Source organism: Phocoena phocoena, chromosome X (genome assembly GCF_963924675.1).
Source record: "Phocoena phocoena chromosome X, mPhoPho1.1, whole genome shotgun sequence".
Taxonomy (NCBI): domain Eukaryota; kingdom Metazoa; phylum Chordata; class Mammalia; order Artiodactyla; family Phocoenidae; genus Phocoena; species Phocoena phocoena.
The window spans coordinates 54,897,682-54,969,770 of NC_089240.1; the positions used below are offsets into that span (position 1 = coordinate 54,897,682).

General features: G+C 38.2%; 1 protein-coding gene and 1 non-coding gene across 2 annotated transcripts; both read left to right on the forward strand.

The window, feature by feature from the left end:
• Positions 1-18,870: 18,870 nt before the first annotated feature.
• On the forward strand, positions 18,871-19,281 carry LOC136142529 (histone H3.3A-like). Its single transcript, XM_065900748.1, has one exon. It carries the CDS (start codon positions 18,871-18,873, stop codon positions 19,279-19,281), a length of 411 nt encoding a protein of 136 aa, XP_065756820.1.
• Positions 19,282-47,741: 28,460 nt separating this feature from the next.
• On the forward strand, positions 47,742-47,814 carry TRNAK-CUU (transfer RNA lysine (anticodon CUU)). Its single transcript has one exon. It is a non-coding gene; the product is annotated as a tRNA-Lys (tRNA).
• The last annotated feature ends 24,275 nt before the right edge of the window (positions 47,815-72,089 follow it).

A 72,089-nucleotide genomic window follows, 5' to 3' on the forward strand; every position in this document is an offset into this window, starting at 1 on the left:
TAACTATTTCCTTTCCCATATTAGGGAAGTTTTCAACTATAATCTCTTCAAATATTTTCTCAGTCCCTTTCTTTCTTTCTTCTTCTTCTGGAACCCCTATAATTCGAATGTTGGTGCGTTTAATGTTGTCCTTGAGGTCTCTGAGACTGTCCTCAGTTCTTTTCATTCTTTTTTCTTTATTCTGCTCTGCAGTAGTTATTTCCACTACTTTATCTTCCAGGTCACTTATCCGTTCTTCTGCCTCAGTTATTCTGCTACTGATCCTATCTAGAGTACTTTTAATTTCATTTATTGCGTTGTTCATCGTTGCTTGTTTCATCTTTAGTTCTTGTAGGTCCTTGTTAACTGTTTCTTGCATTTTGTCCATTCTACTTCCAAGATTTCGGACCATCCTTACTATCATTATTCTGAATTCTTTTTCAGGTAGACTGCCTATTTCCTCTTCATTTGTTAGGTCTGGTGGGTATTTATCTTGCTCCTTCATCTGCTGTGTGTTTTTCTGTCTTCTCATTTTGCTTATCTTACTGTGTTTGGGGTCTCCTTTTTGCAGGCTGCATGTTCGTAGTTCCCGTTGTTTTTGATATCTGTCTCCAGTGGCTAAGGTTGTTTCAGTCGGTTGTGTAGGCTTCCTGGTGGAGGGGACTAGTGCCTGTGTTGTGCTGGATGAGGCTGGATCTTGTCTCTCTAGTGGGCAGGTTCACGTCTGGTGGTGTGTTTTGGGATGTCTGTGGCCTTATTATGATTTTAGGCAGCCTCTCTGCTAATGGGTGGGGTTGTGTTCCTGTTTTGCTAGTTATTTAGCATAGGTTGTCCAGCACTGTGGCTCGCTGGTCGTTGAGTGAAGCTGGGTGCTGGTGTTAAGATGGAGGTCTCTGGGAGATTTCCACCGTTTAATATTATGTGGAGCTGGGAGGTCTCTTGTTGACCAGTGTCCTGAAGTTGGCTCTCCTACCTCAGAGGCAGAGCCCTGACTCCTGGGCTGGAGCACCAAGAGCCTTTCATCCACACGGCTCAGAATAAAAGGGAGAAAATGTAGAGAGAATTGGTAGAAGTATGAGGAAAGAAAGAAGGAAAAGAGGAAAGGAAGGAAGGAAGAAAGAAGCAAAGAAGGAAAGAAAGGAGTGAGGGAGGGAGGGAGGAAGGAAGGAAGGAAGGAGGGAAAGAAGGAAAAAAGACAGAAAGAAAGAAGATACAGTAAAAATAAAATAAAGTATAATATAGTTATTGAATTAAAAGATATATAAAAAAAAAAAGGGACGGATAGAACCTTAGGACAAATGTTGGAAGCAAAGCTATACAGAGAAAATCTTACACAGAAGCATACACATACACATTCACAAAAAGAGGTAAAGGGGGGAAAATCATAAATCTTGCCCTCCGAGACCACCTCCTCAATTTGGGGTGATTCATTGTCTAAAGGAGGGAAGGAAGGAAGGAAAGAAAGAAAGAAAGAAAGAACGAAGGTAAAGTATAATAAATTTATTACAATTAAAATTTCTTATTAAGAAAAAAAAATTTTTTTTAAAACCATGGAGGGATAGAGCCCTAGGACAAATGGTGGAAGCAAGAGTATACAGACAAGATCTCACACAGAAGCATACACGTACACATTCACAAAAAGGAAAAGGGAAAAAAATCATAGATCTCGCTCCTAAATTCCACCTCTTCAATTTGGGATCATTCCTTGTCTATTCAGGTATTCCACAGATGCAGGGTTTATCAAGCTTCTGTGGCTGCTGGGAGAGATTTCCCTTTCTCTTCTTTGTTCTCACAGCTCACGGGAGCTCAGCTTTGGATTTGGCCCTGCCTCTGCATGTAGGTCACTGGAGGGCGTCTGTTTTTTGCTCAGACAGGACGGGGTTAAAGGAGCCGCTGATTCGGGGGCTCCAGCTCACTCAGGCCGGGGGTTGGGGGATGGGGGAAGGAGGGGCACTGTGTGCGGGGCGGGCCTGCAGCGGCAGAGGCCGGCGTGACGTTGCACCAGCCTGAGGCCCGCCGTGCGTTCTCCCGGGGAAGTTGTCCCTGGATCCCGGGAACCTGGCAGTGGCGGGCTGCACAGGCTCCACGGAAGAGGGGCGTGGAGAGTGACCCGCGCTTGCACACAGGCCCCTTGGTGGTGGCAGCAGCAGCCTTAGCATCTGCCGCCTGTCTCTGGGGTCCGCGGTTTTTGCCGCAGCTCGCGCCCGTCTCTGGGGTTTGCGCTTTTAGCCGCGGCTGGCACCCGTCTCTGGAGTTTCTTTCAGCAGCGCTCTTAAACCCCTCTCCTCGCGCACCAGGATACAAAGAGGAAAGAAAAAGTCTCTTGCCTCTTCGGCAGGTGCAGGCTTTTCTCCGAACTCCCTCCCGGCTAGTCGTGGTGCACTAACACCTTCAGGCTATTATGTTCAAGCCGCCAACCCCAGTCCTCTCCCTGCGCTCAGTCCAAAAGCGAAATCCGAGCCTCAGCTCGCAGCCCCGCCCGCCCCGGCGGGTGAGCAGACAATCTTCTCGGGTTGGTGAGTGCCGGTCGGCACCGATCTTCTGTGCAGGAATCTCCCCGCTTTGCCCTCCGCACCCGTCGCTGTGCACTACTCCGCGGTCCCGAAGCTCCCCCCTCCCCCTCCCACAGTCTCCGCCTGCGGAGGGGCTTCCTAGTGTGTGGAAACTTTTCCTCCTTCACAGCTCCCTCCCACTGGTGCAGGTGCCGTCCTTATTCTTTTGTCTCTGTTTTTTCTTTTTTTCTTTTGCCCTACCCAGGTATGTGGGGGAGTTTCTTGCCTTTTGGGAGGTCTGAGGTCTTCTGCGAGCCTTCAGTAGGTGTTCTGTAGGAGTTGTTCCACGTGTTGGTGTATTTCTGGTGTATCCGTGGGGAGGATAGCCATCTCCGCGTCTTACTCTTCCGCCATCTTCAAGGTCCCCCCCCCCGTAATTCATTTCTAATCTCATAGTGTTGTGTTCAGAAAAGATGCTTGATATTATTTCAATTTTCTTAAATTTACTGAGGTTTGATTTGTGACACAAGATGTGACCTATCTTGGAGAATTTTCCATGCACACTTGAGAAGTAAGTGTAATCTGCTCTTTTTGGTTGGTATGTCTTATAAAAATCAAGTAAATCTATCTTGTATATTGTGTCATTTAAAGCTTCTTTTTCCTTATTTATTTTCTTTTTGGATGATCTGTTCATTGGTGTAAGTGAGGTGTTAAAGTCCCCATCTATTTTTGTGTTACTGTTGATTTCTTCTTTTAGAGCTGTTAGCAGTTGCCTTATGTATTGTGGTGCTCCTACTTTGTGTGCATCTATATTTATAATTGTTATAACTTCTTCTTGGATTAATCCCTTTATCATTATGTAGTGTCCTTCTTTGTCTCTTTTAAAGTCTTTGTTTTAAAGTCTATTTTGTCTTATATGAGTATTGCTACTCCAGCTTTCTTTTGATTTCCATTTGCATGGAATATCTTTTCCATACCCTCACTCTCAGTCTGTATGTGTCTCTAGGTCTGAAGTGGGTCACTTGTAGACAGCATATATACTGGTCTTGTTTTTGTATCCATTAAGCAAGCCTGTGTCTTTTGGTTGGAGCATTTAATCCATTCACGTTTAATCCATTCACATTTATTGATATGTATGCTCCTATGACCTTTTTCTTAATTGTTTTTTTTTTTCTAGGTCCTTTTCTTCTCTTGTGTTTACCACTTAGGGAATATCCTTTAGCATTTGTTGTAGAGCTGGTTTGGTGGTGCTGAATTTTCTTAGCTTTTACTTGTTTGTAAAGCTTTTAATTTCTAAATCGAATCTGAATGAGATCCTTGCCAGGTAGAGTAATCTTGGTTGTAGGTTCTTCCCTTTCATCACTTTAAGTATAACATGTCACTCCCTCTGGCTTGTAGATTTTCTCCTGAGAAATCAGCTGTTAACATTATGGAAGTTCCCTTGTATGTTATTTGTTGTTTTTCCCTTGCTGCTTTCAATAACTTTTCTTTGTCTTTAATTTTTGCCAATTTCATTACTATGTGTCTCTGCGTGTTTCTCCTTGGGTTTATCCTGTATGGGACTCACTGCACTTCCTGGACTTGGGTGGCTATTTCCTTTCACATGTTAGGGAATTTTTCGACTTTAATATCTTCAAATATTTTCTCTGGTCCTTCCTCTCTCTCTTCTCCTTCTGGGACCCCTATAATGCAAATGTTGTTGCACTGAATGTTGTCTCAGAGGTCTCTTAGGCTGCCTTCGTTTCTTTGCATTCTTTTTTCTTCAGTCTGTTCCACAACAGTGAATTCCACCATTCTGTCTTCCAAGTCACTTAACCGTTCTTCTGCCTCAGTTATTCTGCTATTGATTTCTTCAAGTATAGTTTTCATTTCAGTTATTGTATTGTCCATCTCTGTTTGTTTGTTCTTTAATTCTTCTAGGTCCTTGTGAAACATTTCTTGCATTTATCGATCTTTGCCTCCATTCTTTTTCAGAGGTCCTGGATCATCTTCACTATCATTATTCTGAATTCTTTTTCTGGAAGGTTGCCTATCTTCACTTCATTTAGTTGTTTTTCTGGAGTTTTATCTTGTTTATTCATCTGGTATATAGCCCTCTGCCTTTTCATCTTGTCTGTCTTTCTGTGAATGTGGTTTTTGTTCCACAGGCTGCAGGATTGTAGTTCTTCTTGCTTCTGCTGTCTGTCCTCTGTTGGATGAAGCTATCTAAGAGGCTTGATAGGATGGACTTGTGGTGGGTAGAAGTGACTGTTGCTCTGGTGGGCAGAGCTCAGTAAAACTTTAATCCACTTGACTGTTGATGAATGCAGTTGGGTTTCCTCCCTGTTGGTTGTTTGGCTGGAGGCAACCAAAAACTTGAGCCTACCTGGGCTCTTTGGTGTGGCTAATGACAGAGTCTGGGAGGGCTCACGCCAAGGTGTACTTCCCAGAACTTCTGCTACTAGTGTCCTTGTCTCTAGGGCAAAACAGAGCCACGGCCCTCTTCTGCAGGAGACCCTCCAATACTAGCAGGTAGGTCTGGTTCAGTCTCCCGTGGGGTCACTGCTCCTTTCTCTGGTTCCCAGTGTGCACACTACTTTGTGTGTGTCCTCCAAGAGTGGAGTCTCTCTTTCCCCCATTCCTGTCGAAGTTCTGCAATCCATTCCCACTAGGTTTCAATGTCTGATTCTCTAGGAATTCCTCCTCCCATTGCCAGATCGCCAGGTTGGGAAGCCTGACGTGGGGCTCAGAACCTTCACTCCAGTGGGTGGACTTCTGTGGTATAAGTGTTCAACAGTGTGTGAGTCACCCACCCACCAGTTATGAGATTTGATTTTACTGTGATTGTGCCACTTCTACAGTCTCATTGTGGCTTCTCCTTTATCTTTGAATGGGGTATCTTTTTTGGTGAGTTCCAGTGTCTTCTTGTCGATGATTGTCCAGCAGCTAGTTGTGTCTGGTGTTCTTGCAAGAGGGAGTGAGAGCACGTCCTTCTACTCCATCGTCTTGCTTCCTCTTCCCGTTTATTTTTGTGTATGGTATTAAAGAGTGTTCTAATTTCATTAGAACATGAAGTGAAACATGTAGTTATCCAGTTTTCCCAGCACTTCTTGAAGAGGCAGTCTTTCCTCCATTGTATATTCTTGCCTCCTTTATTGAAAAAAAGTTAACCATATGTGTGTGGGTTTATCTCTGGGCTTTCTATCCTGTTCCATTGATGTATATTTCTGTTTTTGTACCAGTACCATACTGTCTTGATTACTGTAGCTTTTTAGTATAGTCTGAAATCTGGGAGACTGATTCCTCCTGCTCCATTTTACTTTGTCAAGATTGCTTTGGCTTTTGGGGTCTTTTGTGCTTCCATGAAAATTTTGAAATTTTTTTGTTCTAGCTTTGTAAAAAATGCCATTGGTAATTTGATAGGGATTACATTAAATCTATAGATTGTTTTGGGTAAGTAGTCATTTTACAACACTGATTCTTCCAATCCAAGAACATGATATATCTCTCCATCTGTTTGTATCATCTTTAATTTCTTTCATCAGTGTCTTATAGTTTTCTGCATACAGGTCTTTTGTCTCCTCAGGTAGGTTTATTCCTAAGTATTTTATTCTTTTTGTTGTCATAGTGAATGGGAGGGTTTCCTTAATTTCTCTTTCAGATTTTTCATAATTACTGTATAGGAATGCAAGAGATTTCTGTGCATTAATTTTGTATCCTGCTACTCTACCAAATTCATTGATTAGCTCTAGTAGTTTTCTGATAGCATCTTTAGTATTCTGTATGTATATTGTCCTGTCATCTGCAGAAAGTTATAGCTGTACTTCTTCCTTTCTGATTTGGATTCCATTAATTTCTTTCACTTATCTGATTGCTGTGGCTAAAACTTCCAAATCTATGTTGAATAATAGTGGTGAGAGTGGACAACCTTGTCTTGTTCCTGATCCTAGAAGAAATGGTTTCAATTTCTCACCTTTGAGAATGACGTTGACTGTGGGTTTGTCATATATAGCTTTTATTATTTATTTAATTTATTATTTATTATTATGTTGAGGCTAGTTCCCTCTATGCTTACTTTCTGGAGGGTTTTTATCATAAATGGGTGTTGAATTGGTGTTGAATTTTGTCAAAAGCTTACTCTGCATCTATTGAGATTATCATGTTTTTTCTCCTTCAATTTGTTAATATGGTCTATCACGTTGATTGATTTGCATTCCTGGGATAAACCACACTCGATAATCATGCATGATCCTTTTAAGGTGCTGTTGGATTCTGTTTGCTAGTATTTTGTTGAGGATTTTTGCATCTAAGTTCATCAGTGATAAGGCTGTAGTTTTCTTCATTTGTTATATCTTTGTCTGATTTTGGTATGAGGGTGATGATCGTCTCATAAAATGAGTTTTGGAGTGTTCCTCCCTCTGCTATGTTTTGGAAGATTTCGAGCAGGATAGGTGTTAGCTCTTTAAATCGTTGATAGAATTTGCCTTGAAGCCATGCGTTCCTTGGCTTTTTTGTATGGAAGATTTTTAATTACAGTTTCGAATTCAGTGCTTGTGATTGGTCTCTTCATATTTTTTATTTCTTCCTCGTTCAGTCTTGGAAAGTTGTGCTTTTCTAAGAATTTGTCCATTTCTTCCACATTGTCCATTTTATTCGCATATTTTTGCTTGTAGTAATCTCTCATGATCCTCTGTATTTCTGCAGTGTCAATTGTTACTTTTACTTTTTCATTTCTAATACTATTTATTTGAGTCTTCTACCTTTTTTTCTTGATGAGTATGGCCAATGGTTTATAAATTGTGTTTATCTTCCCAAAGAACCTGCTTTTTAGTTTTATTGATCTTTGCTAATATTTCCTTCATTTCTTTTACTTTTTCTCTGATCTGATCTTTATGATTTCTTTGCTCCTGCTACTTCTGGGTGCTTTTGTTCTTCTTTCTCTAATTTTTTAAGTGTAAGGTTAGGTTGTTTATTTGAAATCTTTCGTTTGTCTTCAGGTAGGATTGTATTGTTATAAACTTCCCTCTTAGAACTGCTTTTGCTGCATCCCATAGGTTTTGCATCGTCGTGTTTTCATTGCCATTTGTCTCTAGATATTTTTTGATTTCCTCTTTGATTTCTTCAGTGATCTCTTGGTAATTTAGTAGTGTATTGTTTAGCCTCCATGTGTTTGTAGTTTTTACTGATTTTTTTTCCTGTAATTGATATATAATCTCATAACGTTGTGGTTGGAGTAGATACTTGATATGATTTCAGTTTTCTTAAATTTGCCAAGGTTTGATTTTTGACCCTAGATATGATCTATGCTGGAGAATATTCCATGAAGTGTAATCTGCTGTTTTTGAATGTCCTATAATTATCAATTAAATCCATGGTTTTTAATGTATCACTTAAAGATTGTGTTTCCTTATTTATTTTCATTTTGGATGATCTCTCCATTGGTGAAAGTGTTGTGTTACTGTTCCGTACTATTACTGTCTTTCTGTTGATTTACCATTTTATGGCTGTTAGCATTTGCCTTATGAAGTGCTCCTATATTGGGTGCATAAATATTTACAATTGTTATAACTTCTTCTTGGATTTATCACTTGGTCATTATGTAGTGACCTTCTTTGTCTCTTGTAATAGTCTTTATTTTACCTTCTATTTTGTCTGAAATGGACAAAATATTTATCTTGTTTGTTTGTCTGCAACATATTTCTTTGTTGCCTCATATTGTCTAACTTTCTGTTTTTGTAGTCTCCTTTCCAGAGGCTGCAGGATTGTTGTTCTTCTGGCTTCTGGTGTCTAACCCCTGGTGAGTTAGTTTGGTTCTGGTGCTTGTGCAGGCTTTCTGGTGGGTGGGACTGGTGCCAGCTCTCTGGTGGTTGGAGCTGGGTCTTTCTCTGATGGGCAGGGCCATGTCCTAAGCTGTGTTTTCAGGTGGTTGTGAGCTCAGTACGACTTTAGGTAGCCTGTCTTGTGATATGTGGGGCTGTGTTTCTATCTTGGTGGTTGTTTGGTCTGAGGATTTCCAGCACTGGTATCTTCAGATTGTTGGGTGGGGCTGTGTCTTGGTGCTGAAATTTAGACCTCTAGTAGAGCTCACGCTGATCGATATTTCCTGGGGCTTCTGCTACCAGTGTCCCTGCCCTCCCAGTGAGTTATAGTTGACATTTCCCTCCCCAGGAGACCCAAGACCCCTAGGTAAGTTTAGCCCAGGTTCCTATGGAGTTGCTGCTTTGTGCTGGGTCTTAGTGCATGTGAGACCTTATGTGTGTCCTCCAAGAGTTAAGTCTCTGTGTCTCCCAACACTGTGACGCTCCTGTACTCAAGACCTTCTGGCTTTCAAGGTTAAATACTCTGGGGGTTCTTCCATGTGATGCCAGACCCTCAGACTCTCTTGGAGGACTATTTTAATATAGGAACATCCCTGTGTAGCCTGCTTAGGTGAGTTTATTTATTTATTTTGGGTGCAAGGGTTGTTTTATTTTTGGTAGTTAATATTGTCTAATGATTTATTTGTGGTTTTCTCTATACATTATACATTGATATTGTATTATTACTAGTATAAAAGAATGGCATAAGTATTATACACATGCACCACACCCAAGAAATATCCACATTTTATACACATAAGAAAAATGCTAAGAAAAGGAGAATGATTTTTTCATAAAGAATTGTAAACTCAAGATTATTTAAAATATAAGAATCTTTTTAATGACCATGTTTCAATTACAAAGAAGAGCTCTGCTCGCTTTTCTCCTTCACCAATTTCCAAAAAGATATTTCAAAATTTGCAAAAATTTCAATATGTCGTTTAGTTTTAATGCTATCAACCTGCATGGAGACAGGTTGTACTACCTTCTTACAGAATACAGTATTTCTACTCTAGGATTTACTGAAGTATGGCTCATATAATTCTGTTCACATGTCAACATTAACCAAGCTAAAAACACTAAGTTCATGCTGTACCTCAAAACTATTCTGTTCAGTGTCTAGAAGGAAGACAGTTTCAGAAGGCCTAGCAAATGTTTGAGACTGAGAAAAACACAACATCAAGCCCTGATGAAGGAATAGGAGTTTCAATTCTGCCACTACAATTCTTCTTTAAAGTTTAGAAGGTACATTTTTTAGTATAGATACATAAAATGTAATGGTAAATAGGGGGTAGAAACATACTTCCTTAGCCTTTTCAGAGGAAAAAAGATAATGAAGCAAAGAACTTCGAACACATTATTCCAAGACTAAATGTTCACAGATAACCATGATGAGTTATCTCCTGTTGAAAGAACACATAAAAATATTTAGTTTTTTTTGTATTTTTTAACCACTTGAAGAGACAGTAATTTACCAGTGCCAAACTTTCAAATGAACATTAAAATCGATTTCGGATCTATCTGTGATTTAATTTTCTTTCAAAAATATGATGAAGTGAGTATTCTCTGAAACAGGGGGTAGCATTTTAAAATCAGCCACCGTTTGGCATGTTTTGTGTTCTGCTTATGCTCCTTGTCAACAACAGTACAGCTAACCAGGATATTGTTTTTACTGCTCTTTCTGGGTATGTTTGACAACTCGTTACTCCCACACTCTTTTAAAATGGGACTTCCTCATTACGGGATGCAGATACAGCACCAAGCCCATAAAAACAATTAGTGGGAAACCTTGACATTGCATTCAAACACCTTTATAAAAAGTGATGTAGGACTTCCCTGGTGGCGCAGTGGTTGAGAGTCCGCCTGCCGAGGCAGGGGACATGGGTTCGTGCCCCGGTCCAGCAAGATCCCACATGCCATAGAGTGGCTAGGCCCATGAGCCATGGCCACTGAGCCTGTGCGTCTGGAGCCTGTGCTCCACAACGGGAGAGGACACAAGAGTGAGAAGCCTGTGAACTGCAAAAAAAAGAAAAGTGATGTAGATGGCTATATGAAATTTGACATCTGTGAAGCCCCCATAAAAAATCTTTTTAAAAAAAATCTTTATTTGAGTAAAATTGCTTTCCAATGCTGTGTTAGTTTCTGCTTTATAACAAAGCAAATCAGTTATGCATACACATATGTCACCATATTTCTTCCCTCTCGTGTCTCCCTCCCCGCGACCCTCCTTATCCAACCCCTCTAGGTGGTCATAAAGCACCAAGCTGAACTCCCTGTGCTATGTGACTGCCTCCCACTAGCTATCTACTTTACATTTGGTAGTGTATATAAGTCCATGCCACTCTCTCACTTTGTCGCAGGTTACCCTTCCCCCTTCCTGTATCTTCAAGTCCATTCTCTAGTAGGTTTGTGTCTTTATTCCCATCTTGCCCCTAGGTTCTTCATGATTTTTTTTTTTTAAGATTCCATACATATGTGTTAGCATACAGTATTTGTTATTTTTTTTCTGACTTACTTCACTTTGTATGACAGACTCTATGTCCATCCACCTCACTAAAAATAGCTCAGTTTCATTTTTTATGGCTGAGTAATATTCCATTGTATATAGGTGCCATATCTTCTTTATCCATTCATCTGTTGATGCACACTTAGGTGGCTCCCATGTCCTGGCTATTGTAAATAGAGCTGCAATTAACATTTTGGTACATGACTCTTTGTGAATTATGGTTTTCTCATGGTATATACCCAGTAGTGCGATTGCTGGGTCGTATGGTAGTTCTATTTATAGATTTTTAAGGAACCTCCATATTGTTCTCCATAGTGGCTGTATCAATTTACATTCGCACCAACAGTGCAAGAGGGTTCACTTTTCTCCACAACCTCTCCAGCATTTATTGTTTGTAGATTTTTTGATGATGGCCATTCTGACCGGTGTCAGATGATATCTCAATGTAGTTTTGATTTGCATTTCTCTAATGATTAATGATGTTGAACATTCTTTCATGTGTTTGTTTGCAATCTGCATATCTTCTTTGGAGAAATGGCTATTTAGCTCTTCTGCCCATTTTTGGATTGGATTGTTTGGTTTTTTGATATTGAGCTATATGAGCAGCTTGTAAATTTTGAAGAATAATCCCTTGTCAGTTGCTTCATTTGCAAATGTTTTCTCCCATTTTGAGGGTTGCCTTTTGGTCTTGTTTATGGTTTCCTGAAAAAGCTTCTAAGTTTCATTAGGCCCCATTTGTTTATTTTTGTTTTTATTTTGATTTCTCTAGGAGGTGGGTTAAAAAGGATCTTTCTCCGATTTATGTCATAGAGTGTTCTGCTTAAGTTTTCCTCTAAGAGTTTGACAGTGTCTGGCCTTACATTTAGGTCTTTAATCAATTTTGAGTTCATTTTTCTGTATGGTTTTAGGGAGTGTTCTAATGTCATACTTTTACAAGTACCTGTCCAGTTTTACCAGCACCACTTATTGAAGAGGCTGTCTTTTCTCCACTGTATATTCTTGCCTCCTTTATCAAAGAAAAGGTGACCATATGTTCGTGGGTTTATCTCTGGGCTTTCTATCCTGTCCCATTAACCTATATTTCTTTTTATGTGCCAATACCATACTGTCTTGCTTACCATAGCTATGTAGTATAGCTTGAACTCAGGAAGACTGATTCCTCCATCTCCGTTTTTCTTTCTCAAGATTGCTTTGGCTATTCAGGCTCTTTTGTGTTTCCATACAAATTGTAAATTTTTTGTTTTAGTTCTGTGAAAAATGCCAGTGGTAGTTTGATAGGGATTGCATTGAATCTGTAGATTGCTTTGGGTAGTAGTGTCATTTTCACAATGTTGATTCTTCCAATCCAAGAACATGGTATATCTCTCCATCTATTTGTAACATCTTTAATTTATTTCATCAGTGTCTTATAATTTTCTGCATACAGGTCTTTTGTCTCCTTAGGTAGGTTTATTCCCAGGAATTGTATTCTTTTTGCTGCAATGGTAAATGTGACTGTTTTCTTAATTTCATTTTCAGATATTTCATCATTAGTGTATAAGAATGCAAGAGATTTCTGTGCATTAATTTCGTATCCTGCTACTTTAGCAAATTCATTGCTTAGCTCTAGTAGTTTTCTGGTAACATCTTTAGAGCTCTCTATGTATAGTATCAAGTCATCTGCAGATAGTGACAGCTTTTCTTCTTCTTTTCCAACTCGGGTTTCTTTTATTCCTTTTTCTTCTCTGATTGCTGTGGTTAAAACTTCCAAAACTATGTTGAATAATAATGGTGAGAGTGGACAACCTTGTCCTCTTCCTGATCTTAGTGGAACAGGTTTCAGTTTTTCACCACTCAGGATGATGTTGGCTGTGGATTTGTCATATATGGCCTTTATTATGTTGGGGAAAGTTCACTCTATGCCCATTTTCTGCCAGGTTTTTATCATAAATGGGTGTTGAAATTGGTCAAAAGCTATCTCTGCCTATTGAGATGATCATATGGTTTTTCTCCATCAATTTGTTAATATGGTGTAACACATTGATTGATTTGTATATACTGAAGAATCCTTGTATTACTGGGAAAACCCCCACTTGATCATCGTGTATGATCCTTTTAATGTGATGTTGGATTCTCTTTGCTACTATTTTGATGAGGATTTTTGAATCTATATTCATCAGTGATATTGGCCTGTAGTTTTCTTTCTTTGTGACATCTTTGTCTGGTTTTGCTATCAGGGTGATGGTGGCCTCATAGAATGAGTTTGGGAATATTCCTCCCTCTTATATTTTGGAAGAGTTTGAGCAGGATAGGTGTTAGCTCTTCTCTAAACTTTTGATAGAATTCGCCTGTGAAGCCATCTGGTCATGGGCTTTTGTTTATTGAAAGATTTTTAATCATGGTTTCAATTTCAGTGGTTGTATTTAATCTGTTCATATTTTCTATTTCTTCCCGGTTCAGTCTAGGAAGGTTATGCATTTCTAAGAATTTGTCCATTTCTTACAGGTTGTCCATTTTATTGGCTTATAATTGCTTGTGGTGACCTCTCATGATCCTTTGTATTTCTGCAGTGTTAGTTGTTACCTCTCCTTTTTCATTTCTAATTCTATTGATTTGAGCCTTCTCCTTTTTTTTCTTGATGAGTCTGGGTAATGGTTTATCAATTTTGTTTATCTTCTGAAAGAACGAGCTTTTAGTTTTATTGATCTTTGCTATCATTTCCTTCATTTCTTTTTCAGTTATTTCTGATCTGATCTTTATGATTTCTTTCCTTCTGCTAACATTCTGGGCTTTTTGTTCTTCTTTCTATAATTGCTTTAGGTGTAAGTTATGTTGTTTATTTGAGAGGTTTCTTGTTTCTTAAAGCTGTATTGTATTGCTATAAACTTCCCTTTAAAAATGCTTTTGCTACATCCCATTGGTTTTGCGTCATCGTGTTTTCATTGTCATTTTTTTCTAGGTAATTTTTGATTTCCTCTTTGATTTCTTCAGTGATCTCTTGGTTAATAAGTAGTGTATTGTTTAGCTTCTGTGTGATTTTATTTTTTACAGATTTTTTCCTGTAATTGATATCTAGTCTCATAGCGCTGCGGTTGGAAAAGATAGTTGGTTCGATATCAATTTTCTTCAATTGATCAAGGCTTTATTTGTGACCCAAGATATGATCTATACTGGAGAATGTTCCACGAGCACTTGAGAAGAAAGTTTATTCTGTTATTTTTGGATGGAATATCCTATAAATATGAATTAAGTTCATTCTGTTTAATGTTTCATTTAAAGCTTGTGTTTCCTTTTCTATTTTCATTTTGGATAATCTGTCCATTGGTGAAAGTGAGGGTTAAACTTCCCTACTATGATTGTGTTACTGTTGATTTCCCCTTTTATGACTGTTAGTATTTGCCTTATGTATTGAGGTGCTCCTATGTTGGGTGCATAAATAGTTACATTTTTTAAAATCTTCTTCCTGGATTGAAACCTTGATCTTTATGTAGTGTTCTTCTTTGTCTCTTGTAATAGTCTTTGTTTTAAAATCTATTTTGTCTGATATGAGAATCTCTACTGCAGCTTTCTTTTGATTTCCATTTGCATGGAATATTTTTTCATCCCCTCACTTCCAGTCTGTATGTGACCCTAGGTTGGATGTGGGTGTGTTGTAGACAGCATATATACCAGTCTTCTTTTTGTATCTATTGAGCCAGTCTGTGTGTTTTTGTTTGATCCTTTAATCCATTTACATTTAAGGTAAGGATCAATATATATGCTCCTATTACCATTTTCTTAATTGTTTTAGGTTTGCTGTTTTAAGTCTTTTCCTTCTCTTGTGTTTCCAGCCTAGAGAGTTGCCTTTAGCATTTCTTGTAAAGCTGGTTTTGTGCAGCTGAATTCTCTTAGTTTTTGCTTGTTTTAAAGGTTTTAATTTCTCCATCAAACCTGAATGAGATCCTTGCTGGGTAGAGTAATCTTTGTTGCAGGATTTTCTTCTTCATCACTTTAAATATGTCCTGCCACTCCCTTCTGGTTTGCAGAGTTTCTGCTGAAAGATCATCTGTTAACCTTATGGGGATTCCCTTGTGTATTATTTGATGATTTTCCCTTGCTGCTTTTAATATGTTTTCTTTATATTTAATTTTTTGTTGTTGTTGCAAAGAGCAGAATTTCATTATTTTTTTTCTTTTTTTTAAATTAATTTTTTTTTAACATCTTTATTGGAGTATAATTGCTTTACAATGGTGTGCTAGTTTCTGCTTTATAACAAAGTGAATCAGCTATACATATACATATGCTCCCATGTGTCTTCCCTCTTGCATCTCCCTCCCTCCCACTCTCCCCATCCCACCCCTCCAGGCTGTCCCAAAGCCCCGAGCTAATATCCCTGTGCCCTGTGGCTGCTTTCCCCTAGCTATCTACCTTACTATGTTTGTTAGTGTGTATTTAATTTTTGACTGTTTGATTAATATGTGTCTTGGTGTGTGTCTTATTGGATTTATCCTGTGTGGGACTCTCTGTGCTTCCTGGACTTGATTAAGTATTTCCTTTCCCACATTAGGGAATTTTTCAACTATAATCTCTTGAAATATATCTCACTTCCCTTCTTTACTTTTCTTCTTCTGGGACCCCTATAATTCGAATGTTGGTACATTTAATGTTGTCCCAGAGGTCTCTGAGACTGTCCTCAATTCTTTTCATTCTTTTTTTCTTTATTGTGCTCTGCCGTAGTTATTTCCACTATTTTATCTTTCAGGCCACTTATCCGTTCTTCTGCATCAGTTATTCTGCTATTGATCCCTTCTAGAGGATTCTTAATTCCATTTATTTTGTTGTTTATGACTGTTTGTTTGTTCTTTACTTCTGCTAGGTCCTTGTTAAACGTTTCTTGTATTTTCTCCTTTCAATTTTGAAGATTTTCAATCATCTTTGCTATCATTTTTCTGAATTCTTTTTCAGGTAGACTGCCTATTTCCTCTTCATTTGTTAGATCTGGTTGTTCTAAGAGGGAAGTTTATAGCAATACAATCCTACCTTAAGCAACAGGAAACATCTTGAATAAACAACCTAACCTTGAACCAAAAGCAATTAGAGAAAGAAGAACAAAAAAACCCCAAAGTTAGCAGAAGGAAAGAAATCATAAAAATCAGATCAGAAATAAATGAAAAAGAAATGAAGGAAACAGTAGCAAAGATCAATAAAACTAAAAGCTGGTTCTTTGAGAAGATAAACAAAATTGATAAAACATTAGTCAGACTCATTAAGAAAAAGAGGGAGAAGACTCAAATCAATAGAATTAGAAATGAAAAAGGAGATGTAACAACTGACACTGCAGAAATACAGAAGATCATGAGAGATTAATACAAGCAACTCTCTGCCAATAAATTGGACAACCTGGAAGAAATGGACAAATTCTTAGAAATGCACAACCTGACAAGACTGAATCAGGAAGAAGTAGAAAATATGAACAGATCAATCACAAGCACTGAAATGGAAACTGATTAAAAATCTTCCAGCAAACAAAAGCCCAGGACCAGATTTCTTCACAGGCGAATTCTATCAAACAATTAGAGAAGAGCTAACACCTATCCTGCTCAAACTCTTCCAAAACATAGCAGAGGGAGGAATACTCCCAAACTCATTCTACGAGGCCACCATCACCTTGATACCAAAACCAGACAAGGATGTCACAAAGAAAGAAAACTACAGGCCAATATCACTGATGAACATAGATGCAAAAATCCTCAACAAAATACTAGCAAACAGAATCCAACAGCACATTAAAAGGATCAGAAACCATGATCAAGTGGGGTTTATTCCAGGAATGCAAGGATTCTTCAATATTCACAAATCAATCAACGTGATATACCATATTAACAAATTGAAGGAGAAAAACCATATGATCATCTCAATAGATGCAGAGAAAGCTTTCGAGAAAATTCAACACCCATTTATGATAAAAACCCTGCAAAAAGTAGGCATAGAGAGAACTTTCCTCAACATAATAAAGGCCATATATGACAAACACACAGCTTACATCGTCCTCAATGGTGAAAAACTAAAAGCATTTCCACTAAGATCAGGAACAAGACTAGGTTGCCCACTCTCACCACTCTTAATCAACATAGTTTTGGAAGTTTTAGCCACAGCAATTAGAGAAGAAAAGGAAATAAAAGGAATCCAAATCAGAAAAGAAGAAAGAAAGCTGTCACTGTTTGCAGATGACATGATACTATACATAGAGAATCCTAGAGATGCGACTAGAAAACTACTACAGCTAAACAATGAATTTGGTAAAGTAACAGGATACAAAATTAATGCATAGAAATCTCTGGCATTCCTATGCCCTAATGATGAAAAATCTGAAAATGAAATCAAGAAAACACTCCCATTTACCATTGCAACAAAAAGAATAAAATATCTAGGAATAAACCTTCCTACGGATACAAAACACCTGTATGCAGAAAATGATGACACTGATGAAAGAAATTAAAAATTTTGCCTTGCTCCTTCATCTGCTGAGTGTTTCTCTGTCTTCTCATTTTTCTTAAATTACTGTGCTTGTGGCTCTCCTTTTTGCAGGCTGCAGGTTCGTAGATCCCGCTGTTTTTGGTGTCCGTCAAGAGTAGCTACGGTTCGTTCAGTAGGTTGCCTATGCTTCGTAGTGGAGGGGACTAGTGCCTGTGTTCTGGTGGATGAGGCTGGATCTTGTCTTTCTGGAGGGCAGGTCCACTTCTGGTGGTGTGTTTTGGGGTTTCTGTGGCCTTATCATGGTTTTAGTCAGCCTCTCTGCTTATGGATGGGGTTTATTCCTGTCTTCTTGTTGTTTGGCAGAGGGTGTACAGCACTGTAGCTTGCTGGTCGTTGAGTGGGGATGGGTCTTGGTGTTTAGATGGAGATCTTTTGGGGATTTTCACCATTTGATATTATGTGGAGCTGGGAGGTCTCTTATGGACCAGTCTCTTGTACTTGGCTCTCCCACCTCAGAGGCACAGTCCTGATGCCTGGCTGGAGCACCAAAAGCCTGTCATCCACACAGCTCAGAATAAAAGGGAGGAAAAAAAAGAAAGAAAGAAAGAAGAAGGGAAAATAAAATAAAGTTATAAAAATAAATTTAATTAGTAAAAAAAAATTTAAGTAATAAAAAATAATATAGAAAGAAAGAAGAGAGGAACCAAACCAAAAAACAAATCCACCAATAATAACAAGTGCTAAAAGCTATATTAAAAAAACAAACAGACAGAACCCTAAGACAAATGGTAAAAACAAAGCCATACAGACAAAATCACACACAGAAGCATACACATACACACTCACAGAAAGAGAAAAAGGGAAAAATAGTATATTGTTGCTCACAAATCCACCTCCCCAATTTGGGATGATTCATTGTCTATTCAGGTATTCCAAAGATGCAGGGTACATCAAGTTGTATGTGGAGATTTAATCCGCTGCTCCTGAGGCTCCTGGGAGAAATTTTCCTTTCTCTTCTTTATTCGCACAGGTCCCAGTGTTCATCTTTGTACCTGGCCCCGCCTCACAGTGTAGGTCGCCTGGCAGCATCTGTTCTTAACTCAGGCAGGACAGGGTAAAAGGAGAAGCTACTTCGGTGGCTCTGGCTCACTGAGGCTGGGGTGAGGGAGTGGTATGGAATCAGGGGCGAGCCTGCGGTGGCAGAGGCTGGCGTGACGTTGCACCAGTGTGAGGCATGCCCTGTGTTCTCCCGGGGAAACTTTCCCTGAATCATGTGACCCTGGCAGTGACCGGCTGCACAGGCTCCAGGGAGGGAGGTGTGGATAATGACCTGTGCTTGCTCACAGACTTCTTGGTGGCTGCAGCAGCAGCCTTGGCATCTCGTGCCCATCTCTGTGGTCCATGCTGATAGCTGTGGCTCGTGCCCATCTCTGGAGCTTGTTTAAGCGGCGATCTTAATCCCCTCTCCTCCCGCATCGTGAAACAAAGAGGCAAGAAAAAGTCTCTTAATTGTGTTCACTGCTGCCACCACACCACTGTCACTCTCTGATGCCAGCGCCGCCTCTAGCTCGCTGAGCTTCAGCCGAAGGAGAAGGGAGGTAAGTAAGGAGGTCTTTATACCATGGCTCGTACAAAGGAGACTGCCCACAAATCGACCGGTAGTAAAGCACCGAGGAAGAAACCGGCTACAAAAGCCGCTCGCAAGAGTGCGCCCTCTACTGGAGGGGTGAAGAAACCTCATCGTTACAGGCCTGGTACCATGGCACTCTGTGAAATTAGACGTTATCAGAAGTCCACTGAACTTCTGATTCGCAAACTTCCCTTCCAGAGTCTGGTGCGGGAAATTGCTCAGGACTTCAAAACAGATCTGTGCTTCCAGAGTGCAGCTATTGGTGCTTTGCAGGAGGCAACTGAGGCCTATCTGGTTGGCTTTTTTGAAGACACCAACCTGTGTGCTATCCATGCCAAACGTGTAACGATTATGCCAAAAGACATCCAGCTAGCATGCTGCATACGTGGAGAACGTGCTTAAGAATCCACTATAATGCGAAACATTTCATTCTTTAAAAAAAAAAAATTCTCTTCCTGTTATTGGTAGTTCTGAACGTTAGATCCCCCCCGCCCCGGTGGGGTCAAAAGGTACCTAAGTATATGATTGCAGGTGGAAAAATGGGGGACAGAAATCAGGTATTGGCAGTTTTACCATTTTCATTTGTGTGTGAATTTTTAATATAAATGCGGGGACATAAAACATTAATGCAAGTCAAAATGTTTCAGTGAACAAGTTTCAGCAGTTCAACTTTATAACAATTATAAATAAACCTGTTAAATTTTTCTGGACAATGCCATCATTTGGATTTTTTTTAAAACAAGTAAAATTCTTATTGACTGCAACTAAATGGTGTTTGTAGCATTTTTATCATACAGTAGATTCCATCCATTCACTATACTTTTCTGAGTTTTTGATGTTGTCTGTCTTCTGTGCTGTTTCTGTAAGTTTGCTATTAAAATACATTAAACTATAAAAAATAAGAAAAAAGAAAAATCTCTTGCCTCTTTGACAGCTCCAGACATTTTCCCAGACTCACTCCCAGCTACCTGTGGTGCACTAACCCCCTTCAGGCTGTGTTCACACAACCAAACCCAGTCCTCTCCCTGAAATACAACCGAATCCGGAGCCTCAGCTCCCATCACCCGCCCGCCCTGGCGGGTGAGCAAACAAGCCTCTAGGGCTGGTGAGTGCTGGTCGGCACCGATCCTCTTTGCGGGAATGTCTCTGCTTTGCCCTCCATACCCCTGTTGCTGCACTCTCCTCTGTGGCTCCGAAGCTTGCCCCCTCCACCACCCGCAGTCTCCGTGAGTGGAAAGTCTTCCTTTCCTCCTTCACAGCTCCCTCCCACTGGTGCAGGTCCCGTCCCTATTCTTTTGCCTCTGTTTTCTCTTTTTTCTTTTGCCATACCCAGGTTCGTGGGGAGTTTCTGACCTTTTCAGATGTCTGTCTTCTGCCAGCGTTCAGTAGGTGTTCTGCAGGAGTTATTCCACATGTAGATGTATTTCTGATATATTTGTGGGGAGGAAGGTGATCTCCACGTTTTACTCTTTCGCCATCTTGAAGCTCCTCCTGAGGGTTGTTTTTAATATAGATATCTGCCACCTCTTTCCTCAATGTATATTGGCTGCTATCCCCTTTATAGGAGGTGTGACTGATGTTGTGATGACCAAAGCCTGCACTGAACATTGAGCAGGGCTTCCCCTTTGCTCTGTGATGTTCACTGCCCTGTCAGAAGTGAGGTCTGGGGCTTCCCTGGTGGCGCAGTGGTTGAGAGTCCGCCTGCCCATGCAGGGGACACGGGTTCGTGCCCCGATCCGGGAAGATCCCACATGCCGTGGAGCGGCTGGGCCTGTGAGCCATGGCCGCTGAGCCTGCGCGTCCGGAGCCTGTGCTCCGCAACGGGAGAGGCCGCGGCAGTGAGAGGCCCGTGTACCGCCAAAAAAGAAACCCAAAAAAAAAAAAAAAAAAAAAGAAGTGAGGTCTGCTCCCTAATTCTTGGGTTAGAGGCCCCCAGATCTGTTTCTTAGCTTTGTTTTTGTTCTGCAGTGTGATATAGGTGGGATTGGACCACTCCCACTTGGGCGGAAGCCACTGAGTCTTCCTCCTCTGGAGGAGTTCACCTGTGTGTGTGCTCTGTGGTGTCACCTTTTACCTGTTGTGCAAGCTCTCAGCTTACACTGTTGTAGGCACTGCTCTCTGTCCCACCTTACCTGTGGATATGCCAGTGGCTGGCCCTATTGTCTCTCAGATGTTGTTTTCCCCAAGCCCCAATGTAGATCCACTGAAGTCAGGTCCAAGGATTGCAGTAATTATGGATCTGGACCTGCTTTGGGTGCTATGGGGACAGCTTACTCTCTGACCTGTCCCAACCCCCACATTTATGTCCCCACAAAGTCTATAGCTGTTGAAGTTAGACCTGTCTTGGCTGTAGGAGCATTTGATGTCCATTCAGATGTTCTGCATGTGCTGAATTAACCATTCCAGTCACAGGGTCTTAATCCATGGTTTGCACTGCTTCAAGGAGAGATTTCAGCTCTGCTTCCTTAGTCACACATCTCTTGGAGTTCAGGTTTGGTTTCAGCCCCACCTCTCTCTATGGGTCACCCACAGCCGTCTGTTCCCTGCCCAGGCAAGAGGGATCCGATAGAGCGACCCCAGGTTCACAGGTCTGTTTCTGAAGGAGGAATTGGGGGTGGTGGCTGACTGGAGTGTGCATACTCATTCAGGTGGGAGGGGGAGACGTTGGCAACGATTGGGGTGCATGCATTTTCTCTGGCAGGAGTCTCTCCTAGTGCCTGTGGAGGCTGGGGCTGGCATGTGGGGAGAGAGTTTTGATGGTGACCCTGCCCTTCATGCATCACTCTGCAATGGCGCTTCACTTCTATGGCAGCCCAGGCTTCCTCCAGGAGCATTCCTGGTTATGGATTTCCTCACTCCTGTCCCCTCAGGCTGTCTCTGTGCAGCCAACAGCAGTTCTCTCCCTGGGTCTGCTCTCCAAACACCACATTCCAGCACCCAGACCCTGTCAGCACTGGCAGACACCCGTCTCAGGCTGGGGTGCACAGGGCTGTGACACTGACTATCTGTGTAAGTCTCACTCTTTCCTCCCTGCCATAGACCAATTGCTGCTCTTTCCTCTGACAGCCACCAAATCTCCCCTTTTATCTCAGCTGATCTCACCAGTGAGGAGTCTTCTCTGATTGTGAGAACATTTCCTCTCCTTCATCTCCCCACCAGGGACCGACGTCCCATCCCATTTCCTGTTTTCTTTATTTTTATTTTCTCTCTTTTGTCCTACCCAGTTATTCGGGGACCTTTTCTTATCCTTTTAGGTGTCTCAGGTCCTCTGTTAGTGTTCAGCAAGTGCTCAGTGAGAATTCTTCTATTTGTAGATGTGTTCTTGATGTACTTGTGGGGAGAGGTAAACTCTGGTCCTCTTATTCTGCCATCTTGGGAAACGTTTAACTTCTCACTTAGTTCATCCAATCTTTCCTTCTGTTCTTTGAATGTCTTTACTATCATTACCTTGAACTCTTTTTCAAGTAGATTGCTTATTTTCACTTTATTTAATTCTTATTCTGGTGTTTTATCTTGTTCCTTTGTTTGGGACATATTCTGTTGCCTTATTTTTCTAATTTGCTGTTTTTATTTCTATGTATTTGGTAAGTTGGTTACATTTCTTGAGTTTTGAATGTGGTCTTTTGTAGGTGATGTCCTATGTGTCACAGCAGCACACTGCCCTCTGGTCACCACAGCTATATGCTCTAGGGATGTCCTCTATTGTGGGCTGCATGGGTCCTTCTCTTTTGGTGGGCTGACTACTGTAGGTGTTATGGTAGGTGTGGCTGGCCTCCAGTCTTGTTGGTTGCCAGGTCTTGCCTTGTGTGGAGGCTTCTGCACACAAGGTTTTAACCTGGGTAGGCCCAGGTTAAAACATGGCTGACTGCAGAGCCCTGGGTTTTCCTGTGGCTTTCCCACTGGTTGGCAGAGCCAGTTTCCTGGGAGTGTGGTTGCAGGGCTGTGGGTCGTGGACCTACTGGCAGTCTTCTGGTGAGAAGAATTTATACTGTCACTACTTGCAGATGACATGATTTGTATATAGAAAACCCTAAAATCTTCACCAAAAAACATGTTAGAATAAATTCAGCAATGTTGCAGCATACAAGATTAATATACAAAAATCTGTTCCTTTTCTATACACTAATAATGAAAAAACAGAACTAGAAAGCAAAAAAAAATTCTGTTTAAAATCACATCAAGGGGGGAACTTGAAGATGGCGGAAGAGTAAGACGCGGAGATCGCCTTCCTCCCCACGGATACACCAGAAATACATCCACACGTGGAACAACTCCTACAGAACTCCTACTGAAGGCTGGCAGAAGACCTCAGACCTCCCAAAAGGCAAGAAACTCCCCACGTACCTGGGTAGGGCAAAAGAAAAAAAGAAAAAACAGAGACAAAAGAATAAGGACGGCACCTGCACCAGTGGGAGGGAGCTGTGAAGGAGGAAAAGTTTCCACACACTAGGAAGCCCCTCCGCGGGCGGAGACTGCGGGAGGCGGAGGGGGGAGTTTCGGGACCGCGGAGTAGTGCACAGCGACGGGTGCGGAGGGCAAAGCGGGGAGATTCCTGCACAGACGATCGGTGCCGACCAGCACTCATCAACCCGAGAGGCTTGTCTGCTCACCCGCCGGGGCAGGCGGGGCTGCGAGCTGAGGCTCGGGTTTTGGTTTTGGACGGAGCTCAGGGAGAGGACTGGGGTTGGCGGCTTGAACATAGCCTGAAGGGGTTAGTGCACCACGACTAGCCGGGAGGGAGTTCGGGGAAAAGCCTGCACCTGCCGAAGAGGCAAGAGACTTTTTCTTCCCTCTTTGTTTCCTTGTGCGCGAGGAGAGGGGTTTAAGAGCACTGCTTAAAGGATCTCCAGAGACGGGCACGAGCCGCGGCTAAAAGCGCGAACCCCAGAGACGGGCGCGAGACGCGGCTAAAAGCGCGAACCCCAGAGACGGGCGTGAGCCGCGGCTAAAACCGCGGACCCCAGAGACGGGCGGGAGACGCTAAGGCTGCTGCTGCCGCCACCAAGGGGCCTGTGTGCGAGCACAGGTCACTCTCCACACCCCTCTTCCGCGGAGCCTGTGCAGCCTGCCACTGCCAGGTTCCCGGGATCCAGGGACAACTTCCCTGGGACAACGCACGGCGGGCCTCAGGCTGGTGCAACGTCACGCCGGCCTCTGCCGCAACGTCATGCCGTCTCTGCCGCCGCAGGCCCGCCCCGCACGCAGTGCCCCTCCTTCTCCCATCCCCCAACCCCCGGCCTGAGTGAGCCGGAGGCCCCGAATCAGCGGCTCCTTTAACCCCGTCCTGTCTGAGCGAAAAAACAGACGCCCTCCAGCTACCTACACGGAGAGGCAGGGCCAAATCCAAAGCTGAGCTCCTGTGAGCTGTGAGAACACAGAAGAGAAAGGGAAATCTCTCCCAGCAGCCACAGAAGTAGCGGATTAAAGTTCCACAATCAACTTGATATACCCTGCATCTGTGGAATACCTTAATAGACAAGGAATGATCCCAAATTGAAGAGGTGGAATTTAGGAGCGAGATCTATGATTCTTTTCCCTTTTCCTCTTTTTGTGAATGTGTACGTGTATGCTTCTGTGTGAGATCTTGTCTGTATACTCTTGCTTCCACCATTTGTCCTAGGGCTCTATCCGTCCATGATTTTTTTTTAAAAATTCTTTTTCTTAATAATTAAGTTTAATTGTAATAACTTTATTATACTTTACCTTCGTTCTTTCTTTCTTTCCGTCCTTCCTTCCCTCCTTTAGACAACGAATCACCCCAAATTGAGGAGGTGGTCTCTGGGAACAGGATTTATGATTTTTCCCCCTTTACCTCTTTTTGTGAAGGTGTATGTGTATGCTTCTGTGTAAGATTTTCTCTGTATAGCTTTGCTTCCAACATTTGTCCTAAGGTTCTATCCGTTCCTTTTTTTTCTAAATATTTTTTAATTCAATAACTATATTATACTTTATTTTATTTTTACTGTATCATCTTTCTGTCTTTTTTCCTTCTTTCCCTCCTTCCTTCCTTCCTCCCACCCTCCCTCCTTTCTTTCCTTCTTTGCTTCTTTCTTCCTTCCTTCCCTCCTTTCCTTCTTTCTTTACTCATACTTCTACTAATTCTCTCTACTTTTTCTCCCTTTTATTCTGAGCCGTGTGGATGAAAGGCTCTTGGTGCTCCAGCCCAGGAGTCAGGGCTCTGCCTCTGAGGTAGGAGAGCCAACTTCAGGACACTGGTCAACAAGAGACCTCCCAGCTCCACATAATATTAAACGGTGGAAATCTCCCAGAGACCTCCATCTTAACACCAGCACCCAGCTTCACTCAACGACCAGCAAGCCACAGTGCTGGACAACCTATGCCAAACAACTAGCAAAACAGGAACACAACCCCACCCATTAGCAGAGAGGCTGCCTAAAATCATAATAAGGCCACAGACACCCCAAAACACACCACCAGACGTGAACCTGCCCACTAGAGAGACAAGATCCAGCCTCATCCAGCACAACACAGGCACTAGTCCCCTCCACCAGGAAGCCTACACAACCCACTGAAACAACCTTAGCCACTGGAGACAGATATCAAAAACAACGGGAACTACGAACGTGCAGCCTGCAAAAAGGAGACCCCAAACACAGTAAGATAAGCAAAATGAGAAGACAGAAAAACACACAGCAGATGAAGGAGCAAGATAAAAACCCACCAGACCTAACAAATGAAGAGGAAATAGGCAATCTACCTGAAAAAGAACTCAGAATAATGATAGTAAGGATGATCCGAAATCTTGGAAGTAGAATGGACAAAATGCAAGAAACAGTTAACAAGGACCTACAAGAACTAAAGATGAAACAAGCAACGATGAACAATGCAATAAATGAAATTAAAACCACTCTAGATAGGATCAATTGCAGAATAACTGAGGCAGAAGAACGGATAAGTGACCTGGAAGATAAAGTAGTGGAAATAACTACTGCAGAGCAGAATAGGGAAAAAAGAATGAAACGAACTGAGGACAGTCTCAGAGACCTCTGGGACAACATGAAACGCACCAACATTCGAATTATAGGGGTTCCAGAAGAAGAAGAAAGAAAGAAAGGGACTGAGAAAATATTTGAAGAGATTATAGTTGAAAACTTCCCTAATATGGGAAAGGAAATAGTTAATCAAGTCCAGGAAGCACAGAGAGTCCCATACAGGATAAATACAAGGAGAAACACGCCAAGACACATATTAATCAAACTGTCAAAAATTAAATACAAAGAAAGCATATTAAAAGCAGCAAGGGAAAAACAGCAAATAACACACAAGGGAATCCCCATAAGGTTAACAGCTGATCTCTCAGCAGAAACCGTACAAGCCAGAAGGGAGTGGCAGGACATACTGAAAGTGATGAAGGAGAAAAGCCTGCAACCAAGACTACTCTACCCAGCAAGGATCTCATTCACATTTGATGGAGATATTAAAACCTTTACAGACAAGCAAAAGCTGAGAGAGTTCAGCACCATCAAACCAGCTTTACAACAAATGCTAAAGGAACTTCTCTAGACACGAAACACAAGAGAAGGAAACGACCTATAGTAGCGAACCCAAAACAATATAGAAAATGGAAATAGGAACATACATATCGATAATTACCTTAAATGTAAATGGACTAAATGCTCCCACCAGAAGACACAGATTGGCTGAATGGATACAAAAACAAGACCCTTATATATGCTGTCTACAAGAGACCCACTTCAGACCTAGAGACACATACAGACTGAAAGTAAGGGGATGGAGAAAGGTATTCCATGCAAATGGAAACCAAAAGAAAGCTGGAGTAGCAATTCTCATATCAGACAAAATAGACTTTAAAATAAGGACTATTAAAAGGGACAAAGAAGGACACTACATAATGATCAAGGGATCGATCCAAGAAGAAGATATAACAATCGTAAATATTTATGCACCCAACATAGGAGCACCTCAATACATAAGGCAAATACTAACAACCATAAAAGGGGAGATCAACAGTAACACATTCATAGTAGGGGACTTTAACACCCCATTTTCACCCATGGACAGATCATCCAAAATGAAAATAAATAAGGAAACACAAGCTTTAAATGATACATTAAACAAGATGGACTTAATTGATATTTATAGGACACTCCATCCAAAAACAACAGAATACACATTTTTCTCAAGTGCTCATGGAACATTCTCCAGGATAGATCATATCTTGGGTCACAAATCAAGCCTTGGTAAATTTAAGAAAACTGAAATTGTATCAAGTATCTTTTCCGACCACAACGCCATGAGACTAGATATCAATTACAGGAAAAGATCTGTAAAAAATACAAACACATGGAGGCTAAACAATACACTACTTAATAATGAAGTGATCACTGAAGAAATCAAAGAGGAAATAAAAAAATACCTAGAAACAAATGACAATGGAGACACAACGACCCAAAACCTATGGGATGCAGCAAAAGCAGTTCTAAGGGGGAATTTTATAGCAATACAAGCCCACCTTAAGAAGCAGGAAACATCTCGAATAAACAACCTAACCTTGCACCTCAAGCAATTAGAGAAAGAAGAACAAAAAAACCCCAAAGCTAGCAGAAGGAAAGAAATCATAAAAATCAGATCAGAAATAAATGAAAAAGAAATGAAGGAAACAATAGCAAAGATCAATAAAACTAAAAGCTGGTTCTTTGAGAAGATAAACAAAATAGATAAACCACTAGCCAGACTCATCAAGAAAAAAAGGGAGAAGACTCAAATCAATAGAATTAGAAATGAAAAAGGAGAAGTAACAACTGACACTGCAGAAATAAAAAAAATCATGAGAGATTACTACAAGCAACTCTATGCCAATAAAATGGACAATCTGGAAGAAATGGACAAATTCTTAGAAATGCACAACCTGCCAAGACTGAATCAGGAAGAAATAGAAAATATGAACAGACCAATCACAAGCACTGAAATTGAAACTGTGATTAAAAACCTTCCAACAAACAAAAGCCCAGGACCAGATGGCTTCACAGGTGAATTCTATCAAACGTTTAGAGAAGAGCTAACACCTATCCTTCTCAAACTCTTCCAAAATATAGCAGAGGGAGGAACACTCCCAAATTCCTTCTACGAAGCCACCATCACCTTGATACCAAAACCAGACAAGGATGTCACAAAGAAAGAAAACTACAGGCCAATATCACTGATGAACATAGATGCAAAAATCCTCAACAAAATACTAGCAAACAGAATCCAACAGCACATTAAAAGGATCATACACCATGATCAAGTGGGGTTTATTCCAGGAATGCAAGGATTCTTCAATATACGCAAATCTATCAATGTGATAAACCATATTAACAAATTGAAGGAGAAAAACCATATGATCATCTCAATAGATGCAGAGAAAGCTTTCGACAAAATTCAACACCCATTTATGATAAAAACCCTCCAGAAAGTAGGCATAGAGGGAACTTTCCTAAACATAATAAAAGCCATATATGACAAGCCCACAGCAAACATCATCCTCAATGGTGAAAAACTGAAAGCATTTCCACTAAGATCAGGAACAAGACAAGGTTGCCCACTCTCACCACTCTTATTCAACATAGTTTTGGAAGTTTTAGCCACAGCAATCAGAGAAGAAAAGGAAATAAAAGGAATCCAAATCGGAAAAGAAGAAGTAAAGCTGTCACTGTTTGCAGATGACATGATACTATACATAGAGAATCCTAAAGATGCTACCAGAAAACTACTAGAGCTAATCAATGAATTTGGTAAAGTAGCAGGATACAAAATTAATGCACAGAAATCTCTGGCATTCCTATATACTAATGATGAAAAATCTGAAAGTGAAATCAAGAAAACACTCCCATTTACCATTGCAACAAAAAGAATAAAATATCTAGGAATAAACCTACCTAAGGATACGAAAGACCTGTATGCAGAAAATTATAAGACACTGATGAAAGAAATTAAAGATGATACAAATAGATGGAGAGATATACCATGTTCTTGGATGGGAAGAATCAACATTGTGAAAATGACTCTACTACCCAAAGCAATCTACAGATTCAATGCAATCCCTATCAAACTACCACTGGCATTTTTCACAGAACTAGAACAAAAAATTTCGCAATTTGTATGGAAACACAAAAGACCCCGAATAGCCAAAGCAATCTTGAGAACGAAAAAAGGAGCTGGAGGAATCAGGCTCCCTGATTTCAGACTATATTACAAAGCAACAGTAATCAAGACAGTATGGTACTGGCACAAAAACGGAAAGATAGATCAGTGGAACAGGATAGAAAGCCCAGAGATAAACCCACGCACATATGGACACCTTATCTTTGATAAAGGAGGCAGGAATGTACAGTGGAGAAAGGACAGCCTCTTCAATAAATGGTGCTGGGAAAACTGGACAGGTACATGTAAAAGTATGAGATTAGATCACTCCCTAACACCATACACAAAAATAAGCTCAAAATGGATTAAAGACCTAAATGTAAGGCCAGAAACTATCAAACTCTTAGAAGAAAACATAGGAAGAACACTCTATGACATAAATCACAGCAAGATCCTTTCTGACCCACCTCCTAGAGTAATGGAAATAAAAACAAAAATAAACAAATGGGACCTAATGAAACTTCAAAGCTTTTGCACAGCAAAGGAAACCATAACCAAGACCAAAAGACAACCCTCAGAATGGGAGAAAACATTTGCAAATGAAGCAACTGACAAAGGATTAATCTCCAAAATTTACAAGCAGCTCATGCAGCTCAATAACAAAAAAACAAACAACCCCATCCAAAAATGGGCAGAAGACCTAAATAGACATTTCTCCAAAGAAGATATACAGAATGCCAACAAACACATGAAAGAATGCTCAACATCATTAATCATTAGAGAAATGCAAATCAAAACTACAATGAGATATCATCTCACACCAGTCAGAATGGCCATCATCAAAAAATCTAGAAACAATAAATGCTGGAGAGGGTGTGGAGAAAAGGGGACACTCTTGCACTGCTGGTGGGAATGTGAATTGGTTCAGCCACTGTGGAGAACAGTATGGAGGTTCCTTAAAAAACTACAAATAGAATTACCATATGACCCAGCAATCCCACTACTTGGCATATACCCTGAGAAAACCAAAATTCAAAGAGAGTCATGTACCAAAATGTTCATTGCAGCTCTATTTACAATAGCCAGGACATGGAAACAACCTAAGCGCCCATCATCGGATGAATGGATAAAGAAGATGTGGCACATATACACAATGGAATATTACTCAGCCTTAAAAAGAAATGAAATTGAGCTATTTGTAATGAGATGGATAGACCTAGAATCTGTCATACAGAGTGAAGTAAGTCAGAAAGAAAAAGACAAATACCGTATGCTAACACATATATATGGAATTTAAGGGAAAAAAATGTCATGAAGAACCTAGGGGTAAGATAGGAATAAAGACGCAGACCTACTGGAGAACGGACTTGAGGATATGGGGAGGGGGAAGGGTGAGTTTTGACAGGGCGAGAGAGAGTCATGGACATATACACACTAACAAACGTAGTAAGGTAGATAGCTGGGGGGAAGCAGCCGCAAGGCACAGGGATATTAGCTCGGTGCTTTGTGACAGCCTGGAAGGGTGGGATGGGGAGAGTGGGAGGGAGGGAGACGCAAGAGGGAAGACATATGGGAACATATGTATATGTATAGCTGATTCACTTTGTTGTAAAGCAGAAACTAACACACCATTGTAAAGCAATTATACCCCAATAAAGATGTTTAAAAAAAAAAAAAAAAAAAACTACAAATAGAACTACCATATGACCCAACAATCCCACTACTGGGCATATACCCTGAGAAAACCATAATTCAAAAAGAGTCATGTACCAAAATGTTCACTGCAGCTCTATTTACAATAGCCCGGAGATGGAAACAACCTAAGTGTCCATCATCAGATGAATGGATAAAGATGTGGCACATATATACAATGGAATATTACTCAGCCATAAAAAGAAATGAAATTGAGCTATTTGTAATGAGGTGGATGGACCTAGAGTCTGTCATACAGAGTGAAGTAAGTCAGAAAGAGAAAGACAAATACCGTATGTTAACACATATATATGGAATTTAAGAAAAAAAAATGTCATGAAGAACCTAGGGGTAAGACAGGAATCAAGACACAGACCTACTAGAGAATGGACTTGAGGATATGGGGAGGGGGAAGGGTGAGCTGTGACAAAGCGAGAGAGTGGCATGGACATATATACACTACCAAACGTAAGGTAGATAGCTAGTGGGAAGCAGCCGCATAGCACAGGGAGATCAGCTCGGTGCTTTGTGACCGCCTGGAGGGTTGGGATAGGGAGGGTGGGAGGGAGGGAGATGCAAGCAAGCGGGAAGACATATGGGAATATATGTATATGTATAACTGGTTCACTTTGTTATAAAGCAGAAACTAACACACCATTGTAAAGCAATTATACTCCAATAAAGATGTAAAAAAAAAAAAAAAAAAAAAAAAAAAAAGATGGACTTAATTGATATTTATAAGACACTCCATCCAAAAACAACAGAATACACATTTTTCTCAAGTGCTCATGGAACATTCTCCAGGATAGATCATATCTTGGGTCACAAATCAAGCCTTGGTAAATTTAAGAAAACTGAAATTGTATCAAGTATCTTTTCTGACCACAACGCCATGAGACTAGATATCAATTACAGGAAAAGATCTGTAAAAAATACAAACACATGGAGGCTAAACAATACACTACTTAATAATGAAGTGATCACTGAAGAAATCAAAGAGGAAATAAAAAAATACCTAGAAACAAATGACAATGGAGACACAACGACCCAAAACCTATGGGATGCAGCAAAAGCAGTTCTAAGGGGGAAGTTTATAGCAATACAAGCCCACCTTAAGAAGCAGGAAACATCTCGAATAAACAACCTAACCTTGCACCTGAAGCAATTAGAGAAAGAAGAACAAAAAACCCCCAAAGCTAGCAGAAGGAAAGAAATCATAAAAATCAGAACCGAAATAAATGAAAAAGAAATGAAGGAGACGATAGCAAAGATCAATAAAACTAAAAGCTGGTTCTTTGAGAAGATAAACAAAATAGATAAACCGCTAGCCAGACTCATCAAGAAAAAAAGGGAGAAGACTCAAATCAATAGAATTAGAAATGAAAAAGGAGAAGTAACAACTGACACTGCAGAAATAAAAAAATCATGAGAGATCACTACAAGCAACTCTATGCCAATAAAATGGACAATCTGGAAGAAATGGACAAATTCTTAGAAATGCACAACCTGCCAAGACTGAATCAGGAAGAAATAGAAAATATGAACAGACCAATCACAAGCACTGAAATTGAAACTGTGATTAAAAACCTTCCAACAAACAAAAGCCCAGGACCAGATGGCTTCACAGGTGAATTCTATCAAACGTTTAGAGAAGAGCTAACACCTATGTTTCTCGAACTCTTCCAAAATATAGCAGAGGGAGGAACACTCCCAAATTCCTTCTACGAGGCCACCATCACCTTGATACCACAACCAGACAAGGATGTCACAAAGAAAGAAAACTACAGGCCAATATCACTGATGAACATAGATGCAAAAATCCTCAACAAAATACTAGCAAACAGAATCCAACAGCACATTAAAAGGATCATACACCATGATCAAGTGGGGTTTATTCCAGGAATGCAAGGATTCTTCAATATACGCAAATCTATCAATGTGATAAACCATATTAACAAATTGAAGGAGAAAAACCATATGATCATCTCAATAGATGCAGAGAAAGCTTTCGACAAAATTCAACACCCATTTATGATAAAAACCCTCCAGAAAGTAGGCATAGAGGGAACTTTCCTCAACATAATAAAGGCCATATATGACAAGCCCACAGCAAACATCATCCTCAATGGTGAAAAACTGAAAGCTTTTCCACTAAGATCAGGAACAAGACAAGGTTGCCCACTCTCACCACTCTTATTCAACATAGTTTTGGAAGTTTTAGCCACAGCAATCAGAGAAGAAAAGGAAATAAAAGGAATCCAAATCGGAAAAGAAGAAGTAAAGCTGTCACTCTTTGCAGATGACATGATACTATACATAGAGAATCCTAAAGATGCTACCAGAAAACTACTAGAGCTAATCAATGAATTTGGTAAAGTAGCAGGATACAAAATTAATGCACAGAAATCTCTGGCATTCCTATATACTAATGATGAAAAATCTGAAAGTGAAATCAAGAAAACACTCCCATTTACCATTGCAACAAAAAGAATAAAATATCTAGGAATAAACCTACCTAAGGATACGAAAGACCTGTATGCAGAAAATTATAAGACACTGATGAAAGAAATTAAAGATGATACAAATAGATGGAGAGACATACCATGTTCTTTGATGGGAAGAATCAATATTGTGAAAATGACTCTACTACCCAAAGCAATCTACAGATTCAATGCAATCCCTATCAAACTACCACTGGCATTTTTCACAGAACTAGAACAAAAAATTTTGCAATTTGTATGGAAACACAAAAGACCCCGAAAAACGAAAGCAATCTTGAGAACGAATAAAGGAGCTGGAGGAATCAGGCTCCCTGACTTCAGACTATATTACAAAGCAACAGTAATCAAGACAGTATGGTACTGGCACAAAAACAGAAAGATAGATCAGTGGAACAGGATAGAAAGCCCAGAGATAAACCCACGCACATATGGACACCTTATCTTTGATAAAGGAGGCAGGAATGTACAGTGGAGAAAGGACAGCCTCTTCAATAAATGGTGCTGGGAAAACTGGACAGGTACATGTAAAAGTATGAGATTAGATCACTCCCTAACACCATACACAAAAATAAGCTCAAAATGGATTAAAGACCTAAATGTAAGGCCAGAAACTATCAAACTCTTAGAAGAAAACATAGGAAGAACACTCTATGACATAAATCACAGCAAGATCCTTTCTGACCCACCTCCTAGAGTAATGGAAATAAAAACAAAAATAAACAAATGGGACCTAATGAAACTTCAAAGCTTTTGCACAGCAAAGGAAACCATAACCAAGACCAAAAGACAACCCTCAGAATGGGAGAAAACATTTGCAAATAAAACAACTGACAAAGGATTAATCTCCAAAATTTACAAGCAGCTCATGCAGCTCAATAACAAAAAAACAAACAACCCCATCCAAAAATGGGCAGAAGATCTAAATAGACATTTCTCCAAAGAAGATATACAGAATGCCAACAAACACATGAAAGAATGCTCAACATCATTAATCATTAGAGAAATGCAAATCAAAACTACAATGAGATATCATCTCACACCAGTCAGAATGGCCATCATCAAAAAATCTAGAAACAATAAATGCTGGAGAGGGTGTGGAGAAAAGGGGACACTCTTGCACTGCTGGTGGGAATGTGAATTGGTTCAGCCACTATGGAGAACAGTATGGAGGTTCCTTTAAAAACTACAAATAGAATTACCATATGACCCAGCAATCCCACTACTGGGCATATACCCTGAGAAAACCAAAATTCAAAAAGAGTCATGTACCAAAATGTTCATTGCAGCTCTATTTACAATAGCCCGGAGATGGAAACAACCTAAGCGCCCATCATCGGATGAATGGATAAAGAAGATGTGGCACATATACACAATGGAATATTACTCAGCCTTAAAAAGAAATGAAATTGAGCTATTTGTAATGAGATGGATAGACCTAGAGTCTGTCATACAGAGTGAAGTAAGTCAGAAAGAAAAAGACAAATACCGTATGCTAACACATATATATGGAATTTAAGGGGAAAAAATGTCATGAAGAACCTAGGGGTAAGACAGGAATAAAGACGCAGACCTACTGGAGAACGGACTTGAGGATATGGGGAGGGGGAAGGGTGAGTTTTGACAGGGCGAGAGAGAGTCATGGACATATACACACTAACAAACGTAGTAAGGTAGATAGCTGGGGGTAGCAGCCGTAAGGCACAGGGATATTAGCTCGGTGCTTTGTGACAGCCTGGAAGGGTGGGATGGGGAGAGTGGGAGGGAGGGAGATGCAAGAGGGAAGACATATGGGAACATATGTATATGTATAGCTGATTCACTTTGTTATAAAGCAGAAACTAACACACCATTGTAAAGCAATTATACCCCAATAAAGAAGTTTAAAAAAAAAATTATAAAATACCTAGAATAAGCATAACCAAGGAAGTGAAAGACCTGTACACTGAAAACTATAAAACATTGATGAGGGAAATTGAAGGTGATACAAAGAAAAGGAAAGTTATGCCCTGCTCTTGGATTGGGAGAATTAATATTGTTGAAATGGCCATACTACCCAAATAAATAGAGAGTTAATGCAATCCCTATAAAAATACCTGTGACATTTTTCACAGAACTAGAGCAAATAATCCTAAAATTTATACGGAACAACAAAAGACCTCAAATTGCCAAAGTAATCTTGAAAAAGAAGAACAAAGCTGGAAGTATCACTCTTATAGACTTCAGATTATAATACAACCTCTAGTAATTAAAACAGCACTGTAGAGAGAGAGATTCAAGATAGCAGAAAAGTAGGTGGAAGTGGAGTTCATCTCTCTCCACAGATGCATCAGGAATATATCTATAGATGCAACAGTTCTCACAGAACACTGGCTGAACACTAGCAGAAGACATTGGACACCAGAAAGGACTATAAAGATCCCTGTATAACTGGGTAGGATGGAAAATGTGAAGGGAGAAGGAGGAGGAGAGGAAGTTGGATGGGACCTGCACACTGCGGTGGGGGACCTGAAGCAGAGGAGAGATTTCCGAATTCAAGGAAACCCTCTCTCCAACATGGAAACCCCCTCTCTGATGGGAAAATCGATTGGGACAGAAGGGTAACATTTGAGGCTGTCAGAAGAGGGTGAAGTGGCCTATCTATAGCAGATGGGACAGACTGAGAAATACACAGATGGTCCGTACTGTGGCCCTACGTGCCCCAGACTGGGACATATCTTCACAGTCGTGCAAAGAGGTTGGGAACTGGTGCATGGGGATTGGAGAACAGGCCCAGAGCGAGAAGTGCTGGTGGCTGTGGGGAGACGGATTGAGGGGACAGGAGGGAGGAAATCTACAGCAGGAAATGCCTATGGAGGAAGACTGGACTGCCATGGAAGCAGGGCACTACTGCTGAGTAACATGCAGGGTGAGGAGCCACTATTGTAACCTCTCTCATCCACACACTGGTGCCTGCCGATGACAATAAAAGAAGCCTTCTGTGGGCTACATCTTGCATGCCAGCTACCAAGAAATAATAAAAGCCCCGGCAGAGCAGGCCCTCATGTGCCAGCTAAAGGGCAATTTTAAAAAATGTCCTCTCAGGGCTGACCCTTGCACGCCTGCTGCTTGGTGCCAGAAAAACCCAGCATGGCTGGGTAAACCCAAAAGATAAACCCAAAAACCATGGCTGGCCCTCATTTGCCTTATGCTGGGCGCCAGAAAAGGCCCTCACTAGGGCCATATATCTTGTGCCCATGGCTGCCTGCTTCCCTGTGCATGTAGCAGCACTGGTGCTCCCATGATCCAAGCAGTCATACCAACTCTGTGCCCAGTACTCACAGGAGCAGGCCGAAGACCTCCAAGGAAGCCTCAGGACCAGACTTCTGTGGGTGGACCACACCAGACGTGAGGATAAAACCAAAGCTGAACCCCAGGGACAGGGTGACTAAGGAAGATCAAAAATCTTTACATCAGCTGCACAAGCTGCATATTAAATCCCCATGTTCAGCTAGGTAGACCATGCATCTATGGAATATCTGAATAGACAATGAGTGTTCCCACAAATGAAAATGGTCTAGCTCTGGCAGCTATGGATTTTGGGGGCAGCACACACAGGAATTGGGCCAGACCAGAGTCTGAGTGGTCTCCACAGGGCCCACAGCAGGCCTAGAGACCAGCACAGAGGCAAAGGAGATTCCCTTGGGGAGGCAGAGGTGGACTGTGGCTCATGGTGTGTGCAAGGAAACTTACAGCAGAGACCCCAGGGAAACATAATTATTATTATTAATTTTATTATGTTTTGATTCATTCTGTTGTTGGTTCTAGACTTTTTGGGTTTTTTTCTGGTTTCTTTTTCTTTCCATTTTGCTTGTTTGTTGTTGTTGTTTTAGTTTTTTTATAAATTGTTTTAGTCTTTTGGGACCTCCATGTTTAATAACATACTTTTATTTTTTATACATTTCTATTTTTACTTTGCTTTTCTGTTGTTCTGTGTTCTTTTCCCTTATTCCTTTCTTCCTCTTTTACTTTAATATATTTGTCTTTTTAAAAATATTTCCATTTCTACTTTGTTTTTCTGTTGTCCTGTGATTTTTCCCTTTGTATTTTATTTTATTCTTATAATTTTTAAATCATTTTTATCAGTTTGTTTTGCTTCCTCACATTATTCTTCGGTTGGCACACTGTTTGATTTTTTTTTTAGGTTATGTGTTTTGTTAGTTTTAATCCTAACTGTTTGATTTCATTTTTGAGTTATTCTATTTGTCTGTTTTTCTCTTGATTTTGTTGTATTTGGCTCTGTTTTTGTTTCTTTTAGGTGCGTGTGTGTTTCCTTATTTCTGTTTTTGTTTGTTTGATTTTGTTTTTACCATTTGCTGGGGCTTTGTTTGTCTTTTTTTTTTTTTACTTTAATATATTTTCTATTCTATTTTTTTGTATTTCTGCTTCTACATTGATTTCTGTTGTTCTGTCTTCTTTCACCATTCTCTTTTTCCTTTTTATATAATTTTTCTCTGTTTGTTTTGTTTCTTTGCTTCATTCTTCAGTTGACACTTTGGTGTTGTTTTATGTTTTGGGATTTTGTCAGCTTTTTTTTTTTTTTTTTGCAGTACGCAGGCCTCTCACTGTTGTGGCCTCTCCCGTTGCGGAGCACAGTCTCTGGACACGCAGGCTCAGCGGCCATGGCTCATGGGCCCAGCCGCTCGGCAGCATGTGGGATCCTCCAGGACTGGGGCACGAACCCGTGTCCCCTGCATCGGCAGGCGGACTCTCAACCACTGCACCACCAGGGAAGCCCCAGCTTTTTTCTTAATTGTTTGATTTCCTTCTTGGGTTCTTTTGTTTGTCTGGTGGTTCTCTTGCTATCTGATTTACTTGGTTCTGTTTTTGTCTCTATTGTGTGTGCAAGTTTCCTTGTTTCTCTTTCTGTTTGTTTGATTTTACTTTTACCATTTTTCTGGGGTTTTGTTAGTCTTTTCTTTTAAACCACTTTAATGTCAGATGAGTGATTTGGGGATCTCTGTCCCTTGACCAGAAGTCACGCCTGAAGCTCTGGAGTGAGAGCACTGAATCCAGGAGGCTGTACCACTAGAGAATTCCTGGCGCCAGAGAAGATTAATCACTGAGAACTCTCAATTAGGCCTCTATCTGAATCCAAGGCCCAGCTCCACCCTACTGCTTCCAGCACTAGATGCCTCACACCAAAAAACAAACAAGACAGGGACACAAATTCACCCATCAGCACACAGATGACATAAAGTCATACTAAGCTCACAGACAGCCCAAAACACATCACCTCACATGGCCCTGCTCATTAGAGGGAAAAGACTCAGATCCAGGCACCAGAACGCAGGCACCAGTCCCTCCCATAAGGAAGCCTACACAAGACAGTGGACAAACCCCACTACTGGGATCATCGAACAGAAGCAAGAGGAAATACGACCCTGCAGCCTAGGGAAAGGAGACCTCAAATACTGTAAATTAGACAAAATTAGAAGACACAGAAATATCTTACAGGCAAAGGGGCAAGATAAATACCCACAAGAACAAATAAATGAAGAGTGAATAGGCAAAATAGCTGAAAAAGAATTCAGAGTAATGAAAAGAAACATGATCCAAAATCTTGGAAACAGAATGGAGAAAATACAAGAAAAGTTTAACAAGGATCTAGAAGAACTAAAGAACAAACAAACAGTAATGAACAACAAATAACTGAAATTAAAATTATTCTAGAAGGAATCAAAGGAAGAATAACAGAGTCAGAAGAATGGATATGTGAGCTGGAAGAAAGAAAGATGGAAATAACTGCTGCAGAGCAGAATAAAGAAAAATAAAGGAAACGAATGGAAAACAGGGCTTCCTTGATGGCACAGTGGTTGAGAGTCCACCTGCCGATGCAGGGGACAAGGGTTTGTGCCCCAGTCCAGGAAGATCCCACATGCTGTGGGGCAGCTGGGCCTGTGAGCCATGGCAGCTGAGCCTGCGCGTCTGGAGCTTGTGCTCCGCAACGGGAGAGGCCACGCAGTGAGAGGCCCTTGTACAGCAAAAAAAAAAAGAATGGAGGACAGTCTCAGAGACCTCTGGGACAACATTGAGCACAACAGCATTCGAATTATTGGGGTCCCAGAAGAAGAAGAAAAATAAAAGGGGCCTGACAAAATATTTGAAGAGATTATAGTAGAAAAATTCCTGAACATGGGAAAGGAAATACTCAATCAAGTCCAAGAAGCACAAAGAGTCCCACACAAGATAAACCCAAGGAGAAACATGCCGACACACATATTAACCAAACTGACAAAAAATACACACAAAGAAAAATTATTAAAAACAGCAAAGGAAAAGCAACAAATAACATGCAAGGGAATCCCCATAAAGGTAGCAGCTGATTTTTCAGAACCAACTCTGCAGGCCTGAAGGGAGTGGCAGGATATATTTAAAGTGATGAAAGGGAAAAACTCACAACAAAGATTACTCTACCCAGCAAGGATCTCATTCAGGTACGACAGAGAAATCAAAAGCTTTACTCAACACTATTTAATCTGAAAAACGTTTCAGTACAAGCCAGCCTTTAAACTCCATGGGTTATGGGGGGTTTTCTGGATAAAAGGAAAAAATTCCATCCAGGAAAAGGCCTGTCTTTTCCTTCTCGCCCTTCATGATTGATCGTCTGAGAGCTTGAATGCCACTGGGAACTTACCCCTTTCTATTGTCACTTCGTGGTAGAAAGAAAATTAATGAAACTGTGTGAACTGATGGGACGGTGTCTGATTTTTAGTTTTCCACAGGCTTGAGGCAACATGGATAAGTGCGTGTCACCCTCAGGAATGTACCCACGGTGGCCTTCCCTGCTTGTGGGCAGTGTATTCTGATGACAGGTATGCGTACTTAAGGGTCTGCATCATAAAGCCTTAAAGAGAAACACACAGGAGAAAACTGTCAAACCTTGAACGTTGTTATTTATATTTTTTAAAATGAAAAAGATCATTGTTTGTGTGTTAACCACTTCCTTGATTCTGTTTTGTGGTGGACGTAGATGGTTACATTTGAGCTTTGTATTTTGTGAGAACCTTAATGAAATGAAGAATTCCAAAGACAGTCAAAAAAAAAAAAAAAAGCTTTACAAAGAAGCAAAAGTAAGAGAATTCAGCACCACCAAACCGGCTTTACAACAAATGCTAAAGGAATTTCTCTAGGCAGGAAATACAAGAGAAGGAAAAGACTTATAAAAACAAACTCAAAACAACTAAGAAAATGGTAATAGGAATATAAATATCAATAATTACCTTAAAGGAAAATGGATTAATTGCCCCAACCAAAAACTACAGGCTGGCTGATTGGATACAAAAACAAGACCCGTATATATCCTGTCCAAAAGAGAACCATTTCAGACTTAGGGGCACATACATATGAAGGTGAGGGGATGGAAAATGATATTCCATACAAATGGAACTCAAAGGAAAGCTAGAGTGACAATACTCATAACAGATATAAAAATAATTTAAAATGAAGACTGTAACAAGAGACAAGGAAGGACACTACAAAATGATCAGGGGATCAATCCAAGAAGAAGATATAACAGTTGTAAATATCTATGCACCCAACATAGGAGCACCTCAATACATAAGGCAAATGTTAACAGCCATAAAAGGGGAAATCAACAGTAACACAGTAATAGTAGGGAAATTTAACATCCCACTTATACCAATGGAGAGATTATCCAAACAGAAAATAAATAAGAAAATACAAGCTTTAAATGACACATTAGACCAGATGGACTTAATTGGTATTTATAAGACATTCCATCCAAAAACAACAGAGTACACTTTCATCTCAAGTGTTCATGGAATATTCTCCAGGATAGATCATATTTTGTGTCACATATCAAGCCTCAGTAAATTTAAGAAAATTGAAATCATATCAAGCATCTTTTACAACCACAACACTAAGAGACTAGATATCAATTACAGGGGAAAAAAGCTGTAAAAATTACAAACATATGGAGGCTAAACAATACACTACTAAACAAGCAAGAGATCATGAAGAAATCAAACAGGAAATCAAAAAAAATACCTAGAAAACAATGACAATGAAAACACGAGGACCCAAAACCTATGGGAAGCAGCAAAAGCGTTCTAAGAAGAAAGTTTATGGCAATACAATACTACCTCAAGAAACAAGAAACATCTCAAATAAACAACCTAACCTTGCACTGAAAGCAAACAGGAAGAAAAAAATACCCCTCAATGTTAGAAGAAGGAAAGAAATCATAAAGATCAGATCAGAAATAATGAAAAAGAAATGAAGGAAACAATACCATAGATCAATAAAACTAAAAGGTTGCTCTTTGAGAAGATAAACAAGATTGATTGAGCATTAGCCAGACTCATCAGGAAAAAAAGGGCAAAGACGTAAATCAACAGAATTAGAAATGAAAAAGAAGAGGTAAAAACTGACACTGCAGAAATACAACAGATCATGAGAGATTACTACAAACAACTATATGCCAATAAAATGGACAACCTGGAAGAAATGGACAAATTCTTAGAAATACACAGCATTCCGAGACTGAACCAGGAAGAAATAGAAAATAAGAGCAGAACAATCACAAGCACTGAAATTGAAACTATGATTAAAAATCTTCCAAAAAAGAAAAGCTCAGGGCCAGATGGCTTCGCAGGTGTATTCTATCAAGCATTTAGAGAATTGATAACACCTATCCCCCTCAAACTCTTCCAAAATGTAGCAGAGGGAGGAACACTCCCAAACTCATTCTATGAGCCCACTATCACCCTGATAGCAAAATAGGACAAAAATGTCACAAGAAAATAAAATTAGAGGCCAATGTCAGTGATGAATATAGATACAAAATCGTCAACTAAATATTAGCAAACAGACTCCAACAGTACATTAAAAGGATCATACACCATGATCAACTGAGGTTAATCCAAGTAATGCAAGTATTCATCAACATATGAAAATCAACCAATGTGATACACCATATTAACAAACTGAAGTATAAAACCTTATGATAATCTCAATAGATACAGAAAAAGCTTTCAACAAAATTCAACACCCATCTATGATAAAATAACTCTTTAGAAAGTGGGCATAGAGGGAACCTACATCAACATAATAAAAGCCATATATGACAAACCCACAGCCAACATCATTCTCAATGGTGAAAATATGAAAGCATTTCATCTAAGATCAGGAACAAGAAAAGAGTGCTCACTCTCACCACTATTATTCAACATAGTTTTGGAAGTTTTAGTCACAGTAATCAGAGAAGAAAAAGAAAAAAGGAATCCAAATTGGAAAAGGAGAAATAAATCTCTCACTGTTTGTAGATTACATGATACTATACATAGAAAACCCTAAAGATGTCACCAGAAAACTACTAGAGCTAATAAATGAATTTGGTAAAGTAGCATGATACATAATTAATGCACAGAAATCTCCTGCCTTCCTATACCCTAACAACAAAACATCAGAAAGAGAAATCAAGGAAATACTCGCATTTACCACTGCAAGAGAAAGAATAAAATACCTAGGAATAAACTTACCTCAGGAGGCAAAAATCCTATATGAAGAAAATTTTAAGTCACTCATAAAAGAAATCAAAGACGGTACAAACAGATGGAAAGATATACCATGTTCTTGAAGTGGAAGAATAAACATTGTGAAAATGACTATACTACTCAAAGAAATCTACAGATTCAGTGCAATCCCTATCAAACTACCAATGGCATTTTTCACAGAACTAGAACAAAACATTTCACAATTTGTATAGAAACACAAAAGACCCTGAATAAACAAAACTGTCTTGAGAAAGAGAAATGGAGCTGGAAGAATCAGGCTCCCTGACTTCAGACTATACTACAAACCCACAGTAATCAAGAGAGTAAGGTACTGGCACAAAAACAGAAATGTATATCAGTGGAACAGGATAGAAAGCCCAGAGATAAACCCAGACATATATGGTCAGCTTATCTTTGGCAAAGGAGGCAAGAACATGCAATGGAGAAAAGAGAGCCTCTTCAATAAGTGGAGCTGGGAAAACCGGCTAGCTACTTGTAAAAGAATGAAATTAGAACACTCCCTAACACCATACACAAAAATAAACTAAGTATAGATTAAAGACCTAAATGTAAAGCCAGACACCATAAAACTCTTAGAGGAAAACATAAGCGGAACACTCTGACATAAATCACAGCAAAATCTTTTTTGAGCCACCTCGTAGAGTAATGGTCCCAAGAATAAGCAAATGTGACCTAATGAAACTTAAAAGTTTTTGCACAGCAAAGGAAACCATAAACAAGACAAAAACATAACCCTCAGAATGGGAGAAAATATTTGCAAATGAAGCAACTGACAAAGGATAAATCTCCAAAATATACAAGCAGCTCACGCAGCTCAATATCAAAAACCCCACACACAAAACCCAATCCAAAACTGGGTGGAAGACCTAAATAGACAAAAAAAAATAGGCAAAGAAGATATACAGATTGCCAACAAACACATGAAAGGATGATTAACATCATTAATCTTTAGAGAAATGCAAATCAAAACCACAATGAGGTATCACCTCATACCAGTCAGGATGGCCATCATCAAAAAATCTACAAACAATAAATACTGGAGTGGGTGTGGAGAAAAGGGAACCCTCTTGCACTGTTGGTTGGAATATAAATTGATACAGCCACTATGGAGAACATTATGGAGGTTCCTTAGAAAACTAAAAATAGGGCTACCATATGACCCAGCCATTCCACTACTGGGCATATACACTGAGAAAACCATAATTCAAAAAATACATGTACCACAATGTTCATTGTAGCACTATTTACAATTTCCAGGACATGGAAGCAACCTAAAAGTCCATCGAGATTTGAATGGATGAAGAAGGTGTGGCACATATATACAATGGAATATTACTCAGCCATAAAAAGGAATGAAACTGAGTTATTTGTAGTGAGGGTGATGGACCTAGTGTCTGTTATACAGAGTGAAGTAAGTCAGAAAGAGAAAAACAAATACCTTATGCTAATGCACATATATGGAATCTAAGAAAACGGTACTGATGAACTTAGTGGCAGGGCAGGAATAAAGGCTCAGATGTAGAGAACGGACTTGAGGATACAGTGGGTGAAGGGGAAGCTGGGACAAAGTGAGAAAGTAGCATTGACATATATACACTACCAAATGTACAATGGATGGTTAGTGGGAACCTGCTGCATAGCACAGGGTGATCAGCTCGATGCTTTGTGATGACGTAGATGGGTGGGATAGGGAGGATGGGAGGGAAGCTCAAGAAAGAGTGGATATGGTTATATATGTATAGTTATAGCTTATTCACTTTGTTGTACAACAGAAACTAGCAAGTTTGTAAACAATTATACTCCAATAAAGAAATTAAAAAAGATAAAACAGCACTGTACTGGCAAAAAAGTAAAGCAAAATAAAACCCCACATATATCGATGGAACTGAATAGAGAACCAAGAAATAAACCCACATGCCTCTGGTCAGTTAATCTATGGCAAAGGAGGCAAGAATACACAATGAAGAAAAGACAGTTGCTTCAATAAATGGTGCTTGGAAAACTGGACAGCGCCTGTAAAAGAATGCAATTAGAAATTCCTCACATCATATACAAAAATAAACTCACAACGGATTAACGACTGAAATGTATGACCTGAAACCAAAAAAAGTTCCTAGAAGAGCTCATAGGCAGGGCACTCTTTGACATAAATCATAGAAATATTTTTTGGTTCTGTATTCTAAGGCAAAAAAGATAAATAAATAAAAGGAAAATAAACAAAGTGGATCTAATTAAATTTAAAAGACTTTGCACAGCAAATGAAGCCATCAAGATAATGAAAAGACAACTTACTGAATGGCGGGGGAGAAATATTTGTAAATGCTATGACCGATAAGGGGTCAATGTCCAAATTAAATAAACTACTGATACATCTCCATAGCAAAACAACAAACAATCCAATTAAAAATGAGCAGAACACCTGAATAGACATTTTTCCCAAAGAAGATGTAAAGATGGCTAACAGGCTCATTAAAAGATCCTCAACATCACTAAGCATTAAAGAAATGTAGATCAGAACAACAATGAGATATCCCCTCACATCTGTCAGAATGGCTAGTTTCAAAGTCTACAAATAACAAATATTGGTAAGCATGTGGAGAAAAGGGAACACTTGTACACCATTGGTGAGAATGTAAATTGGTGCAGCCACTATGGAGAACAGTATGGAAATTTCTCAAAAAACTAAAAATAGAACTATCATATGATCCAGAAGTTTCACTCCTGTCTATCATATGGTCCAGAAATTTCACTCCTGTGTATGGATTCAAAAGAAATGAAAACACTAATTCAAAAACATACATGGGGCTTCCCTGGTGGCGCAGTGGTTGAGAGTCCGCCTGCCGATGCAGGGGACACGGGTTCGTGCCCCGGTCTGGGAAGATCCCACATGCCACGGAGCGGCTGGGCCCGTGAGCCATGGCCGCTGAGCCTGCGCGTCCGGAGCCTGTCCTCCGCAACGGGAGAGGCCACAACAGTGAGAGGCCCGCGTAACGCATAAAAAAAAAAAAAAAAAAAAAAAAAAAAACATACATGAACCCCAAAGTTGATTTACAATTGGAAACATATGGAAGCAACACAATTTCCATCAGCAAATTAATGGATAAAGAAAATATGGTGTATATACACAATGGAATATTACTCAGCCATAAAGAACAATGAAATTCTGTCATTTGCATCAACATGGATGGATGTAGAGAATATTATGCTCAGTGTCATAAGTCAGATAGAGAAATACTGTATAATATCACTTACATATGTTATTTTAAAAATAATACAAACAAATGTATATAGAAAGCAAGAAACAGACTCACATTTATAGAAAACAAACTAGTTGTTAGCAGATGGGAGATGGAAAGGGGGATGGTCAAGTTAGGGATATGGGTTTAAGAGCTATAAACTACTATGTATAAAATAGGTAACTAACAAGGATATAGCACAGGGAATTATAGCCATTATCTTTTACTTACTTTTAATAGAGTATAATCTGTAAAAATACTGAATTGCTGTGCTGTGCACCCAAAACTAATATAATATTGCAAATCAATTATATTTCAATAAAAATATTTAAAAAGACAAAGACCAAAAAATGTAAATAAAAGCAATGTTGTAATTATTTTCATAGTTGGTGACTAAACTGGCTTTAATTATTTGGATCTGCATCGTTTGGGCATGACTTTAAGGTCCATTACCACTATATTTAATAGATCTAAAAAAATGAGTTATTCTCTCAGAATCTCACAGTAAAACCTTTAATTAAAACTGTAACACAGATAAGAGAAAAAGCAACACACCACATTATCAGTGACTCTAAATTGATGCTTTATGTAGTGTCACTAAAGTGAATAAACTTTGGTTCTAGCAAGCAAGGAACTACAGATTTTATGTCACTCAAGTTGAAATTTGAGAAATGGAAATTGGGACTTCCAACTTGTTTTCATCTTCTCTAAAAGTGCTTAAAGAATGAACTATCTGTCAAAAATCCCTCATGTGGTTAACAGATCAGGAGAGAAGTTTAAATATTTATATATTTAAAAAAATAACTAGCTGTGAAAAGCAGTATGTTATAAATCACAAATGAGCAGCAGAGAAAATAAATTGTATCAGGATCCAGAAGAGGGATCAATCACATTTGGAATAAGCCAGATGCCTATTTTGATTCTGTGATAATGACGAAATTGTCTGTCATCTTTTAAACCAGATCTGGTCATTTCTTTTATTGGTGGTATGTACCATTTTCCTCAATGTTTGCTGAGCCAACGGATGCAAAACTAAAAAGGTGACACCATAGTAGAAAAAGCAACTGAAGATTTTGTTTTCTTCCCTAAAAATTAGAAGGAAAATATGATATCTCCTTTAAACTACTAAGATCATCACTTATACTAACAGGATATAAGAGCCATTATTATCTATGTGGAAGCTGAAAATTCAAAGTAAATATTGGTCAGTTCATATGTCTAAATACTACTCTGAATATTACTCTGAATGAGCCAAACAAGATGTAAAGTAGACTCAGATGTATCTGTGCATGGCTCTTTTTTCAATGACATTGGATACTGGTTCATCTTAGTTTAGCTTTCTTCTTCATTCTCCTATCTCACATAATGGAGAAGGCCATTCCATGGTCATCACAGCTAAAATAAAGACAATGGTGTTTTTGTATTATGAAAAATAATGCTTTGTGAATCAAGTTTGGTCTATGTCAGTGCTTCTCAAACTCTTTAGACTTAGTACAATTTTACACTTTTAAAAAATTATAGAATCCCAAAGAGCTTTTGTCTATGTGGGTTATATCTATCAGTATTTACCATATAACAGTTTAAAACTAACATATTAAATATTTATAAATTGTTTTACAAATTACAATTATATACCTATTATATAATAAATTAGAATGATGACATCATCAGACATCATGTATCTTTGGGAAAATTCCACTGTGCTTATGAGAGAATGAGAGTAAAAATGGCTATTAATAATGTCTTGGGGGACTTCCCTGGTGGTCCAGTGGTTAAGACTCTGCACTCTTAATCCAGGGCACCCAGGTTTGATCCCTGGTCAGGGAACTAGATCCTGCATGCCACAACTAAGAGCCCATATGCTGCTACTAAGAGCCTGCATGCCGCAACTAAAGGAACCCGCATGATGCAACTAAAAGATCCCACACGCGGCAACAAAGATCCTGCATGCCACAACTGAGACCCAGCACAGCCAAATAAATAAATAAATATTTAAAATAATAATAATGCTTGGTGTTATTATGAAAATAGTTCTGATCTCACAGTTCCCCTGAAAATGTTTTGGAGACTCCTAGGGGGTTCACAAATCATGCTTTGAGAACTAAAACATACTTTGGTCTAAATAATATTCCAAATCTTCTTGATTTTGCCTTTTGTCTTGAAGTTCCAGAACACAGACTTCATCTGTATATAAGGTTCATGCAAAATATCAAAGTAAATAGATGTCTTATAATTGAAAAACTTTGTTACTCTTTTATGTTCTTTCTTGACTAATCAACAGCTCTGGGTGTGAACAGTCAGGTTCAGAAGATATTTTGCTCATTAAGAAAAATATCAAAATACATTCGTTACTTCATAATGTATCCTATCTCTTCTATCCACTTCCTAAAATGTTATATCCTCATCTGCATGGTAAAATTAGGAAAGATAATAAAATATGCCTCAGGTAGGGTGGTCATAAGTCTTTGGATAAATTGATATCAAAAAGTCATCTTTCCAGATAACTAGAATAAGTACCTAGCAAATGAGTTTTCCAGATGGCCAATCCCAAGTGCCCCCTAAACAAACGACCCTTAAAACTTATAACAATTGTAAAATGTGTAGATCAAGGAAAGACTTCTTGTAGTTCAAAATCCTATAAAAACTTGTGGTAACAGTTCCCATACCTTGTGCTTAATATTTTCCAGGTTAGCTTACCCCTTGCTGAAGAATGAATGTTGAAATTCCATACTTTCTTCTCCTGGTCAGTCATCCCATTCTCCAATGCAATCACCTTTCAGAGACCATCTATTAGAAAATAAAAACTCAAAAAAAAAAAAAAAAAAAAAAAAAGCAAAGCAAGACCAAAAAGCCCCAAAGTTATTAAAATAACCTCTGACAAGAGAGTTGAAAATCACCAGAATAAATAAGCAATAAAGCAAAATATTTGACTGCTACAAAGTATTAAATTGGTGTATAATAATAGCCTAATCTTCAAATTTGGGAACTTAGATCTCAATAGCTTATTTTACTGTATTTTTATAAAGCTTATAGAGCTTATAAGTTACTCTAGGGTACAAGTGGGAAAGCATGGACAAGTTAAATCTATATATAATCCTCAAGGCTTTAACCAATAATTTCAGATTTCTTCTATATCCACTATATCTTTTCTGAGGATTATTGAGTGGGAGTAAAATTAACTGATTTGAGTTTCATCTCCTTTTCGTGTCCTGCTAACTCTGGAAAAGACTTTGAGGCAAGCAGTATGGGAAAGAAAGAGAAACAAAGGGACTTTGAGATATGGCCAACTAGATCATCTCCTCCTGAATAATCAAGAATTGGATGTATTATGTCTATGTATGTATTTTTAATGTAAGAAAAATCACAACTGTTACTGTATAATTCAGAGGTGCCAAAATAACAATCAGTAACATACACTATTTGAAAAGAACAGAAATGCTACTTTCCAGATGCAGTCTAGCATACTGATCAATAGGGAGTCAGAAAAAGATGGCAATAGGAGTATAATGTGGGGTATTGAATTATTTGTGGGAAATATATATGGTTTACCAATCCTATTTCTTTAAGCTCATGTAGGAATCTGGATTCACGAACACAAACACAGATTTTTAGTTCACAGAAACTAAGCAAGTAAAGGATAAAAGTATACCCATAGTTGTCAGCTACAATATGTATATATAAAAATGCTATTTCTGAAGCATTTCTGTTTCCTCATGTGTTAAGAAGCTTAGCTTTCCTTTTGTGTCTTCCCTCGGGAAGGTAGTTGCTTCCAAAAACATCGAGAGAGATTCTGTCTTATTTCTGTTTTTGAACACTGCTTTTAAACGCCCTGATTGGGATATGAAGCTCATCCCTTACATCATTGTAGTCTAGCAGCAATACTTGGTATATAGTAAGCCTCTTCTTGGGCTTAAAATATCACTCATCACTGCTTTGTTAGGTAGCATAAGGGAACTTCTTATCCTATACTGAAACACAATTCTGAAGAATGACTGATATTTAGGCTTTTGTGTCATCTTCTTAGCTTTCAGAATTTCTTACATTGTTAGAAAAAAACTACAGCTGTATTTTAATGAAAAGCAACCTCATTTTTATAATACTTTCTTTGGAATATTAGACTTTGAACGTTCACATGTCAATTCATCTGAGTAGTGGCAACTGTCTTCTGGGACTTAATCAGCTTCTATTTCTTGGTTAATCTGGAACAATAAAGTCTTCCTATAAAAATGCTAGAAAATAGACCATATTATACCATCTTCAAATCCCTTTACTGACTTAAATTGGATATGGGAAGAAAACAGAATCTTTTCCCTTATCATTTTTTAGGTGCTGATCACTATATTTTCCCCACTTTTTAGTGGTTTCCCTCTTTTTACCCTTAACCATGGGCCCCACTATCTTCTCGGCACTCATCAAAGCTTTTAAAATCTTGAATTTTCCACACCTTCCAAAAAGAAAACATTTTGCCATGGAAAAAAAGACATATTATAGTCTCCTTTCTTTTGCATCCTATCCTTCTAAAGGGTAGTCAGGACCCTCTTGAGTAGACCTTACACGTTTCCTTTTATGATTATATGCATAGCTTACCTAAGTATATTTTCCTGACTAATACCCAAAGGGCATTTTCTAGATGGTATCTGTCCTCCATGCAAGGCATGTATTCATAGTTCAGGGACCCTGCTGGTGTTTACTAAGATAAATAATAAACTTAATGATAATTTTCTGGTATAGGAAAATCACCATTAGCTTTGAAATGAGAACCATCCCTGAGGTTTTCTTGGCATATATATCCAAAGCAAAAAATATAATTAAGGTAAACTGAACCTGACCTCCTATTTAGGAGGAAAGCGGTTAAACATGGAGAGCTGCAAGTCTATATCCAATTAATAGGGGGGCGTTGTCATAATGTATTTTAAAGAGAGACATATTTCAGGAATTACTTTCTGAAATAAGTTCTCCATCATGTGATGAGAAATTTAACATTTCATTTCCAATTATAACACCCTCTACTGGAATGGATAGCATAAAAATTAATAACTTGGGGTTCTTATTTTTCACATTGAGAACCCATATTTTTATTTTTTCCAACTCTATTGAGATATAATTGACATATAACACTGTGTAAGTTTAATGTGTACATCGTGTTGATTTGAAACACATATTGCAAAATGATTACCACCATAATGTTAGCTAGGACTCCCATCACGTCACATAATTACTATTTTTTTGTATTGAGAACTTTTAAGATTTACTCTCTTAGCAACATTCAAGTGTATAATATGGTATTATTAACTATAATCACTATGCTATACATTAGATCCCCAGAACTATTCATCTTATAACTGGAAGTTTGTACTCTTTGATCAACATCTTCCATTTTCCCTTATCCCCCAGCCCCTAGTAACCCCCATTCTAATCTCTGTTTCTATGAGTTTGGCTTTTTTAGATTTCTCATGTAAGTGATATGCAACTATTTGTCTTTCTATATCTGACTTATTTCACTTATCATAATGCCTTCAAAGTCTGTCCATGTTGTGCAGGATGTCTTTCTTTCTCATGATATATATATAAAACATATAACATATATATATATATATAAGTAACATCTTTTTTATTCATTCATCATTGAGGGACACGGGTTTTTCTTCCATATTTTGGCTCTTGTGAATAATGCTGCACTCCTATGTACAAATAGGAGTTCAGATATCTCTTTGAGATACTGTTTTCATTTTCTTTGAGTATATACCCAGACCTAGGATTGCTGGATCATGTGGTAGTTATATTTTTAATTTTTTGAGGAACAGCCATACTGTTTTCCAAAGTGGTTGCTCTAATTTACATTTCCATCAACATTGTACAAAGGGGTCCCTTTTCTCCACATCCTCACCAACACTTGACATCTCTTGTCTTTTTGATAATGGCCATTCTAACAGGTGTGAGACAATATCTCATTGTGGTTTTGATTTGCATTTTGCTGCAGATGAGTGACCTTGAACATCTTTTCATGTACCTGTTGGCCATTTGTAGGTTGAGAACTCATATTTTTAAAAGAAAGATGTATTTACTTCTTACTTAGAATATATTCAGAATCAAACAAGCTCATGTACGCCAAAGGCCACTCCTCTTTAAAATTTTTACTTTTCCTATTATTCATCTACTTAACCAACATTTATGGAACACTCACTCCATCTCAGGTAGTTGGCTAAGATTGATGAAGAAGATACAGGCCAGTAAGATGGAATTTCTGTCTGTAAGAAGCTAACAATTTAGCATGGAGGGAAAATAAATTCATAACTAATACAACAAGGCTGAATACCAGAATAATGGCATGGACAAGTGCTTGGGAGCATGTCGTAGGGAACAATGACTTATTCTCAGGGTGGGTGGGATTATATGAAGCGTCTTTAGAAAAAAACAAAAACACAAAACAAGGAAATTCAGACTTGTCTGTCTAGGAAACTAAACTGCCATGGGAATAAAAATGCTCCCATAGAATTCCAGAAGAAGAAAACCTACATTAGGACATTTGATAAATACAACATATATTGCCTTACTTTTAAAAACCTTATTGACATGTTGGACACAGAAAATGAAAAAGAATATCTAAAGAAAAAGCTAAGTCAGTTGAGAGTAGCTGATCATAAGCAGATGCAGTTTTCCTTAACAACTGTGAATTATCAGGAAACAAAACTGTGAGAAATAAATGCTGTTCACCAAATGCATTTCTAAAGTAGAGATTTCTGAAACTTGTCTATAACATCAGCTGATTAATTTGTTTATAAATTGACTATAAAACAGAAAATTATTCAACCATTAGGAAATGTAATGTTTTTATAAATAATTATTATCATAGTATGCACTGTTTGTCATACCAGCATTTTCTGATTGGGAAACTTCTGAATAAATTTAATAACCTTTAAAAACATACAGTTTCTCATAGGATATTTTTTTAAATTAATATAGTACAGGATGTGTGTTTGTAGCTGTGGGGTTTTTTTAATAATTCATCTGTTGATGGATACTTAGGTTGCTTCCATAGATATCTTGGCTATTGTAAATAATTCTGTAATGAACACAGGGGTACATGTATCTTTTATAATTATTGTTTTCATTTTCTTCATATAAATACCCAGGAGTGAAATTTCTGGATCATATGGTACTTCTATTTTTAACTTTCTAAGGAATCGCGATTCTGTTTTCATTAGTGGTTGCACCAATTTACATTCACACCAACAGTACATAAGGATTAGAAAAGAGAAAGTCATTGACTTTCATTTTAAAGAATTCTGAGTCCCAGGCTTACCATTAATATTGTCAATTATGAAAACATTACCTCTCACTTTGATTGCTTCATCATAGCACCTGGACAAACATTTGAAAATTAGTAGACATATTACAATGAGGATAATGATTAAAATGTACCCTTGTAGTATTCCCTGAAAGAGTTCTATTCCAAATGGCAACCAGAAAAATAAATTTTGGAGTGGGTCCTCTTTATGTACATTCTCTAATCAAATCACCTTTTGAATTATTCTATTTATTTTGGTTTCAACTTTTCCAGGGATGTTAACATACATAACAGGAGCTATTGACCACTTTGCATATGTTTCCATTTTTTTTTTCAGCTAAAATATAATTTAAAGCCATTTTATTGTCTAGAATTATTCTGGCTAAAGAATCTAGTGCCTTCTTCTGGGAGGCTACTGCTTGAGCTGTCTCATTTCTGACTACTATTCCTAAACTAAGAGAAAGGTTTCATAGTTATAAGAGGAGACCTTGAGACCATAAGATTGTAGTTGGCAGTTGTTAGTAGATATTGTTTTGAGAACAGCTGGTGGTGTCCTTAATTTTGATACAGTTCAGAAAATTCAAGTTCTCAGTAATACAGGAACATGTCTAATATCATGCCCACAATGGCTACCTAGTTTATTTTGTGTGCCTGAACCACAGTTACTCCATTTTGATTTTTTAATGTATTCTTTTCTTTAAGGTTAAAGCAGGTGTATAATATATGTTTAATAGGCCATGAAATTTGCTATTCTGGTTTAAGTTAAATCATGTATAAGCCAGAAAGACTTGTCATACCTCAATATGCGAAAATTTCCTCCATCATTTTTCCCTTTCTATCTTTTGATAGAAAGCATTTATGTTCAAAATATTTGTCCCTTCATGCCAGGGCGGTTGCTTCCTGTCCTGGGTCCTCCATGTCCCTTGGTGCTAGGCTTCTTTTTGTGTTTATATATATTTGCCTACTTACTAATCAGACATAACAAATAAGGACAGAGGTATGCTGATGGAGAAACATATAAGCTACACATTTTATCAATTATACCATATTGCCACCAAAATTTATACATGTACTTTTAGCAGTAGACTTAAAATAAGCAGTGATACATGTCATGAGCAGTTATATTCTGTGACATCTTTATTAGAGAATTTTCTTTCCATTTTGATAGGGAGACAAACATTTGGTAAACTTTTATGAGAGCATCAGTGTATTTATTAGGGTTCTTTAATTTCTTGCCCAGGTTTTATGGCTAAACTATAATTATTTTGTCTTGCGTGACTGCTTTCCTACAATGGACCAAGAATAATTTACTGTAATTTCTCATTGTAACACTAGTAAAGAATATTATTTTCCTGCTTATAACCCACAATAATAAACACTAAATTTAAAACTCAGTTTAGAAATATGTAATATTATTGACCTGTCTATAACCCACAATAATAAACACTAAATTTAAAACTCAGTTTAGAAATATGAAATATTATTGAAAAGCAATAATTCAATTAACTTTTTCTATTGGAAATTCCTATTAATTGGATATATGCCAATCACATTGTAGAATGTTTAATTAAATCTAAAAAAACCCTAAAGTGCTAAAAAGCCCAAATTGGGATGGTATGGGAAAGTGGACAGATAACTTTCTATTCTTCAAAGTAATTAGGTAGACAGATCATGTCTCTAGACATGATCAAGAGATGGATTCAATAGTAAAGGGATAAAGTGGAAGATTAAAAGAGGAAGAATGGAAAAAACTAACTAAACTTAAGAGTTCATGAATAAATCCTTTAACTAAACATATAGGAATAAGTATGACTTTGGTTGGTATATCTCAGATATTTAAAATTAAACTAGTTTATGTTGTTAATAAATTTTAAAATCTTCTGTGCTTCTAAACCTGAATGATTTAAAGCAGTTCATTGTACAATCTCACTACCACTTTGAGGCCCTGAAAGTATTATTTCAAAGATATTTTGTATAAATAATGTTTCCTTTTTACTATAAAAATACATGTTCATTATGAACATTTAGCTAAAATAAGGAAAAACAGAATAACAGAAGTACATTTTTAAAAGCATGTAAAAATAAGAGTGGCCTTAATAATGATCATGGTATTACATAACATAAAAAAATATTATGCTAAGTGTGAGGAAACATTTATGACACAACGCTAGGTTAAAATATGCAACAAACAAATTTTACAAAAGAGTGTATTTATATATATATATAAATAGTTTTATGTATTTCTCAACTTTTTCATAATGGTTACACAAATATTTTTGTAGAAAAAAGAGGCTTTAAGGCAGCAGTATGGCTCACATCTCTGTTATTTCAGACATTGATTTCTAAAGATTAGAGAGAGTAAAAATACCTATTTTTAATCAAAGTAATGGTGTCCAGACCTGAGTTGACTAGCTGTATGATATGAGGCAAATCCACTTCATCTCTTTAAGTTCCATTCCTTAGCTATAATGTAATAGGTTTGAACTTGATAAACTTTTATGCAATGTTCACTTCTAAGAGTCTATAACTCACAAAGATTAAAGCAGGGCTTTCCAGAAAGGAAATTGTTATGTTTGAAACCACAATCAGTAAAATAAACTAGTAAAGTCTTATTGATAGACTGTATTAAACGTCCTTACCCAACACAGAGTGGTATTCATATGTTTTAAATAAAAGAGTTAACTTTTCTGTGATATCCCAATTCTAACAATGCTTGCAGAAATGAAACAATCATACTTATACACATTAAGCTGTTGTATGAAGCTCAATATATTGTTATGTTTGAAGTATTTGAGAAGTAGTTCTTTAGAAAATGTTTGCTCATTCACAGTGCAAAAGCTCTGAACATTTCTAGAAATAAGGGAAAACCAAAAAACAGTCATTCACCAAGAAATGAAGTTTCAGCAAAGCAACAATTCAACAATGCATCAAGAATCAAAAACTTAAAAGACTTGAGAAAATATAAAGCCAAAAGTTATTAGCAAAATATTCTCCAACAAAAAAACATATAACTCTAAACAGAGAAAGCATAAAGAAAAATATAATGGATTTGACCAATAAAAATGAAAATATAAACATAAACTTCCATAATTTAAAAAGATAAAAAAAAAATAAAATGAAAAGGCAAATACAAAATGGGGAAAATATACAGTTTCAGAATATACAACTAGAAACTACTCTTATTAGCATATATTGAGCTCTCATAAATTATTGAAAGATAAGAACTCCATTAGAAAAAAATTGGACAAAGATTTGAAGAGGTAATTTTTAAAATTAGACAATTAAAGTTTGAAAAAACAGTACAAAATAGAAATTAAAATGTCAATGAAATAAAATGCTTTGACTGTGAAATTGGTACAGATTTATTTAAAACTGTTAATATCTAGTATTGACAAGTTGGCAAGAGTTCAGATAAACAGGCAACCATATATCATTAATGGAAATTAAAATTGTCTTAAAATCTCTAATGATATGTATTTAAAGACATAAAATATTCAGTCTTTGACTTAGAAATTTCAATTATAGAATGTACAGGAAATAATTATGGATATATGTAAAGATTTAGTTACAATCTATTACTTAAATAGTTGAACATAATGTTCAAAAATTGGAAACAACATAAATGCACATGAATGCAAATGAATGTTTTACATTCATCAAAAAGAAGCTGTAGAAGAATATTTAATTAAATGGAAAGATCCATGATATTTATCTAAGTGAAAAAAGCAAATTTCTAAACAGTATAAAATAAAATACATAATTTTATAAAAAATATACCCACATACAAAAAGTAACATACTGTAAATTTTACCAGTGGTTAACACCGGTTGGTGGTATAAGAGATTTAATATTTTGTGCTTATTTTTTACCTTCTAAAATTTCTACAGATATATATTACTTGGATGTTTTAAAGTTTTTTTAAAAAGGTGATAAAATAATATACATACATATATATATCACTATTTCTTAAATTATAAATTTAATAGTTTTAATGAAATTATAACAAAATAAAATCAGTACTATTTTTCTTAAATTTAATCATCCACTTGGATTAAGATTTAGAAAAAAACTGCTACCAGTAATTTCCTCAGAATACCTAACAATATTAATGAAGTACTGTGTGTGTGTGTGTGTCTGTGTGTGTGTATGCGTGTGTGTGCACACGCATGCGCGCTTGGGGAAGGAGCTGCCTTTCATTGACTTTGCCTTTCAAGAGCCCTTGGGACTGTTTATGAAACAAATTAAATTATTGTGGGACCAGAATCCCCAAAATCCAGCTCAGTTTATGCTTTTTCCAAAACTGACTAGCTTTCATAAATAAGAAAGGATACCAGGGGAGACTGGGGAACATGGTGGAAGAGTAAGATGCAGTGATCACTTTCCTCCCCACAGATACAGCAGAAATACATCTACACGTGGAACATCTCCTACAGAACACCTACTGAATGCAGGCAGAAGACCTCAGACCTCCCAAAAGGCAAGAAATTCCCCACGTACCTGGGTAGGGCAAAAGAAAAAAGAATAAACAGAGACAAAAGCATAGGGACGGGACCTGCACCAGTGGGAGGGAGCTGTGAAGGAGGAAAGGTTTCCACACACGAGGAAGACCCTTCACGGGGCGAGACTATGGGTGGCGGAAGCGGGGGAGCTTCGGAGCTGCACAGGAGAGCACAGCAACAGGGATACAGAGGGCAAAGTGGAGAGATTCCCGCAAAGAGGATCAGTGCCAACAGGCACTCACCAGCCCGAGAGGCTTGTCTGATCACACACTGGGGCAGGCGGGGCTGGGAGCTGAAGCTCGGGCTTCGGTCAGAGCGAAGGGAGAGGACTGGGGTTGGCAGCGTGAACACAGCCTGCAGGGGGTTAGTGCACCATGGCTAGCCGGGAGGGACTCCGGGGAAAATTCTGGACCTGCTGAAGAGGCAAGAGATGTTTTCTTCCCTCTTTGTCTCCTGGTGCACGAGGAGAGGGGATTAAGAGTGCTGCTTAAAGTAGCTCCAGAGACAGACGCGAGTCACAGCTAAAAGCAGAGACCACAGAGATGGGCAACAGATGATAAGGCTGCTGATGCTGCCACCAAGAAGCCTGTGTGTGAGGACAGATCACTATCTACACCTCCCTTCCGGGGAGCCTGTGCAGCCCACCACTGCCAGGGTCCCGGGATCCAGGGACAACTTCCCTGGGAGAACCCACAGCACGTCTCAGGCTGGTGCAACATAACGCCGGCCTCTGCCACCGCAGGCTTGCCTCGCACACCATACCCCTCCCTCCCCCTAGCCTGAGTGAGCCAGAGTCCCCGAAGCAGCTGTTCCTTTAACCCTGTCCTGTCTGGGCAAAGAACAGATGCCCTCCAGAGACCTACATGCAGAGGCTGGGCCAAATCCAAAGCTGAGCCCCAGGAGCTGTGAGAACAAAGAAGAGAAAGGGAAATCTTTCCCAGAAGTCTCAGAAGCAGCGGATGAAGGCTCCACAATCAACTTGATGTACCCTGCATCTGTGGAATACATGAATAGACAACAAATCATCCCAAATTGAGGAGGTGGACTTTGAGAGCAAGAATTATAATTTTTTCCCTTTTGTTCTTTTTTGTGAGTGTGTATGTGTATGCTTCTGTGTGAGATTTTGTCTGTATAGCTTTGCGTCCACCATTTTTCCTAGGGTTCTATCCATCCATTATTTGCTATTGTTTTTGTTTTTTTCTTTAAAAATTTTTTTTCTTAATAATTATTTTTTATTTTAATAACTTTTTAATCTTTTTTCTTTCTTTCTTTCTTTCTTTCTTTCTTTCTTTCTTTCTTTCCTTCTTTCTTTCTTTCTTTCCTTCCTTTCCTCCTTCCTTCCTTCCAGCCTCCTTCCCTCCCTTCCTCCCTTCTTTCTTTCTTTCTTCCTTTCTTTCATTCATTCATTCATTCTTTCTTTCTCTATTTCTTTCTTTCTTTCTTTCTTTCTTTCTTTCTAATTTTTCTCAATTTTATTCTGAGCCGTGTGGATGAAACACTCTTGGTGCTGCAGCCAGGAGTCAGTGCTGTGTCTCTGAGGTGGGAGAGCCAACTTCAGGACACTGGTCCACAAGAGACCTCCCAGCTCCACATAATATCAAATGGCGAAAATCTCTCAGAGATAACTATCTCAACACCAGCACCCAGCTTCACTCACTGACCAGCAAGCTACAGTGCTGGACACCCTATGCCAAAAAAATAGCAAGACAGGAACACAGGGACTGACAGGACATATTTAAGGTGATGAATTAGAAAAACCTGGAACCAAGATTACTCTACCCAGCAAGGATCTCATTCAGATTTGATGGAGAAACTAATACTTTTACAGACAAGCATATGCTGAGAGAGTTCAGCACCACCAATGCAGCTTTACAAAAAATGTTAAGGAACTTCTCTAGGCACGAAACACAAAAGAAGGAAAAGACATACAATAACGAACCCGAACACAAAACAACTAAGAAAATGGGAATAGGAACATACATATCGATAATTACCTTAAAGGTAAATGGAATAAATGCTCCCACCAAAAGACACAGATTGGCTGAATGGATATAAAAACAAGACCCATATACACGCTGTCTACAAGAGACTCACTTCAGACCTAGAGACAGATACAGATTGAAAGTTAGGGGATGGAAAAAGATATTCCATGCAAATTGAAACCAAAAGAAAGCTGGAGTAGCAATTCTCATATCAGACAAAATAGACTTTAAAATAAAGACTATTAGAAGAGACAAAGAAGGACACTACATAATGATCAAGGGATTAATCCAAGAAGAAAATAAATCAATTGTAAATATTTACACACCCAACATAGGAGCACCTCAATACATAAGGCAAATACTAACAGCAATAAAAGGGGAAATCGGCAGTAACACATTCATAGTAGGGGACTTTAACACCCTACTTTCACCAATGAATAGATCATCCAAAATGAAAATAAATAAGGAAACACAAGCTTTAAATGATACATTAAACAAGATAGACATAATTGATATTTATACGACATTCCATCCAAAAACAACAGAATACACATTTTTCTCAAGGGCTCATGGAACATTCTCCAGGATAGATCATATCTTGGGTCACAAATCAAGCCTTGGTAAATTTAAGAAAATTGAAATTGTATCAAGTATCTTTTACGACCACAATTCTATGAGACTACATATCAATTACAGGAAAAGATGTGTAAAAAAAACAATCACATGGAGGCTAAACAATACCTTACCTAATAACGAAGTGATCACTGAAGAAAAGAAACAGGAAATAAAAAATTACATAGAAACAAATGACAATGGAGACAAGACAACCCAAAACCTACGGGATGCAGCAAAAGCAGTTACAAGAGAGAAGTTTATAGTAATATAATCCTACCTTAAGAAACAGGATACATCTCAAATAAACAACCTAACCTTCCTCCTAAAGCAATTAGAGAAAGAAGAACAAAAAAACCCCAAAGTTAGCAGAGGGAAAGAAATCATAAAAATCAGATCAGAAATAAATGAAAAAGAAATGAAGGAAATGATAGCAAAATCAATATAACTAAAAGCTGGTTCCTTGAGAATATAAACAAAATTGATAAACCATTAGGCAGACTCGTCAGGAAAGAAAGCAAGAAGACTCAAATCAATAGAATTAGCAATGAAAAAGGAGAAGTAACAACTGACACTGCAGAAACACAAAAGATCATGAGAGATTACTGCAAGCAATTCTATGCCAATAAAATAGACAACCTGGAAGAAATGGACAAATTCTGAGAAATGCATAACCTGCCAAGATTGAATCAGGAAGAAGTAGAAAATATGAACAGACGAATCACAAGCACTGAAATTGAAACTGTGATTAAAAATCTTCCAACAAACAAAAGCCCAGGACCAGATGACTTCACAGGCGAATTCTATCAAACATTTAGAGACGAGCTAACACCTATCCTTCTCAAACTCTTCCAAAATATAGCAGACGGAGGAACACTCCCAAACTACTTCTACGAGGCCACCATCACATTGCTACCAAAACCAGACAAGGATGTCACAAAGAAAGAAAACTACAGGCCAAGATCACTGATGAACATGGATGCAAAAATCCTCAACAAAATACTAGCAAACAGAATCCAACAGCACATTAAAAGGATCATACACCATGATCAAGTGGGTTTTATTCCCGGAATGCAAGGATTCTTCAATATACGCAAATCAATCAACGTGATACACCATATTAACAAATTGAAGGAGAAAAACCATATGATCATCTCAATAGATGCAGAGAAAGCTTTCGAGAATATTCAACACCAATTTATGATAAAAACCCTGCAGAAAGTAGGCATAGAGGGAACTTCCCTCAACATAATACAGGCCATATATAACAAACCCACAGCCAACATTGTCCTCCATGGTGAAAAACTGAAAGTATTTCCATTAAGATCAGGAACAAGACAAGGTTGCCCACTCCCACCACTCTTATTCAACATAGTTTTGGAAGTTTTAGCCACAGCAATCAGAGAAGAAAAGGAAGTAAAAGGAATCCAAATTGGAAAAGAAGAGGTAAAGCTTTCACTGCTTGCAGATGACATGATACTATAAATAGAGAATCCTAAAGATGCTACAAGAAAACTATTAGAGCTAATGAATGAATTTAGTAACGTAGCAGGATACAAAATTAATGCACAGAAATCTCTGGAATTCCTATACACTAATGATGAAAAACCTGAAAGTGAAATCAAGGAAACACTCCCATTTACCATTTCAACAAAAAGAAAATAATATCTAGGAATAAACCTATGGAAGGAGACAAAAGACCTGTATGCAGAAAATTATAAGACACTGATGAAAGAAATTAAAGATGATACAAATAGATGGAGCGATATACCATGTTCTTGGACTGGAAGAATCAACATTGTGAAAATGACTCTACTACCCAAAGCAATCTACAGATTCAATGCAATCGCTATCCAACTACCACTGGCATTTTTCACAGAACTAGAACAAAAAATTCAAAATTTGTTTAGAAACACAAAATACTCTGAATAGCCAAGGCAATCTTGAGAACGAAAAACGGATCTGGAGGAGTCAAGCTCCCTGACTTCAGACTATACTACAAAGCTACAGTAATCAAGAGAGGATGGTACTGACACAAAAACAGAAAAATTGATCAATTGAGCAGGATAGAAAGCACATAGATAAACCCATGCACATATGGTCATCTAATCTTTGATAAAGGAGGCAGGAATGTACAGTGTAGAAAGGACAGCCTCCTCAATAATTGGTGCTGGGCAAACTGGACAGGTACATGTCAAAGTTTGAAATTAGATCACTCCCTAACACCATACACAAAAATAAGCTCAAATTGGATTAAAGACCTAAATGTAAGGCCAGAAACTATCAAACTCTTAGAAGAAAACATAGGCAGAACACTATATGACATAAATCACAGGAAGATCCTTTTTCACTCACCTCCTAGAGAAATGGAAATAAAAGCAAAAATAAACCAATGGGACCTAATGAAACTTCAAAGCCTTTGCACAGCAAAGGAAACTATAAACAAAACCAAAAGACAACCCTCACAATGGGAGAAAATATTTGTAAATGAAGCAACTGACAAAGGATTAATCTCCAAAATTTATAAGCAGCTCATACAGCTCAATAACAAAAAAACAAACAACCCAAATCCAAAAATGGGCAGAAGACCTAAATAGACATTTCTCCAAAGAAGATATATAGACTGCCAAGAAACACATGAAAGAATGCTCAACATCATTAATCATTAGAGAAATGCAAATCAAAATTACAATGAGATATCATCTCACACCAGTGACAATGGCCATCATCAAAAAATCTCGAACAATAAATACTTGAGAGGGTGTGGAGAAAAGGGAACACTCTTGCACTGCTGGTGGGAATGTGAATTGGTACAGCCACTATGGAGATCAGCATGTAGCTTCCTTAAAAAACTACTAATAGAACTACTATATGACCCAGCAATCCCACTACTGGGCATATACCCTGAGAAAACCATAATTCAAAATGAGTCATGTACCAAAATATTCATTGCAGCTCTGTTTACAATAGCCAGGACATGGAAGCAACCTAAGTGTCCATCATCAGATGAATGGATAAAGAAGATGTGGCACATATATACAATGGAATATTACTCAGCCATAAAAAGAAATGAAATTGTGCTATTTGTAATGAGGTGGCTGGGCCTAGAGTCTGTCATACAGGGTGAAATAAGTCAGAAAGAGGAAGAGAAATACAGTATGCTAGCACATTTATATGAAATTTAAGGGAAAAAATGTCATGAAAAACCTAAGGGTAAGACAGGAATAAAGACACAGACCTACTAGAGAACGGACTTGAGGATATGGGGAGGGGAAAGTGTAAGCTGTGACAAAGTAAGCAAGTGGCATCTACATATATACACTACCAAACGTAAAATAGATAGCTAGTGGGCAGTAGCCACATAGAACAGGGATATCAACTCGGTGCTTTGTGACCACCTATAGGGGTGCGATCGGGAGGGTGAGGGGGTAGGGTGACACAAGAGGGAAGAGATATGGGAACATATGTACATGTATAACTGATTCATTTTGTTATAAAGCAGAAACTAACACACCTTTGCAAACCAATTATACACCAGTAAAGATGTAGGAAAATAAAGAAAGGATACTAGTAAAAATATGCATAATGTCAGATTAATCTATCATTTCTGATGAGTAACCTTCCTTGAAGATACAAATTATGACTTAATTAAAAGCAATCAGGAAGTGAGAAAGGCCCTAGAGTCAATTATCTGTTACATGGATTCATGATATCTGATTAATTAATGATTTGAAATAATGTATAAAAAAGTGAAAGAAAAATATGACCATATACAGTTCCAGCTTAGTCACTTTGTCTATTTTGGTCATGCTTCATTTTATAAAACTAAACAGTGCATATTGAAAAAGAAAATAATCAAACACATGAATTAGAAATAAAGTGATTATACATTTTACAAAAAGCATGACAGCATAGTGTAACTTTAAGATTACATTTTTCTTCATTTGTTTAAAACATTTGACAGAACCCAGATGTTCAAAATGATTAAGTCACCTATGTTCTATTTACATAACAGAATATTATATAAACATTAAAAATGCCCTTAAAAATAATGTCATGTGAAAATGCCTACAAAACAATACTGTGTCAAAAGATACAAAATTGTATGCATTATATAATCCCCTAAGTGTTTTCTTCTCTAAAAGACAATTGAATTTATTATGTTGGAAAAATGACACATTTTCAGTGTAAACTAATTAAATAATATAAAAATGTATACACTGAAATTTATAAGTAAAAACAAACAGAAAAAACATTTTACTTAAGTAGGATCAAGCTAAATATATTGTTCTGTAAGTCTTATTTCTATGCAAAAGTATGAAAAGTATAAAGAAAATGAAATTATTACCCACAATGCCATCTCCCAGAATAATCATTAATATTTTGTATATTTACTTAAAGTTTGAACTTTATAAATTTTAATAATAAGCATACATTTAGAATTTTAAATCATTTAAAAATATTTCTTAATATTACACACACACACACACACACACACACACGCTCCTTTTCAGAAAGTCAACGACAGCAAAAGAAATTGTTAACTGTATGACTATATCTGTTTCCAGCAAAAAAAAAAAAAAAACTTAAAAAAGGCCTTATTACCTTACGTTATTTCTTTTTAATATCTTTATTGGAGAATAATTGCTTTACAATGTTGTGTTAGTTACTGCTGTATAACAAAGCAAATCAGCTCTATGTATACATATATCCCCATATTTCCTCCCTCTTGCGTCTGCCTCCCACCCTTCTTATCCCACCCATCTAGAGGGACACAAAGCACGGAGCTGATCTCCCTGTGCTCTGTGGCTGCATCCCACTAGCTATCTATTTTGCATTTGATAGTGTATATATGTCCCTGCCACTCTCTCACTTCATCGTAGCTTACACTTCCCCCTCTCTGTGTCCTCAAATCCATTCTCTACATCTGCGTCTTTACTCCTGTCCTGCCCATAGGTTCTTCAGAAACTTATTTTTTATATTCCATATGTATGTGTTAGCATATGGTATTTGTTTTTCTCTTTTTGATTTATTTCACTCTGTATAACAGACTCTAGATCCATACCCCTCACTACAAATAACTCAATTTCATTTCTTTTTATGGCTGAGTAATATTCCATTGTATATATGTGCTACATCTTCTTTATCCATTCATCTGTCGATGGACACTTAGGTTGCTTCTATGTCCTGGCTATTGCATATAGTGTCACAATGAACGTTGTGGTACATGACTATTTTTGAATTATGGTTGTCTCAGGGAATATACCCAGTAGTAGGATTGCTGGGACGTATGGTACTTCTACTTTTAATTTTTTAAGGAACCTCCATACTGTTATCCATAGTGGCTGCATCAATTTATATTCCCACCAAGAGTGTAAGAGGTTTCCCTTTTATCCACAGCCTCTCCAGCATTTATTGTTTGTAGATTTTTTGATGATGGTCATGCTGACTGGTGTGAGGTGATACCTCATTGTAGTTTTGATTTGCATTTCTCTAATGATTAGTGATGTTGAGCATTCTTTCATGTGTTTGTTGGCTATCAGCATACTCTTGTAGAAATGTCTACTTAGGTCTTCTGCCTATTTTTGGATTGGGTTGTTATTTTGCTCTTGAGCTGTATGAGCTGCTTGTAAATTTTGGACATTAATCCTTTGTAAGTTGCTTCATTTGCAAATATTTTCTCCCATTCTGAGGGTTGCTTTTTCATCTTGTTTATGGTTTCCTTTGCTGTGCTAAAGCTTTTAAGTTTCATTAGGTCCCATTTATTTATTTTTGTTTTTATTTCCATTTCTCCATGAGGTAAGTCAAAAAGGATGTTGCTGTGATTTATGTAATAGAGTGTTCTGACTATGATTTCCTCTAAGAGTTTTATAGTGTCTGATCTTACATTTAGGCCTTTAATCCGTTTTGAGTTTATTTTTGTGTATGGTGTTAGGAAGTGTTCTAATTTCAGTCTTTAACATGTAGCTGTCCAGTTTTCCCAGCACCACTTATTGAAGAGGCTATCTTTTCTCCATTGTGTATTCTTGCCAACTTTATCAAAACTAAGGTGACCATATGTGTGTGGGTTTATCTCTGGGCTTTCTATCTTGTTCCATTCCTCTATATTTATGTTTTTGTGCCAGTACCATACTGTCTTGATTACTGTAGATTTGTAGTATACTATGAAATCCAGGAGCCTGATTCCCCCAGCTCAGTTTTTCTTTCACATTATTGCTTTGGCTATTCAGGGCATTTTGTGTTTCCATACAAATTGTGAAATTTTTTGTTCTAGTTCTGTGAAAAATGCCAGTCATTGTTTAATAGGCATTGCATTGAATCTGTAGGTTGCTTTGGGTAGTAGAGTCACTTTCACAGTGTTGATTCTTCCAGTCCAAGAACATGGTATATCTCTCCATCCCTTTGTATCATCTTTCATTTCTTTCATCAGTGTCTTACAATTTTGTGTATACAGGTCTTTTGCCGTCTAAGGTAGGTTTATTCCTAGGCATTTTATTCTTTTTGTTGCAATAGTAAATGGGAGTGTTTCCTTACTTTTCCTTCAGATGTTTTATCTTTGGTGTATAGTAATGCAAGAGATTTCTGTGTATTAACTTTGTGTCCTGCTACTTTACCAAATTCATTGATTAGCTATAGTAGATTTCTGGTAGCATCATGAGGATTCTCTTTGTATAGCATCATGTATTCTACAAACTGACAGTTTTACTTCTTGTTTTCGGATTTGGATTCCTTTTATTTCTTTTTTGTCTCTGATTGCTGTGGTTAAAACTTCCAAGACTATGTTCAAAAATAGTGTTACGAGTGGGTAAGCTTGTCTTGTTCCTGATATTAGTGGAAATGATTTCTGTTTTTCACCATTGAGAATGATATTGGTTTTGTGTTTTTAATATATGGCCTTTATTATGTTGAGGAAATTTCAGTCCATGTCTACTTTTTGGAGGGTTTTTATCATAAGTGGGTGTTGAATTTTGTCAAAAGCTTTTTCTGCATCAATTGTGATTATCATATGGTTTTTAACCTTCAGTTTGTTAATATGGTGTATTGCATTGATTGATTCATGTATATTGAAGAATCCTTGCATTCCTGTGATAAACCCCACTTGATCATGATGTATGATCCCTTTAATATGCTATTGGATTCTGTTTGCTAGTATTTTGTTGAGGATTTTTGCATCTATGTTCATCAGTGATATTAGCCTATGGTTTTCTTTTTTTGTGACATCTTTGTGTTGTTTTGGTATCAAGTTGATGTTGGCCGCATAAAATGTGTTTAGGAGTGTTCCTCCCTCTGCTGTATTTTGGAAGTGTTTGAGAAGGATAGGTTTTACCTCTTCTCTAATTGTTTGATAGAATTCGCCTGGGAAGCCATCTGGTCCTGGGCTTTCGTTTGTTGGAAGATTTTTAATCACACTCCCAATTTCAATGCTGTGATTGGTCTGTTTATATTTTTTATTTCTTCCTGGTTCAGTTTGAGACGGTTGTGCTTTTCTAAGAATTTTTCCATTTCTTCCACGTTGTCCATTTTATCGGCATATAGTTGCTTGCAGTGATCTCTCATGATCCTTTGTATTTCTGCAGTGTTTGTTGTTACTTCTTATTTTTCATTTCTAATTCTATTGTATTGTCTTCTGCCTTTTTTTCTTGATGAGTCTGGCTATTTTTTATCAATTTTTTTATCTTCTCAAAGAACCAGCTTTTAGTTTTATTGATCTTAGCTACTGTTTTCCTTCTTTTTCATTTATTTCTGATTGGATCTTTATGATTTATTTCCTTCTGCTAAGTTTGGTGGGTTTTTGTTCTTCTTTCTCTAATTGCTTTAGGTGTAAGCTTAGGTTGTTCATTTGAGATGTTTCTTGTTTCTTGAGGTAGAGTTGTATTGCTATAAACTTCTCTCTTAGAAATGCTTCTGCTGCATCCCATAGGTTTTGGGTCATCGTGTTTTCACTGTCATTTTTTTCTAGGAATTTTTAAATTTCCTCTTCGATTTCTTCAGTTGTCTCTTGGTTATTTAGTAGTGTATTGTTTAGCCTCCATGTGTTTGTATTTTTTACAGATCTTTTCCTGTATTTGGTAACTAGTCTCATAGCGTTGTGGTCAGAAAATATACTTAATATGGTTTTGATTTTCTTAAATTTATAAAGGCTTGATTTGTGACCCAAGATATGATCTATCCTGGAGAATGTTCCATGAGTGCTTGAGAAGAATGTGTATTCTGTTGTTTCTGCATGGAATGTCCTATAAATATCAAGTAAGTCCATAATGTTTAATGTATCATTTAAAGCTTGTGTTTCCTTATTTATTTTCATTTTGGATGATCTGTCCACTGGTGAAAGTGGGGTGTTAAAGTCCCCTACCATTATTATGTTACTGTTGATTTCCCCTTTTATTGCTGTTAGCATTTGCGTTATATATTGAGGTGCTCCTATTTTGGGTGCATAAATATTTACAGTTGTTACATCTTCTTCTTGGATTTATCTCTTGATCATTATGTAGTGTCATTATTGATTACTTGTAACAGTCTTTGTTTTGAAGTCTATTTTGTCTGATATGAGAACTGCTACTACAGCTTTCTTTTGTCTTCCATTTGCATGGAGTATCTTTTTCCATCCCCTCACTTTCAGTCTGTATGTGTCCCTAGGTCTGAAGTGGGTCTGTTGTAGACAGCGTATATATGGGTGTTGTTGTGTTATCCATTAAGCCAGGTTATGTCTTAAGTTGGAGCATTTAATACATTTACCTTTAAGGTAATTATCAATAAATATGTTCCTATTACCATTTTCTTAATTGTTTTTAGTTTGTTGTTGTAGATCTTTTCTTTCTCTTGTGTTTTTTGCTTAGAGAAGTTCCTTTAGCCTTTTTTTGTAAAACTGGTTTGTTGGTGCTGAATTCTCTTAGCTTTTACTTGGCTGTAACGGTTTTAACTTCTCTTTCGAATCTGAATGAGATCCTTGCTGGGTAGAGTAATCTTGGTTGTAGATTTCTCCCTTTCATCACTTTGAATATTTCCTGCCACTCCCTTCTGGCTTGCAGTTTCTGCTGAAAGAACAGTTGTTAACATTATGGGAATTCCCTTATATGCAATTTGTTCTTTTTCCTTTGCTGCTTTTAATATTTTTTCTTTGTACTTAATTTTTGTTAGTTTCGTTAATATGTGTCTTGGCATGTTTCTCCTTCGAGTTACCCTGTATGGGACTCTCTGCATTTCTTGGATTTGATTGACAATTTCCTTTCCCATATTAGGGAAGTTTTCAACTCTAATCTCTTCAAATATTTTCTCAGTCCCGTTATTTTTCTCTTCTTCTTCTGAGACCCCTATAATTCATGTGTTTGTGTTTTTAATGTTGTCCCAGAGGTCCCTGAGACTGTCCTCCATTCTTTTCTTTCTTTTTCCTCTATTCTTCCCTGTGATAGTTATTTCCACTATTTTATCTTCCAGGACACTTATCCTTTCTTCTCTCTCATTTATTCTGCTGTTGATTCCTTCTAGAGAATTCTAAATTTCATTTATTGTGTTGTTCATTACTGTTTGTTAGCTCTTTAGCTCCTCTATGTCCTTGTTAAACATTTCTTGTATTTTCTCAATTTTTTCCCAAGATTTTGGATCATCTTTACTATCATTACTCTGAATTCTTTTTCAGGTAGAGTGCCTATTTACACTTCACACTTCATTTGTTTGGTCTGGCTGGTTTTTACCTTGCTCCTTCATCTGCTGTGTGTTTCTTTGTCTTTTCATTTTCCTTACGTTACTGTGTTTAGGTTCTCTTTTTTGCAGCTTGCATGTTTGTAGCTCCCTTTGTTTTTGGTGTCTGCCCCCAGTGGGTAAGCTTGATTTAATGAGCTTTGTAGGCTTCTTGGTGGAGGGGAGTGGTGTCTGTGTTCTGGTGGATGAGGCTGGATCTTGCCTTTCTGGTAGGCAGGACCACCTCTGGTGTTGTGATTTGGGGTGTCATTGAATTTATTATGATTTTAGACAACCTCTATACTAATGGGTGGGTTTGTGTTCCTATCTTGTTAGTTGTTGGCATAGGGTGTCCAGCACTGTAGCTTGCTGATGATTGAATGGAGCTGGGTCTTAGCATTGAGATGGAGATCTCTGGGAGAGCTTTCACTGCTTTATATTACATGGGGCTTGGAGGTCCCTGGTGGACCAATGTCCTGAAGTGGGCTCTCCCACCTCAGAGTCTCAGGCCTGATACCTGGCCTGAGCACCAATACCCTGTCAGCCATACGGCTCAGGATAAAAGGTATAAAAGAAAGAAAGAAAGAAAGAAAGAAAGAAAGAAAGAAAGAAAGAAAGAAAGAAAGAAAGAAAGAAAGAAAGAAAATAAAAGAAGGAAGGAAGAAACAATAAACTGAAATAAAGTATTATAAATAAAATTATTAAATTTAAAAAATTAATAAAAATAAAAAATAATTATAAAAGAGAGAAAGGAAGTTGAGAGCAATGCTGAAAACAAATCCACCACTGATAACAAATGCTAAAGTATATAAAAAATACCAAAAAAACAAGACAAACTGCATCCTAGGATAAATGGTAAATGCAAAGCTATATAGACAAAATCACATGAAAAAGCATACAGATAGACCCTCACATAAAAAAGAAAAAGGAAAAACAAATTAAAAAAAGGAAGATCACAAACAAATCAGTAAGCAAATCTACCAATGATAATAAGCTTTAAATACTAAGCTAAGGTAAACCTAAAACCAAAGAAAAATTAGCTGCAGAAAGCAAACCCCAAGTCTACAGTTACTCCCAAAGTCCACCACCTAAATTTTGGGATGATTTGTTGTCTATTCAGGTATTCCACAGAGGCAGGGTTAATCAACTTGATTGTGGAGGTTTAATCTGCTCCTCCTGAGGCTGCTGGGAGTAATTTCCTTTTCTCTTTATTCTGTTTTGGATTTGGCCTCGTCTCTGTGTGTAAGTCACCTGAGGGCGTCTCTTCCCTGCCCAGACAGGGTGAGGTTAATATAGCAGCTGATTAGGGAGTTTTGGCTTACTCAGGTTCGGGGAAGGGAGGGGTATGGAATGCAGCATGAGCCTGTGGCAGCAGACGTCGATTTGACATTGCAGCAGCCTGAGGCATGCCATGTGTTCTCCCGGAGAAGTTATCCCTTGATCATGGGACCCTGGCAATGGCAGGCTGTAGAGGCTCCCAGGAGGGCAGGTGTGGACAGTGACCTGTGTTTTCACACAGGGTTCTTGGTGACTCCAGCAGCAGCATTAGCGTTTCATGCCTGTCTCTCATGTTTGCACTGATAGCCATGGCTCACGCCCATCTCTGGAGCTCATTTAGGCGGTGCTCTGAATCCCCTCTCACCATGCACCCCAAAACAATGGTCTCCTGCCTCTTTGGCAGGTCCATACATTTTCCTGGACTCTCTCCCGGCTAGCTGTGGCACACTAGACCCCTTCAGGCTTTGTTCACTCATCCCATCCCAGTCCTCTCCCTAGGTTCTGACCTCTGAAGCCTTAGCCTCAGCTCTCAACTCCCACCCACCCCAGTGGGTGAACAGACAAGCCTCTCAGGCTGGTGAGTACTGGTCAGCACTGATCCTCTCTGTGGGAATCTCTCCGCTTTGCCCTCTGCACCCCTGTTATTGTACTCTCCTCCTTGGCTCTGAAGCTTCCCCCTGCCACCCCCATCTCTACCAGTGAAGGGATTCCTATTGTGTGGAAACTTTTCCTTCTTCACAACTCCCTACCAGAGGTGCGGGTCCC

Excerpts from the sequence above, each read along its gene's own strand:
- LOC136142529 (XM_065900748.1), top strand. The coding sequence starts at position 18,871 with ATGGCTCGTACAAAGGAGACTGCCCACAAATCGACCGGTAGTAAAGCA.